The sequence below is a fragment of the Quercus robur genome, chromosome 8 (assembly GCF_932294415.1).
Source record: "Quercus robur chromosome 8, dhQueRobu3.1, whole genome shotgun sequence".
NCBI lineage: Eukaryota > Viridiplantae > Streptophyta > Magnoliopsida > Fagales > Fagaceae > Quercus > Quercus robur.
This window is the reverse complement of record NC_065541.1, coordinates 46939883-47010780: the sequence shown is the minus strand read 5'-3', so window position 1 is coordinate 47010780 and position 70898 is coordinate 46939883. Positions and strand designations below refer to the sequence as shown.

The 70898-nt window shown below is 33.5% G+C and overlaps 8 protein-coding genes across 11 annotated transcripts; 3 read left to right on the top strand and 5 right to left on the bottom strand.

Annotated features, from left to right (window-relative positions):
- The first annotated feature begins 9043 nt into the window (after positions 1-9043).
- On the top strand, positions 9044-17760 carry LOC126696707 (mitogen-activated protein kinase 20). Its single transcript, XM_050393394.1, has 10 exons — positions 9044-9561; positions 11571-11979; positions 12633-12760; positions 12916-12975; positions 14694-14843; positions 14960-15115; positions 15322-15533; positions 15645-15746; positions 16612-16781; positions 16902-17760. The coding sequence occupies exons 1-10, from the start codon at positions 9538-9540 to the stop codon at positions 17357-17359; spliced, it is 1869 nt and encodes a 622-aa protein (XP_050249351.1). The 5' UTR covers positions 9044-9537; the 3' UTR covers positions 17360-17760.
- A 10070-nt stretch (positions 17761-27830) lies between these two features.
- On the top strand, positions 27831-28723 carry LOC126696706 (transcription factor PAR2). The gene has a single exon (XM_050393393.1). It carries the CDS (start codon positions 27910-27912, stop codon positions 28363-28365), a length of 456 nt encoding a protein of 151 aa, XP_050249350.1. The 5' UTR covers positions 27831-27909; the 3' UTR covers positions 28366-28723.
- Positions 28724-38972: 10249 nt separating this feature from the next.
- On the top strand, positions 38973-40772 carry LOC126696704 (peroxisomal and mitochondrial division factor 2). 3 transcript variants are annotated; one of them, XM_050393389.1, is made up of 2 exons: positions 38973-39123; positions 39503-40772. In XM_050393389.1, exons 1-2 carry the CDS (start codon positions 39114-39116, stop codon positions 40516-40518), a joined length of 1026 nt encoding a protein of 341 aa, XP_050249346.1. In that variant the 5' UTR covers positions 38973-39113; the 3' UTR covers positions 40519-40772. The 3 variants fall into 3 exon arrangements, with proteins under 3 accessions (XP_050249346.1, XP_050249347.1, XP_050249348.1); XM_050393390.1 differs by lacking the exon at positions 38973-39123 and adding an exon at positions 39146-39302; XM_050393391.1 differs by lacking the exon at positions 38973-39123 and adding an exon at positions 39168-39265.
- A 3310-nt stretch (positions 40773-44082) lies between these two features.
- On the bottom strand, positions 44083-47112 carry LOC126696705 (uncharacterized). The gene is made up of 4 exons (XM_050393392.1): positions 46911-47112; positions 45828-46789; positions 45615-45713; positions 44083-44423 (listed from the first exon to the last, which is right to left on the bottom strand). Exons 1-3 carry the CDS (start codon positions 46966-46968, stop codon positions 45621-45623), a joined length of 1113 nt encoding a protein of 370 aa, XP_050249349.1. The 5' UTR covers positions 46969-47112; the 3' UTR covers positions 44083-44423; positions 45615-45620.
- Positions 47113-52433: 5321 nt separating this feature from the next.
- LOC126696703 (uncharacterized) lies at positions 52434-55086 on the bottom strand. Its single transcript, XM_050393388.1, has one exon. It carries the CDS (start codon positions 54956-54958, stop codon positions 53717-53719), a length of 1242 nt encoding a protein of 413 aa, XP_050249345.1. The 5' UTR covers positions 54959-55086; the 3' UTR covers positions 52434-53716.
- Positions 55087-57070: 1984 nt separating this feature from the next.
- Positions 57071-58629, bottom strand: LOC126696702 (xyloglucan endotransglucosylase protein 1-like). The gene is made up of 3 exons (XM_050393386.1): positions 58149-58629; positions 57719-57912; positions 57071-57617 (listed from the first exon to the last, which is right to left on the bottom strand). The coding sequence occupies exons 1-3, from the start codon at positions 58425-58427 to the stop codon at positions 57365-57367; spliced, it is 726 nt and encodes a 241-aa protein (XP_050249343.1). The 5' UTR covers positions 58428-58629; the 3' UTR covers positions 57071-57364.
- On the bottom strand, positions 57071-69549 carry LOC126696701 (xyloglucan endotransglucosylase protein 1-like). 2 transcript variants are annotated; one of them, XM_050393385.1, is made up of 4 exons: positions 69148-69549; positions 68697-68890; positions 68315-68604; positions 57071-57327 (listed from the first exon to the last, which is right to left on the bottom strand). In XM_050393385.1, exons 1-4 carry the CDS (start codon positions 69424-69426, stop codon positions 57212-57214), a joined length of 879 nt encoding a protein of 292 aa, XP_050249342.1. In that variant the 5' UTR covers positions 69427-69549; the 3' UTR covers positions 57071-57211. The 2 variants fall into 2 exon arrangements, with proteins under 2 accessions (XP_050249342.1, XP_050249341.1); XM_050393384.1 differs by lacking the exon at positions 57071-57327 and having other exon boundaries at positions 68065-68604; positions 69148-69540.
- On the bottom strand, positions 59762-61385 carry LOC126696699 (xyloglucan endotransglucosylase protein 1-like). Its single transcript, XM_050393383.1, has 3 exons — positions 60964-61385; positions 60572-60765; positions 59762-60476 (listed from the first exon to the last, which is right to left on the bottom strand). Exons 1-3 carry the CDS (start codon positions 61246-61248, stop codon positions 60071-60073), a joined length of 885 nt encoding a protein of 294 aa, XP_050249340.1. The 5' UTR covers positions 61249-61385; the 3' UTR covers positions 59762-60070.
- Positions 69550-70898: the final 1349 nt, after the last annotated feature.

Sequence of the window (70898 nt, the reverse complement as noted above, 5' to 3'; positions counted from 1 at the left end):
TTATTCCCTCAAAACCTCAAATTTTTATTCCCTCCAAATTGGGAAGAATCAGAGAAAATAAAATGAGATTTAATGAAATTTTTACTAAAACTCCCAAAATAATATTTTTTTTACTCCCAAAATACTATTATATATTCAACCATTTATTTTAAAATAAAAGTCTAATAATAATATTGTGATTAAATGATTTCATTCATTTTCTTCTATATTACTCTCAAGTAAGGTTACATACCTTTCATTCATTTCCATTTCTTCATTTTAAAACTTCCAAACAAAGTTACTCTATTTCATTCCATTCATTTCTTTTTCATTCCCCTCCATTACTTAAATGCATTCTATTTCATTTAATTCCTTTATGAACTTCCAAACAAAGTGTAATAGTAGGCAAATGCATAAAACTAGATTTTCTATGTTATGATGTTGGAAATTAGAATACATCAATAATATGTTATATTTCATCTGCTTTTACTAGGGAGTCTATCATAGAATCAATAGGATTCCAATTAAACCTCTCTACACTAATCATTATTAATGAAACTGCAAGAAGCACATTTTCTATGAAAATCAACTCGATAATTTATATCAATGATTTCATAATTCAATGATGTATTTATTGGTTAACAATATATATATAAATATATATATATCATCACCAAGAGTCTTGTAGTTCATTGTTATTGCATGTCCTTTTTTATAAGAATTAATACACAAATCCCTCTCTATATGTGTAACTATCAAATTATCCACACACAAAAAACCTACAAAAAAAAAGTCATCTTAGTCTATATATTTTCAATTTTATTTATTATGCAAAAACATAATTCAACTCCAAAATGAGGGATATATAAATTCTTCCTCAAAGTCAGTTCGAATGAAATTTCCTTTAATCCAGCATGTGACATTTTTGTTTTTTTTTTTTTTTTTCCTAAGACAACATGTGACAATTCATTTGAGAATGCATGTGTATTTTTATTTTTAGCCACATAACCTAATTAAAAAAAAAATGATGGTTACAAGTTGGGGAGAGGACTAAGATTTGAACCCTAGTTCTTCTCATGAGGATGACCATGGAATACCATTGAATTCTATGATTATAGATGTCACATAGCCTACTTAATGGTTATATAACTTGTTTAAATTATTTATTGAATCATGTGATTTGATATATGTGAATGGTATTATAAATCATATCTAATTTAGAGGAAAATTTTGTCCATTTTAGTAGCGAAACTTTAAGAATTAACATTGGTATTTTTTTTTTTTTTTATACAAGATAAAAATTATATTTTAGCTTAATCTAAGTGTATATGTATGTGAAACTCCCTCATAGAGACTTGAATCCCTACCTATGCTCCTCATACCCATAATTACTTATATTTGTAGAGTGACCATAGTGTTAAGGGTATACGGTGTAACACTGGTATTTTTATTACAGTCAAATAGTGGATTTCCATTCCTTTTTCCTATCAAAGTGGCTTCAAAGGTGGGGGATTCCGGATATGAGGAAAGTGAGATCTCATGCTAAAGTCTAAGCTCTTGATGCAACATACTTGTCATACATTCCTCTTGACTAAAGCGTTGCTGCAATAGGTTGTTAACATGAGAACCTCAATCTTTATCGCTGGAGAAATCAATAATAATGAGTTAATAACTTAACATGAGAATTTTCTTCGCTTTTTAATGTTGGTAGTTTCTTTTGAAAAGAACATCAAGGCCAAAAGTTTAAGATAATTTCGATCCAACTATTTGGATAAAACAAATTAAAATTGCAATTCTTTTTAGGTATCATATCTTGAATTCAAATATGTAGCCTTAAAAGTTGTAACTTTATATATACACAAGAAAGTGCATTAGCTAATAATCCAATAAGTTACATTGTTTAATTTAATTGACTAATCTAAAGTATACCTAACCCATTGTACATAAATTTTTGTCTATATTTTATTACTCATTCTTATCAGGATGTAAAACTTGTGTAATCCCACCGAGCCAACCCCCCCAAAAAAAAGTCCTTAGAAAATGGCAAAAATGGGTGACAAATATTGGTAATAAAAGATTGGACGGCATCTCCCATGCCCTTGATTTTAGGAGAGATTACTTCAAAACCCAGCCTCTCAAATTTCATTATAGTAATTTAATTGTAAATTAAAATTTTCCAGCGTTGAATGACTCATAAGAAATTTAAAAAAATCTTCCAAAACATCATTCAAAAGAATCACCTTAAGAATACTAATTTTGTGATTTTAATATTGCATAGTCATTATAATGAGTGCATATCTAGTGAAATTATTCAATATATAATTTCAGAACAATACTTTTCCCCTACCTTAATCCTACCTTAAAGAGTCTTCAACGTTTTAAAAAACTACTCATTAAAATTTTGTTAATAATAGTTTTAATTTTTTTTAAATGTTCGATTCTAATTAAAATTATTTTAATAATCTACTATTATTTTTGTTTTGATAATAAAAATGAGGTCTTACACAAGGTATATATGATTAAGAGACTAAAGGTAAGTATTACAAGTTATATATGTGTCTTCACCATGTCATACACTATAAATACGTTTAAATTATTAATGCAATATATTCTAAATGAAACTCTATTTACAACATTTTAATAAATTTAAAATATTATTATGATTAAAATCTAGATTTCTAAAAGTTTTAAAAAATTTAAAGGGAGTTTTATTTTTCATTTTGAATTATTTTTATAATCTATTATAAGTTTCCGTTTTGATAAAACAATATTTTTCAATGAGCTTTTACTACATATATAACATAAAGTAATTTTACCATCTATTTCATATTATTGAATATTTTCTTTATTTTACATTTGATTTTTTTAATTAACTCTTGTGTCGGCACAAAAATAAAACTTGCATTCACAAAAAAAATCAACTTGGTTTGTTTGCTATTGATCCTTTTATTTTTCTTCTTCTTCATCTTTCTCTCCCCCTGTCCCCCACCCCACCCCACCCTGTGCCGCCCCATCCCACTCCAATAAAGTTGTATTTGGTTGACTTAGAAGTTAAAATTCTTTATTCTCAAATAAAGGACTTGTGATTGATTATACCACGGCAAAAAATAAATTTATTGGTGTCTATTTTTTGATGGGAGTAAGAGCAATAATCATGAATCAAACTTCATAGATTCAAATCCTACCTATGTATAAAAAAAAAAAAAAAAAAATTAAGAAATCTCTATATTTCACCTTGTTATTAATTAAAAAACAAACAAGTAAAATAGTAAAAATAGGAAAACAATATTCCATATAATAATATGCCCCATGTAATATCGCTAGCAGCCTAGCATCATTCTATCTAGAGAAGGAATTTCTTCTCTCTTTTTTTTCTTTTTTTTTTCCCCTCTTTTGTTGGGTAATTAAAACTGTTATGAAGTTGAAAAAAATCAAGTAAATCTTTAATAAAGTAAAAAAAAAAATAATAATAAAAAAAAAAAACTCAACAACCAAATAATTCAGGAGGCCCAAAATTTTTTTTTTTCTATATTTGTTATTCTCATTTTTTTTTTTTTAAGATAAACAGAAGGCAAATCCATATAATATGCCCCATGATTATTACTCCTTCGGTCTTGTTTATCTTTTAGAAATGTATAAGTTTCCAAAACTACCCTTAAATAAATTTATCAAAAAATTGAATTATTAATAAAATATGGGTATAATAGGAATATTAGTAAATTAATTACTTTTATTTTTAGAAATAGGACAATATTTTGGGACATTCCAAAATGGAATAGAGGACAAACAAAATGGGACAGAGGGAGTATCTAACTACATTGCAAGAATGAAATATGATCTCTATCTAATTACGGAAAATTTCCTTTTCCTTTTCCATAAAAACTGCTAAAACTTTAATTTACTACTGTGATTATGTAAAGAAAATATTATTGATTCATGAGATCTATGATATTTTCCTTGCTACTCTCCTATTAACTATGCACGTGTATTTTCCCTTTCTCTTTTTTGTCTCCAAGACTTTTCGTTGTGTTTGTTTGTTTTCTCTTTTTACGGCATTACTTTTCAAAGTTTCAAAGAATTGCCTTTCACAGTTTCACTACACAATTGACAACGCAAGCTAGAGCTATCCTATGATTCCTATCCTCCAATCATGAAAGAAACTCGAACCCGGTGTTGCTGGCCTCTTACATGCAACTCATACCGACTTGTGGATCATGTGCAATGCCCTTTGCCTAAACGAGTAAGAATTTCTTTTATTTTATTTTTTTCTTTCTAAAATATGAATATTTCATTGTTTGTTTGGCATAAAAATTAATCATTCATTAAATTCGAACTGTTAGGATTTCAACATTGATCGATAAATCATTGATCTTTTCATCAATTAATGTTTAGTAGAAAGTGAGGTGATAATGTTTTATGAATTTCCTTGCATTTGATTAATCATACTAGTTTGTGTAGGCCCTGCAATAATTAAGTGATGTGATATTTATTTGTTTTTGTAGATAACTCATTCACATATAAATATCTTATCTTATTTACTTAGTAATTAGTAAGTTCTGGGATTATTCACTTGAGAATATATATATATATATATATATATATATTTTTATACAACATTGAATTCTACTTTAACCTAATTTAAGTATATATATGTGTAAAACTCTTTTCTAAAGACTTGAACCCTAATATTTGCCCTCCACATTCCACAAGCACTTATACCCAACCCTTTTACTTGAGAATATTTAAATATATATTTTAAAGGGTTTTAGAAAAACCATTGCTATTTGATTTTTTTTCCTCATTTTCTTCACCTGTGAAAGTGTTTAATCTACCAAATTATGTATATTCTTGGTGAAATGATGTATGATACGGATACTAGTATTGCATAGTTTAAAAATTTTCTGTAGACCTCTCGTGGAGATTCTTACGCCAGTGCTGAGGTTGTGTAAATCATTTTGTCCTAACATTTAAACCCAAAAAAAAAAAAAAAAAAAAAGGCAAAAAGAGAGCACGCAGTCCAAATTCTTACCCCAAATGGGCCAAATCCAATTATTTATGGATTGTAGGGCCTATAGGCACCACCTAAACACGTGCAAAATTGTTGCTCTCAAAGAGCATATCACTCCTCAAATTTCGAATAAAATATCTAAAGGTCAGTGGCAATACTTTTCTGTTTGATTTTCTCCTCTTCTTCTTCTTCTTATTATTAGTATTATTGTTATTGTTAACGGGTTTGTGTTCTTGAAGCAATTGTTAATAAATTATTTTTAAAAAGTTTTGACACAATTTTATGGAAAATATAAAAAATCATCAAAAATTTTTTTTTTTCCAAAAAACGTTTCTAAAAAGATTTTTTTTTAAACAAATACCCTTAAGGCATTCGTTATCTTTTTCCTATAATTATTATTATTATTTGAAAAATGTTTAGCTCCAACCACTAATAGAAAGATAAAATGTATCCTGTCATATATATTGTACATGACTCACTTGGTTAATTGGATTAAGTGAGTCATGTGCATTTTTATGAAATTTTGTATGTTTAAGTTCAATCTTTTTGACGATTACCCCTAATTCCCTATAAGGTGCATAAATTCATTGATATTGGACACTGTACCCAACCTTGCTATTAGGTAGAAAATACTCCAAACCTTAAGACGTGGAGTTTTAATTTAGCTTACCTACTTTTATTTATATATGTACATGTAACATCTTATACTAAAATGATATAAATAACCTAATCACAATATAATTAAGGGTGATCTTAATATTGAAGTCTTTTTTAATTATATTTATATATTTCATCATATACTAGCTTCAAAATGTAAATAATATTTTTTGACTTAAAAAAAAAATCCCCATTAAAAAAAAAAAAAAAAGAGTCTGCCTATTCTTGTTCATACGGATATAGTTTTAAATTTTTTAGGTTAAATAATCCGTGAAAGTCAATTCAAGTTTGATAAAACGTCCATGTTGTAGGGTGTGAGGCTGATTTTCATGTACCGACTGAATTAAACTATATAATAATAACTATTTTCCAAATAATTATTAAAAATCTTATTTGTATGTTTGTTGGATAGATATAAATTTTATGTTATTAATTTATTGTATAATATATTGTTGGTTTGCCACATTCATTGTTTATATTGTCACACCAAGATCCACAAGAAACCGTGTTGGCTCAACTCCAAGTGACACGTGCAGAACATGTTAGGTTACGTAAAAATTTTGAAAGGGAGAGGGTATCCTTTAGTAATAACTTTTATGTACAGGTCTCATTTTATAATAACCTTTGAATGGAACTTTAGATTTGTATTGAAACCCTAATTGGACTAGTTCTTATAGGAAACCTGTCTATTAATTGAGTACAATTGTCATTATCTTATGAAATAGAAAGAAAATTGATATATGGACACATATGTACTTTGGATTTATTTTCAAGTTGTATTACTACCTTACGTCACTGTAACATTAAATTATGTTGCAACCTCTGAAATTGACTTGATATATCTTCCATGAAGAGCTTCATGACACAAAGAAATTGTATATTTAATGCTTCTGATTTCCAATTTTTTTTTTTTTTTTTTTTTTTTTTTTTTTTATACAAGTTAGAATTTCTATTCTAGCCTAATTTAAGTGTATATGTGTGTGAAGCTCCCTCCTAGAGACTTGAACCTCGACCTTTACCCCCTACACCCCACAAGCACTTATACTTGTGCAGTGACTGCCGCATCAAGGGTGCACGACGGTTTGATTTCCAAAATTTCTAACACTAAAGACTTTTTGCTACATTAATTAATGTTGATTTCTATATTTTGGGTGAATTCATGTGTTGATCCTATTAAAATTTATTTTTTCTAACATGCAAATTAAAACCTTTTGTCAAACCTGAATTCTGAATTCATGTTTAAAATTTTGTGACGTAATTTTACACGTAGTCATACAAGTTGTGTATATATCATTTACAAGAAAAGAAATGGAGGTGTGTGTATTTCATATCTTATTAATATATTTAAAGAAGTATCATATTGTATTTTTAAAGTTTTTGGTTTTGATTAATAAAATGTATTTTTAACTAAACCAAACCGAGCAGCCCTATGCTATTTGGGGAAATGAAGACTATAAGCTACTTTATGTTGTCATTACAGCATCCTTCTAAAAAAAATGTTGTCATTTCAGCATTAGTAAATACACTTAAATGGTTGATAACAACATATATGACTCTCAACTTTTTTTTTTTTTTTTAAAAAGGTTAAAAAATGAAGGTATGTATAGGTTATATTATTATTATTAGTAGTATTTCACAATCATCATTCGAATTAATTGTATATTTTAACTCAACCAAAGGGTATTGCATTTGCTATACATGGGAGATGGACGTGATGTATATATATTGTCACTACCTCATTAGTGATTACAACATAAATGGTTGACTACAATATACATGGCTCTTTTTTCTTCTTAAATAAGTTTTAAAATACCATAAATATTGAAATTGATAAAATTTAGTACTTGATCATCAAGAAGGATTGAATTTTTTTTTTTAAATAGAAAAATTTAGGAAATTTTATTCAGATAGTCAAATTTATTATACATTAGTTATTAAAACAGAATCAAAACAAAAGGGTGTTTCCTCAAACCAATTGCACTGTTTAGGCATTAGTGAGAGAGAGAGAGAGACTCCTAACTCCTAAGATCGACAATTATCAATGAGTACATAAAGCTCATCTAAGAGGTGGCTATATATATATATATATATATATAGAAAGTTCAAACTCTGTCAAACTTTGGATAATCACAATCAAGAATCCAGTTATAGATTCCCACAATAAAAAAAAATTCTCTTAGCATTTCCTGGTCTGCTTCCACCAATGAAAATGGAACCAGTCCACCATGAAACATTGAATTTCTTTGTCACCATTTTGTTCCATACCAAAGCCGCAAATTCAACAATCTCAGAAACATCTATTCTAGTGCGTATAATTCATAAAAAAAGAAAAGAAAAGAAAAGAGAAGAGAACATCAAACGCAACATATATAGTCACGTCTACATGCACTTTCTTTGCTAGCTTTAGCTTTCCACATAGACCATACACTATTGGCATTTGGCAACACAACAAAGCACGCACATTAGATTCTAGGCAGTGCTTATATATGAGTTATGAATAAGTAAGCACAACTGATCAATAGGTATTCTCGTCTCTTTAAACAAGAAGAATAGAATTAATTAAATACAATAATAATAGTGTGTGTCACGTCAAATGAAATTAAAAAATAGACTATTCTATATATGGAAATGATGCTATAAAATATTATTTAATAAATAAATATGCCTCTTAAAGATGTTAACATATTGTCCAGATAAAAACACATCCAAATTCAGTATAGAACTAAGTTTAAAGGAAAAGGTTTTGGGGGTGCCATAACCATGATGAGAAAATTTTGGAGTTTACGTATAATACTTATCATCTTTCCTAATAAAGAAAACACCAACATAAAAAATTTTGTGACAATTAAAATTTCAAGATTGCAAATTGTTCTAAAAAAGTAAAACTAATATCATATATTCATATCAAGGCCCGTTGTTTTAGACTACTAATAGTAATACTGCTAAAAAAAAAAAAAAAAAAAAAAGAAGACTACTAATAGTAATAATAATCTAATGATGGTCATGACCCATGTTAATTTTATGATCAATAAAATTCGAAACCCTTTTCTGACTAGCCAATCAGAATCCTCCACGTGGAACTGTGCCAACTTTTTTTCTTTCCCGGGTACCACCCCAACCAAACATACCCTAACTCCAAGAAGGGGAAAAGAAACTGGGAAAGTAACGGTAACCCTACAAAAAAAAGAAAAGGAAAGCCTACCTAACCACCCTTACCTCTCAATAAAACTACGAAAATGCCACCCCCGTATTTCCACTCGCAATATCCGTATCCATACGTTTTATGATGGACAAAAACGAACACATGAAATACCGAAAATACCCCTTTCCCTTTTCTTTCTCTCTCTCTCTCCCCCCCTAGATTTATGCCTTATATATCTCTTTCTTTTCATCACCTCTATTCTCTCTCTCTCTCTCTCTGATTTTGTCGGTGTTATCTAGATCTCTCTCTCTCTCTCTCTCTGAGAGCCTCACAGCTATCAAAAGTCTCTCAAATTCTGAGCTTTGAGAGTACTTTGTAATAGCTGCTGTTGTTGTTACTTGTTATCATTGGTAGAACTTGCTTGTTGAAGGGTTTGTAAGGAACAACAATTTGGGATTGCTGAGCAGAGAGTGCATGAGGGATTTGTTGGCGTTGGGTTGGATAGTCGTTCTTCTTCTATGTTGGTGAAGGGGTTTGGAGGAACAAGGAGAATAAGGAGGGACTGTGGGCTTGTGATCCGGAGCAGGGGTAGGTGGGGCAAATGTGGCTAAGGCTCAGCTAAAGCTGACAGCTTCGTTCTACTTTTCAACCATTTTTCACACCTGGGTTTTCTCTCTTTCTTCCTGATCTCAACTGGGTCTCAGGTTTTTCAGCTCAATTTTTGGATTCTGGGTTCTGGGTTTGCTTTAAAATGCAGCAAGATCAGAGGAAAAAGGTGATTCCTTTCATATCAAGATTGGTTTTTATTTTAAAAAAGAATTGTCTTGGGATTTGAGTTTCCATTTCCATGTTTATGTGTGTGGGATTCTTTTCTTTTTTCTTTTATGGGATTTGGTAGCTTGGATTTGAAATCAAGATTGGATTTTTACTGTTTTATAAAGGAGAGATTAAGAACTTTACCCTTTTTTTTTTTAAGTTACTATATATGTAAATGATGATTGTGGAAATGTTTGTGTGTGAAAGTTAGGAACTGGGTTTTGGTATTTGTGCAGATTGAGCTTTATAAAGGTACTTGTTTGTTTGAAGGTGTGAGTGGGATTTGTTGGATTTTTGTTAGCTGGGGATGTGACATAGTAAATGGTTCTGTGGGGAGATGCTGCTGATAAAGTTGTGTATAATTGAGAGACGCTGTCCTTTGATTTGAATGCTTTTAGCTTCTAATTTGAAATCTTGAATGCTTTTAGCTTTTGGTTTTGTTTTGCGTTATGGTGGTCATGGATAACGGCAAAAGTTAATAACGAATTTTGCTTTTTTAAATGAAGTGGGTTTCATTCTTATTCTGGAATGCAATCCGCTGAATTTAATGCTTATGCTTCTCTTGGGGTCTAGTTAGATGCCACTTCTATTTATTCCTCCTTACTCTTCATCTCTCTTAGATATTTCTTTGAGGGAATAGTTCTTTTTCCCCCTAGAAATTTTTGGTTCTTTGGTATCATGTTTTGTTAAATAATTCTTTTGATTTTCTTTATTTTTTAATTTTTTTTATTTTTTTATTGGAATTGATTTTCCATTGCCTGAATCTATGGATGTTAATTGGATTCTGTCTTCTAAGAACGACGAAATAGTTCTATAGGGAATTTGAGGTAATTTCTGGTATTTAAGCATGGTTATTTTTCCTGACAATTAGAAGCTTGATCATTACGGATGATTCACGTTTGAGAATCTTAAGCAGTTCTGCTGATAATTTTTATTTATTTATTATTATTTAATTTTGAGTTTGAGTTTGAATACTCTAATTTGCTGAATTGTTTTTTGAATCAGATAAGGGGGAGATAGAGAATAATATTACTCTATAATCACTAAATATGTCATATAATTCTGGATATGAACTGGTTTTGGGGAGAGTAGAGTCAAAGTTTTAGAAACTTGATATTGAATTGAACAAATTGCATATTGTCTTTTTCCTTTTCTTCTTTTCTGTGGCATTAATTATAAGAGCAAAGAATAGCAGATCTACAAAGGCTTGCAAGAGTGAAGGATATATGTGTGTTAAAATTAATGTGAAAATGTTTCCTGGGAGTAAGTGTGTACAATCATAGGATATATACGTAAATAAAACAGACATAAGAATATCTCAGGAGAGATTTTAAATCCGAGGCTAATATATAGAAAATTTCTGATATGGATAAGGCTTAATAGGATCAACGTATTAATTAATTTATGCATTTTCTTACTCTTTCCTTCTAAAATAGGATTTACCATAATGAATCATAAAATGCTATATCTCCTGAAGTTTTTTAGAAGCACGAAAGAAATTTTCTATATTAGCAGATTTACCTTGCAATATGGATAAAATTTAATGAAATGTGCATTAATTAGTATGGGCACTTCTAGTGGAGTGCCATTTCTTATTAGGAATGATATGAATTCACCAAGTTACCGGCTTTATGCCATTGGCAATTTGGCAATGCTTTGGATGTGTACATAACTTCTAAATTCACTCTTGGTTGGGTTGCTTGCTTCATTTCTATGATCTTTTTTTTTAAGACTTTCTTCTGTTGACAAGTCTATTTTGTTTGGAGTCTGTGTCTTGTATTCTATTCATTAAAAATAATGATTTTCATAATTTATGTGCTTCAGTGTTGTTTTCTATTTATAAGCATATATATATATATATGTATCTTTTTTTTTTTTGTTGCCTTAACTTTTGGGGTTTGACTCTTTGAAGAATATGAACATCAGAAAGGTGTTTATTTGTCTTATCTGGGGTTTTCTATGTTGCAGAATTCAACTGAGATGGACTTTTTCTCCGAATATGGTGATGCCAATAGATACAAAATTCAGGAAGTTATTGGAAAAGGAAGTTATGGCGTTGTTTGCTCAGCAATTGACACTCATACTGGTGAAAAAGTGGCAATAAAGAAAATACATGATATATTTGAACACATATCTGATGCTGCGCGTATTCTTCGTGAGATAAAGCTGCTCAGACTTCTACGACATCCTGATATTGTTGAAATTAAACACATTATGCTTCCACCCTCTAGAAGGGACTTCAAAGATATTTATGTTGTTTTTGAGCTCATGGAATCAGATCTTCATCAAGTCATCAAAGCCAATGATGACCTGACACGAGAACACTATCAGTTTTTCCTATACCAACTACTTCGTGCCTTGAAGTATATTCACACTGGTACTTGTTTTAAGCTAATTGCCTGATACCTTTACCCTTGATCTTGACTTTTCTTAATCTCAATAAAAAGCAAAAGTTAGTTTATTAACAGAATGTGACAATCTTAAATGTCATAGTTGAGTAGTTTAGGCTGGCTGAAACCTATGGTTGTCGCTTCCTTCAATTCTACCCATACATTTAGGAAATGGTTCCCTTGTACAATCTTGCTTCATTGAATTTTGTGTACCACATTATTTTTCCTCCCCCTCCCCCTGAATGTTATGTGTTGCTGGGTGGCATTTTTTTGGTTATGGGGTGGGTGGCTCATAGAATTATGGTTAAATGATTAGATTCACCATATCCTAACACCTTAAACTTTTGGGACAATTGGTAATTTATAATGGTATCAGAGTAGAAGTTCCTAAGTTCGAACCCTATCTCTACTCCACTTCTCATTTAAAATCCAACATGTTGGACCCCACTTATTAAGGGAGAGTGTGGGTCCACAAGTGAGAGGAAGTGCTAACATTATAGTTAAATGATTAAAGTCACTCTTTCCTAACTATTTAAGCTTTAGGAACAATTAGTAATTTATTAGGGGGAGAGGTTGGTGAGATAGTGCTTAGGGTTTTGTTGAATGTGTTCATATCTGATATTTGGCTACATGGGTGCAGCAAACGTCTACCATCGAGATTTAAAACCGAAGAATATATTGGCAAATGCAAACTGTAAACTTAAAATCTGTGATTTTGGTTTAGCAAGAGTCGCATTCAGTGATACACCTACAACAATATTTTGGACGGTATGCTATTCAAAAATATTAGACATCTGTTGTTTATTTATTAAATTTCTTACTCTGCACTATTTTTGTGTAAAAATATTATTAGTTTTCATGTCTATTTGAAAGTCCAGTCTAATAAATTAACAATTCAAGTAATTTTTATTTCACACTTACAGGACTATGTTGCTACAAGATGGTATAGAGCTCCAGAGCTTTGTGGATCATTTTTCTCGAAGGTATGATGTTAAATATTTTATTGAGTGTTTAAAATCCAATGTCCTTATCTCCCACCACAATGAGAGAGAGAGAGAGAGAGAGAGAGAGATTGGTTGCTTCTTGCCAAACAGTGGCTCATGACTGGCAGCTAGGCAGTAGGAGCAACGGCAGGCCAGCAGTGGGGTGGTGGGTTGGGCTGTGGGTTGTGGTGGGTGGGGGTCGTTCTCAGTGAGGCACATATTGTTTTGACCTCTTAGAGCTATTTTACGGTCAAACTAGAAATTATTTTTAGCTAATTTGAACACCATTTCAGTGGGGCCAAACTCCTGAAATTGGGTAAGATATTTTCCAGAAAATATTTTCAGCCAAAACAAGTGCAGCCTTAATGAAAGTTGGTACATAAGGCTGTGTTTGTTTCATAGGAGAATGTGTTCTTGAATTTTGCAGAAAAGTATATGCCAATATAAGTATATAATGCTTTTATTATTATTATTATTATTAATTTTCAATGTGTTTGGGACTCGCATGAGATTGGGTCAGAAAAGGAAATAGCCTTAGCTAATGAATGCATTAAACCCTCCATTTATTATGAGCTTTTTTTCCAAAAATATCTCAATCACATTTTTTAGCTGGTATTATGGGATTTTTTTTTTTTTTTTTTTTTTTTTTTTAAGAATAGAATCTTCAAAGAATTTTTCCTTTATTTTCCTACTATTTAGGATTCTATTTTCTAAGATTTTGAGATGTTCCTTGTGATACCTTGATTGTGTGGATTGTTCTGGATAGAGGATTGTACGAGTGTGTGTTGTTGTTGAGTGCTATTTTGGTGATGTACTAGGTCAATTTGGGCTATCTAAGTGAGTATGAGGAGCTCCAATTGTGACCGGTTGTTAGCTTATATAACATTATAACTGCATGACTCAGGGTGTTTGTGAGCTAGATTTTGTGATTTGATGTGATCCTTGGGACATATGACCTGTCTAGCAGTTTATGCTCCATCTATCAGTTTTAAAACTTTTAATGAGCTTTTTCTTTGAATGAAAATCGGTGCATTAGTGAAGATATATGACCTCAAAAGTAGTGGTGTTATTCGTTGATGTAAAATCATTTTGGGGAAAGATCGTATTGATTATTTGTTGATGTCATCATCATGGTATGATAGTCATCCCTTCAAATTGTGCTTCAAGTGACATTTCTTATCCTAAATCAGACCCATTATGAACTTGGATCTGATAGTAATGGCCACTAAATGTGTAGCAATCCTTTCTTCTGTTTTAACCTTCAAGTTTTCTTCTTCTTTTATTCCTTAGTTGCAAGGTCAACACTATCCCTATGAGTTTGATAAGGTTATATGTTAGGACATATGGGTCGCAAATGGTTATTTTAGCATGGAAAAGTGCTTGTGGGATCAGTTTTGGTTTTGATAAAATTATGGATGAAGGTCGCAATAACATCTGCTGTTTGAGGGAAACTGGGAAATACATTTAAAATACGGAAGATTCTAACTCAAACAATACAAGGTGACATAATTACACTAATCTTTTAAATCATCACACATTGACTTAAGAAAGTAAAAGAAGTGAAGTTTCTATGGCAGCATTGTGCAATATATTAAAACGTATTGGAATGCTGGGGAGTATATCTTCTTGTTCTAGTAATTTTCTGAAGTCTAGGTCTAGTTCTTGCATAAGTCAAACTCATTATTTCTACACTCATATTATATTTCATCTGGATGCAGTATACACCTGCAATTGATATATGGAGTATAGGCTGCATATTTGCCGAGGTATTAACTGGGAAGCCACTTTTTCCTGGAAAAAATGTTGTACATCAGCTGGATTTGATGACTGATCTGCTTGGAACACCTTCATTAGATACCATTTCTCGGGTATGCCTTTTTATTTCCCCTCTGTGTGTGCACTTGTGTATCCTTGGTTCATGTTGCTCAATTTAAATTGTGTGTAAAACTATGCTTTACCATAAATTTTCTTGTGTTGGATGCAGGTTCGTAATGAGAAGGCAAGGAGATACTTAACTAGCATGAGGAAAAAGCAGCTTGTGCCATTTGAACAAAAATTCCCAAATGCCGATCCTTTAGCATTACGACTATTGGAAAGATTGCTTGCCTTTGATCCAAAGGACCGGCCTACAGCTGAAGAGGTTTGTCTTATAGGATTGTGCCATATCCGTGTGCACCATAGTTTTATGCTTTTATCTTGCTTCTGAAAACCTTGAATTAAGTATCATATGCAATTTGTCTAGCATATGCTGCTTTGATGGTTTTTTGATAATTACATATTCTGCCTTGGTGTTTTTGTTTTAAATATTGTAAATGAGTTGATATTTATTGCTTGGTTTTATATTAGGCATTGGCTGATCCTTACTTCAAGGGACTGGCGAAAGTTGAGAGGGAGCCTTCCTGCCAGCCTATTACAAAGATGGAATTTGAATTTGAGAGGCGAAGGGTCACAAAGGAGGATATACGGGAACTAATTTTCCGAGAGATACTAGAGTACCATCCTCAACTACTGAAAGACTACATGAATGGGACTGAAAGGACTAATTTTCTCTATCCAAGGTTCTAATTCTCTTGGTTGCTTTCCCATTGTCTGTTTTTATTATACAGAGAAGATGTGTTAAAGATCTTTCTGCCTACTTTCTACTGATTTCCGGTGCATATTCTTTACAGTGCTGTTGATCAATTTCGAAAACAGTTTGCATATCTTGAGGAAAATGGTGGTAAGAGTGGGCCAGTAATTCCACTTGAAAGAAAGCACGTGTCCCTTCCTAGGTAAAAAACATTCTTTTGCTGAATTTCCTCGAGTCTTTCGGTGGTCATACCGATAGTTCTGGACAAACTAAAGACAGTCTTCTCGCAATTTTTGATACTGGTGTGTGTGTGTGTGTGTGTGTGTTGTGGGGCTAGAGCTCATTAGTTATATATTTGAAGTGATAGTAATAGATTTGTAATTGTTAACACTGGGAAAAATGTTATTTTTCTAATTAACGGCTTATCCCTTTTATTCTATTGTTGCTAGTGAAACCTTCAATAGTGAAAAGTGAAAACAAAGGGCATGTGATTCTGGAAGGCCATGTGGAAAGAGGTTTTGACATTGAAGTGTGTGTTTGCTTTAGGGGGCCCCCGCGTGCGCATTGGGGGGGGGGGGGGGTGGGCAGGGAGTTTAGGCACATGCTTAGGATGCTGGGGAAAAGGGGCCATGTGGAAAGAGGCTTTTGTATTGACATTCGAGTGTGTATGCATCTGATGGGATATCTCATGGAGTGGGCCTCTCACAAAAATGTGGCTCCCACGTCTGTGGGGCCCACAGACTTGTGAGAGGAGCAGGTGCATAAGATAATTTTGGTGTGATGGAGGTAGGCCAAATATATAAATGCATGCATTGGTGTGTGCACATTTGGGCGTGCAGTATTGTTACAAATTTCACCCCTTGTTTTTCTTCTGGAAACACATAATAAGATAGGGTGTGATGTAGTTTCTCATTTCACCCTTATGGATGCCTTTAATACTATGATGATAGGACATATTTGGCCTACAGCTGCATTATTGGGCAAATATTATATGTCCAAGTCTGACACGCACAATAATTTACTTCGTGTGGTCATGAAATTTAATTCTTCAATAATGATTTTCACAGGTCTACAATTGTACACTCGAATGCAATCCCTCCCAAAGAACAACCATACATCCCTCCCTACAAAGATCGCCAAACTGGAGAGGAGGCTTACAACAAAAATTCCAGAGATACAGATGGAATATCTATGAATGTAATGAGGAGCATGCAGGCATCACAGAGGATTCCACTAGGTACTCCCTTCCCTTTGCATTTGTGATCACAATGGCTAGTTTCATTTTTTTTTTTTTTTTTTTTTTTATAATATATATGTTCATTTAGATTTTGACTGAATTTGTTTTGTTTCTGTTCAGCCAAACCTGGAAAAGTTGTTGGGCCAGTTGTACCATACGAGAATGGAAACGGCAAGGATGCCTACGACCCAAGAACAGTAATCAGAAATGCAGTCCTGCCTCCTCAGGCGGTCCCTCCTGCATATTATTATCGCAAATCTAGCAATGGAAATCAAGAAAGATCAGTGACAGAATCTCAAAGGGACTTGTCCTCGCAAGTCAAACAAGCCCCTCAATGTGGCATGGCTGCCAAATTAGCACCGGAGATTGCTATCAACATCGATAACAACCCCTTTTTTATGACAAGGGCAGGAGTGACCAAGGTAGAACACATGGATGATCGAATAGGTATAGAAACAAACTTGCTTCAGGCAAAGGCTCAATATGGTGGGATTAGTGCTGCTTCTGCAGCTGCTGCAACTGCAGCTACCCACAGAAAGGTTGGGACTGTTCAATATGGTATGACGAGGATGTATTAAAGAACAGCTGAAGAGAAAGTTGCGTCAAGAGATATTTTGGTGAAATGAAGAAATATGCGCAGAGGAAGGCTTTTTCCAGGGACTGGGATAAGACCCCTCCGGGTTGTGTAAAAAGAATGAGGTGAGGGAGTGATTTCCCTGAAAGAGCCGGCTTTCTCAGGTTATGTTAGATGTTATCTGCCATTGGAAACTATATTTAGTGAAATATTATATCTTCAATTTCATAGAAGAAGTTTCTTCCTTTCCCTCGTAATTACCTACGTAGTGATGGCTAGGTTTAGTAGGGCCATATAACTGGACAGATTGTTGGTTCTTCTAGTGCCTGATATTCTCGGCGAAGTTAATTACCATGTTTCCAAGTTCTTATTGTTTCTTACATGTATAAATTGAATTTGTTCTTATTTGTTTCCAATTCCTAGTTGTAGGGGTGGTAATATCTTGCAAATGTATCAAGGCAAAATAATATGAAGACCAACAGGACATTGAATGATAGATATTAGGTTATTATATGGTTTAAATTGTTTTAATTATATTGCCTTTTCCACTTGCAAAGTGGTCAAGTTCCTTTGTACTAATTCGGGTTTCTGATAAGGTATATGCTATATGGTTTATACTTAGGGTCAAAAATAACTTAATTAGTGTAAAATTGACTAATAGTAGTGGATGGTGGCTAATGATGTGTGATTCGTATAAAATTGACCAAAAAATAATGTCATATCCTGATATAAATTGTAGTATGATACACAAATGTATATCATATAAATCGAATCGAGAGAGAGGTGAATTGGCAAGTTATACGATACATACACTTCAGGATTTTTTATTTGGTTTTTGCTAATATTTGAGATTTTATTGGAGATTGCACTTATTTTGACACAAGTTTATCATAACTCGGTTTAACCCAATAAAGTATCTCTCTCTCTCTCTCTCTCTCTCTCTCTCTCTTCTTGTAAAATTTGAACCATCCATTTCTTGAAGTTTCCCTATATGTTCTCTTTACTTATTTATTTATTAAACCTTACTCTAGGTTTCGTGGAATGACAATACCTCCCATGCTTGAATCAAATGATACTCTCCTAAGTTTTATGAGAAAAGCGACACATAATTCATGTCGTTAATAACGTTTAACAGAATATCCTTTTCTTTTAACAATGATTCCTATGACGTTTCTCAAAAAATAAAAAATAAAAAGTAAAAAGAATCCTATGACCAGCTAATACTATTAGCCATGATTAAAGCTTTTTTTTAGTTAAACTTGTACCATTAGCATCGGTCCTTTATTTCCAACAAATTCTATATTTCGACCGTTTCTTACTTGGATTTTCTGAATACCCAAGTATAGTCTAAATTAAAAAAAAAAAAAAAAAAAAAATTATTATCATTATTATTGAAAACTGAGTTAGTTACAGAAGAAAAAAAAAAAAAAGTCAAAAATCAAAATTCAAAACGTCCGGAAAAATTCAAACAAATTAAAAATTTGAACATTATTTATTATTATTTTTAAATTTCTAAGGGTTTCCTTCTTGTTTCTCTGTTGAAAACTTGTTACGCGTTGTTTGAATAAGGTTCTTTGTGAGTGATTTTAAGCTCATATGAAATACTCCCATATTAATTACTCTCACCTCTATCACAACTCCTTCAACTTCAAAACTTTGTAGTGCTCAAAATCAAAGTCACCCACAAGGAAAATAACAGTATTTGTATAATAAAGTCCAAAGGAATTTGAAGCACTTCCTTTGATTGGTTTGCTTGTGCCGTGTTGTTCTTTGTTCTTGAGGGTGGCAGAGCACTTTTACCACGAAAATATGATATATGAAGTACATACACTGGAAAGCTGAGTGGAAAGTTTATGGGCTTATCTGTTTTAAGTGTTGTGATTATCTAGGGGTTTTGGATGGTTCTCAAGTGGGAGTTGCAGAAGGTGAAGATTACGCTAAGAATTATTGGTTGCCTTGATGTGAAGGCTGATGAGCATAGCGTATGATTGAACACCATTGATGAACATGAACAAAATCGAATTATTGTGGTGGACAAGAAAGATGGGGGAAGTTCTCTTATGGTGGAAGGAGCAGTTGATATGGTTCCAAAGCATAATACAGTAATACAGAGAAGGAAATTATTAGATACCCTTGAAGTATAATGATGTGGTATTTCCTCATTATGCATGAATGGTGAATCTAATGCAAATTTAGTTAGTGGGGTTATTATTATGTAAGAGGTGGGAGTACTATGTCGTTATACATTCAGAGTATTGAATATTTACTTGAAAGAGTAAAAATTATGAAGGGAAGAGACGTGATAGTTTGGTATTCCGGATTTTCATATAGAGGGCAACTTTAGCTCTTCAAGTCAATATAAGGGTGCTCTTGTAATTTGTGTAGATTTTTAAGATCCTTTTTGTTATTATGATCATAAGAGGGTAATGTGGGAAACTTACCTGTAACTAAGGGCAAGTTAGTATGAGAGATCTCGACATCGGCCCATTTCTTGGTTTAATTGGGCCAAACTCATGCGAATGGGTGAATTTGTGTTAGTGTTCCTCAAAATGGTGATTCAACTAAAGCTATATTTCCCCTTACATCAAGGGTTTTAAATAAAATCACCAATTATTTTATTTATATAGAAAAAAAAATATGAAAATTGTATGATAAAAAATGTCTCATTTTCATTGATTTGATAAAATGTATATCTATTTGAGTGTAACTTAAAACCTTACATGGCTTTGATCTTAGATACAATCTAAGAGCAAAGTTCCATAACTTTGATCCTAGTTACATTCTAAAAAGATGAAAATTACATGGATGAAATCCAAGTCTATCAACTCTTTATCTAAATTCGAAGGCTAAGTTTCAAGGTGGGAAGGTGTTAAGAACCCACCCACCTTGCCCAGTAAAACAGTCTTCTAGACTATGGTGACTGATGTCATGTTATGTTATGTCAGACATTAATACGTCACAAACAACTAAGTCGTATCACTCTACATAGAGTACGGATCAAAACTAAAATTTGAACTTGCAAGGAGTACATATAAGCATGAAAGAATGAATTAACAACTACATGAAAGAATCTAAAACATGTAATTGCATGCAATGGATTTGAACCTAGCTTGTGAACAAGACTAAAAAACTGAAAAATAAAACATGGAATTGATGAACATTGTATATGAACAAGATTGAGAATTCGCAAGAGAAACCTCTGATTGAATGTGATTAGTGAAGATTACGGATCCAACATTTGAACATGATAAAGGAATTGAAAGACAAACATATTATCATATGTGATTAATGGGAATTTAGGATCAAACAAAGGATTATTTTATGAATTACATATGAATAGATGAAGAACATGTGAGCATTATTCAAAGTATCAACATGCTTAGATCCTAACTATCACACAATATCATACCAAAACATGTTCATTCGAACAAACACAATAACATAATCACGCAAACACAAGGACTAAAATAATAACAGCATAAAATTAAACAAACAAAAGGGGGAAGAGTTCACCAGATTCCTAAAGAAGAGGAAATAAAAGACATCGTCTCAAATTGAATAAAGGATCACCAACTGCACAATGAACATACTCAATTGCTTCCTCTAAAGCTTTAGGAGAATGGGGTGCCTTGAATGGTGAATCTCCACCTCTATTATAGAGGGGGAGGAGCCTCTTAATGAGGGTGGAGCCATTATAGATGAGTTAGCTTGTAGTTGTGTGAATTTGAATTTGAAAGGATGCTAAAGCTAGGAGGGAAAAGTAAAAAATTTGAATCTTGAGGGTACAAATACCAATCGGCACTTAGATTTTCCCCTCCGTTTGCCGATTAGTAAATGGAGAGATTTAGGGGCCGTTTGGTTTTAAAAAAACCCATCACTCATCACTCTTCACTCAATTTCCATCACTTGTTACTCATTACTTATCACTTAAAATACCTAAACTTTCTAAACCTTGCACGTTTGGCACACTGTTTTCAACTTCTCATCACTAAAAAATTTGTACTTTTTATGGGACCCACTCTCTGAGCACCATGTCAAGCTCACGGTTACTATACCCGTGTGTATCCTTTCTCTCCCCATAAATCCCTTTTTTTTTTTTCTTTTTTTTTTTCCCCAATACCTAGACACACCGTACAAACCCCTCTCTGCCCCTCCATTCTCTTCCTCTCACTGAGTCCAAACTTCGTCGATCTCCACCTTATCGAGTCCAAACAACGCCGATCTCTAGTAAAGGAAATCCACCCAGCGCCGATCTCCACTTCACCGAGCGCTGATCTCCACCGGCACCTAGCTTGTAAGATCACCTCCGACGAGCAACAACGGCGCCAATCTCCTCCATCATGACCCAGCGGCGCTGATGAAGAATGTAGGAAAGGACATGCAAGACTGATTCCACCACTCTTCTCCTCCCCTTTCCTTTCTTTCATTTATTACTTCTGGGTTTTGTTTGTATTTGGAGAAGAATTTTTTAGATTTATTGTGTGGATGAACATGTTTGTGGGTTTGTGTTTGTGTGTTAGGGTGTATGATCGGTATCATGTGTTTATGAGTTTGATTTTCTGGGTTTGAGAAATTGGTACCCATGTGTTTTTTTGGATAAAGTTACCCATGTGTTTTTGTGAAGAAGAAAAGAAAGATAAAGAATGAAGAAGAAGGAAAAAAAATGGCCGTTGGAGCGAGTTTGTGAAGAAGAAAGAAAGAAGAAGAAAACATGAAATCCAAAAAAGCCGTTGAGTTGAGTGAGTCTGTGAAGAAGAAAGGAGAGAAGAAAAAAAAAAAGTAAGGATGTGACTTCTTTGACCATGGGTTCCAGCATTATGTGTTTATTTACCAAAATGCCATGAAAATTCTGTCTTCATAACTCAAAAACACTTGAAATGTATTTTCAGTTTTCATAACTCATCACTCAAAAATCAGAGAATTGAGTGATTGAAACAAAAACTGAAAACAAATCCAAACAAACCAAACAGTCGTGGAACTCACCAGTTTTGAGTTATGAGTGATGAAAACAGAGTGATTGGTGATGGAAAACACTAAATCCAAACTACCCCTTAACTCTTCCTCTTTTGCCTCGCCTTACTGATACCGTTCAAGTGCCAATTTAGTGACAACTTGCAACTTCGAATTTTGAATTTCCAACCATCCTTTTGAGTTGTTTACTAGTTGTTGCACGTGGAAAATTTTGAATTATTTCCAATTTCCCGTCAGATTTCAATTGGAAAAAAAAAATGAAAACTAAATTAAAAAAAAAAAAAAAATTTCAATGGATGTATTGGTCCAGTGCAAATGGATGTGTTGGCTGAAATGGGAATGGGAATACACTAAAGATGGGGAGTAAATGAATTGGCAGCCAATGCCATCTACCAACCGAGCGCCGTGCAACAATTTCTGACTCCCTCACACACTCACTATCATTTCTCTTCGTGATTATATTAATTGGGTGCACATAATTCCATGCTATGCATGCCTCTGTCATAACTCTCATAACACCCCATCATTATTCAATACATCACCCTACTTTTTCGTCTACATCACTCCTATTAATACTCCTATATATGTCCATGTTTGCTTTGTCCGGGTGAAGACCCATCAAAGGAGCAGAAATTATGACATGAAGTGGTGTATGTAAGTTAAGGTCTCACCATCTCCGTGAGTTCATGAATTTGAAACTCCAATCAAAGGAGCAGAAATAATGACATTTGAATTATTATTGGACAGTCAATTAGGTATTTTTGTAAAAATTTATAGAGATTGTTAATTAAGTTTGGAACTAGTTCAATCACTTCAATGTGATTATGATAATTGGGGGGGGGGGGGGGGGGGGGGGGTCCAAGGGGCATGGTGCAAGGGTGCCAAATGATGAGCAGCTCCTTGACATCTTCGAGCATAAAAAATAAAAATCAAAAATCAAAATTTTTTTAGGGACAAAAAAATTATTGAGAGTTGGCTTGTAGCACTATGGTATTTCTTCTCTTATAATAAGAGAGAGGACTTAAGTTCAATACATGAGAAAAGGGTAAGGAATGGGAAGGCCATCTTATATAATATTTCTACAAAGAGAGGTGATGAAGACTTCTTTATAGGGAGAGTACATGTTCATGCATGGGAAGATATTCATATCAAAAAATGAAAGGGGTTACTTTATCCTACATAACATTATTAATACTAACAATAGAATAATTTGATACAATCTTAATAAATAGCCATATCGAGAAAATAGCAATAGAATAATTTGATACAGTATTAATAAATAGCCATATCAAGAACAAATAGTCTCTGGTTATGTAGTGGTACTCTGGTTATTATAAGCCTGTTTAAAAAACTCTATATACTATTTTCGTGTTCGTGTGTTCTAATAAATATTACTGTTTCCTCAAAAAAAAAAAAAAAAAAGAACAAATTGTCTCATAAATTTGTTAGTTAGCTTAAAAAATAAAATAGTTAGAACTATTTATTTATTTTCAAATTATAATTTTGGTGACTTTTAACATTTTTGGGACAATAAACATACATAGGGAAGAGCATGTGTCCAGTGCATTAGTTGCATTGGACATGTTAAAATGTGGACATGATGACTTTTAGTGGGTGGAGATTGGTCGGGTTTGTTGGAATTGGGTTTTCATGGAACAACCCAACAACCGACCTGTAAAGGTCGGATTTTGAAAGGAGGTGATTGTCACAGGCATCGAGTTAGCAGGTTTTCGGGTTAACTCTGTCAGTTTAGGTGGGTGGGTCGGTTCCATGGTTGGGTCGGATAGCCCTAAATATATTGGTTAAAGTAAATGCATCCTAAAGCTTCACTCATTTTTTCCGTGACACAACAAAATCACTTCCCAATATTTTTGTGACACAACAAAATTATCTCCAAATACTTTTGTGACACTACCAAGTTATCTTGGGTAAGTAAAACAACGGTTTGCTCTTTAATTTCTTTTTAAAGGATGCTTTGGGGGGGGGGGGGGTGCTCTTGGAAGTATTTTAAGCCTCCATGATTTTAAATAGTGGTGGCAAGTCTTTTATTTAGATTAAGATTCTCTTGAGTTGTTAGTGTACATTCATTGTGGAGGTCTAAAAATAGTATCTATACGTTTTGAAATCAGTACATTGAATTCTTTCGCATTATCACATGTATAAAAAAATTAACTAGCGCTTTTTTTTTTTAATCTATTTAAATTATTATTGGCCTTATTTAGGACCTTAGAAAAATATTAAGTAGGACATTAGACAAACAAAATCAGATAAGAGGGCTCAAATCAAAATGCAAAAACAAAAATGTAGCTACCAAATCTTGATTTATCATACAAAGAATTTTGGGGGGAATAATAGAAATGGGGCAAGGTTTTAAAAGGGCAAATAGGTTTTAATTACTGATCCTTTCCTTGTTATACAAAATGATGTACTAGAAAGAAGTACGGAGGGCCTGAGGTGGGAAAAGGAAAGATGATGAAAATCCATCCAAAACCGAAGATCATGGGTGGGATTTGATCCAAGAAAATGTGGTAGAGTAAAGTAAGACAGGGTGTAGTGTGTGAATGTGACAGCAACAAAGCTGATCCGGTGGCTCTGATCACATGGAGCCCCATATGCCCAACACACAAAATCTCTTCCCACAATCCCAATGACCAAAATCCCCTACTGGTTTCCTTCTTGGAAACACCCCCACTTCCTTACCCATTACATTACATTACACCCACCCTTTATCACTCCTTCTTCTTCTTCTTCTTCTTCTTCTTCTTCTTCTTTCTTTCTTTCTTTCTTTCTTTTTAAATAATTCTAGAGATACACCTAATCATATACTCAATTTTGGCAATTTTATACGACTTTCAATGATTAACGCTTTCTACTTATATAGACTCCTCACTTTCGTTAAATACTTATAATTTCACAAGTCAACGAATTATGAAATTTGATGTGAAAATAGTTGTATTTGTTATCTAAAAAAATAGAAGAAAGAAAAAGAAAAATAGTATTTAAAAAGGAGGGGGGGTTTGTAAATTGCTAATTGTAATGTAAAATGTTTTTGTGGGGCTCAAGGTGGGTCCATGTTGGAGATACACGTGGCAACCATGCGAAGGGTAGTGATGGAGATCATAGGAAAGAGAGGTCAGGAGTGGGGAGGCACATGGGTGGTGTTAGGTTCAAGAAAATCATGTGATCACATGTGCATGTGCTCTCCTCTCTCTCTCTCTCTCCCCCCCCCCCCCCCCCCCCCCCCCCCCCCCCCCCCCCAAATTGTTTTGTGGTTGTGGGCCCATCCATCTCTCTTTCTCTTTTAGCCTTCACAACCTATCTATCTATCCACAGCTGCTGAGGTTGAGCCGTTGAGGTGATCCAACGGAGCTTTTAATTACACTTGCTCTTTACTGCGCGTCCTACTATTGCCTACCCTCCCCTCCCTTCATGTTTTTCAAAACCTAGGATCTATTTTTAATTTGAAAAGAAAAGAAAAGAAAAAAAAATCATCTTGCTAAGAAGTAGAACCTTTTTCTTTTTCCTTTTTCTTCTTTGAACGGCCTTTTTCTTTTTTCAATTGTAAGAGAATAGTATAATTTTATTACTATAAAAAATAATTATAAGAAAAAGAAGAAGAAAAATAATATAATTTGTGATGACTCATCAACTCACTGGAAGATACAAACTCAATTTATAATTTAAAAAACATAAATACAAGAGTAGTGTGTTTATACCCAACAACAGTACAAAGATGAACAAACATCGCATCCTTACTTTTCAAGAATTCATTTCAAGGCATCGGTAGCTTAGGGAAACACTAGATCTAGTATAAAAACTCAAGAACCCCATTATGGGTGACAAACAACCCACAAGAGGGGGGAGGGGATAAAAGCTACCACAAGGGGCGGAGAAATACCCACAAGAGGGTAACTTTGTAAATAATTTGATTTGTACTAAATTATGGATGTTCTAAATTTAATCTCAATTAAAATTCTCAACTCATATATTTGTTTTGTTTTCCAAATATTTATTCATTTTTGAATTTGTTTCATGCTTTTAATCCCAATTTTAGTCTTTAACCAAAGACCATAAGATTTTATTTTTTGAAAAAAGAAAATAAAAAGGTGATTGAGCTATCTTATGAAAGTAACCTATTAACAGACTTCATTTACTACAATTATGGTACATCATAAATGTTAGTTTATTCATTCAAATATTATATATGTCATTGGAGAATTGATAATTTAATGAATGCAATGTTAATTATGAGAAGAGAGATGTTAGGGATGCTATAATTTTAATTTTTTTTTTTATTGTGGTGAATGTTATAAATTTTAGTATATTATCTTTGCGAATTGATGTGTCATCAATTATAGGAAAGAAAAAAAATTACACATTAATTTATTATGTTGCTGAAATCACCAGATCAATTTGTAAAATTTATGTAGTAAAATTTGTAATATTTTTAACATTTTCCTTGTGATATTTATGTAAATATATTTATGATTCAATGAAGCAAAAGGTAAGAAAATTTTATGTACATTTCTTATTACATAATTCATTCAAAATAAAATATTTTAATCACTATCATTACATTTGTTACGACATATCTACAAATTAAAAATATGATATATATTGCAATATGAGTTAAATTCATATCTTTTAAAGAGAAAAAATTGAACGATCTTAAATGAATTTATATGTAGAATCACGAGATAATTAAAAGAAAAAAAAAAGTTGTATGGTTTGAGTTTAATTTACTATCTTGGAATGCATAACTTATTTTCATCAAATAATTTTATCTATTCTATAAATGTACTACAACAATAACAACAATAAAGTCTCAGTTTCAAAATTTCGAGGTTGGTTATAGATCCTCAATAGATTAATTAAAGCCAATCACATGTTTTTTTTTCCTATTCTATTTAATCTAAAGTCACATTTTTTTTTTTTTTGAAATGGGATAGATATTCATTCATTGAAATAATGAGTCAAAATACAAAACTTCCATAGATGGAGGAGGAGAGTCTTCCATCCACACAATATCATCAATTACATTTCTACAAAACATGCTACACAACCCACACCTTTAAACTTTATTTTTTTTAGGAGTGAGACAAATTGACTATAATAGGAAAATATTATATATTCTGAAAGTATATTTCCTCTCTATCATATAGGGGTGGGTCTTATGGTGAATGAGACCCACCCCTTCATGAAAATTAACAAATCACTATAATGTTGAAACTATTTATTTCTCTTTACCCCCGAATGCATAGATGAATTCAATTAAAAAAAAACACTAGACTAGGGTTTCAATTTTTTTGGGGCTAATTGACTAGAGCTACAAGTTACAACTGGATTGACCATGTCCATGAGGACGCGATGCATTCAGAGCGTGAAATCACGAGCGCAGTCCAATACAAAACTAGGGCTTGGGGAAGCCAAAAAAAGTGGGCCCTGCTTCGTTGGCATTTGACATTTCATTTCTTGAGCTCAACAATAATTTAACTTCCCTCTTCTCTCTTCACTTTTCTTCATACGCCTTCACACACACTCTCAATACTCATAACTCTCATAACCCTCTCTCTCTCTCTGTATATGAGCTCAGCCCTGAGCATCATATCCATGGAAAATACTCATGAAACCCAAAGACCCACACCCACATTTCTAGAGATGGGTCATGCAGGAGTAGTGCACGAGGCTCTACCCAGTTTTCAAACAAGTAAGAAGAAGCTTGAGACGACAAAGCACATAAGAAGTACCAGAAGAAAGCGAGGACAAGACATGATGAAGTCTCAGGACAAGGAAGACTTGGATGCAGTTGGTGATGGTGATGAGGTTATTGTGTGTGAAGATGATGAGAAGGCAGAGGTGGCGAGAAAGATCGAGGCATTGCAGAGGATAGTGCCTGGAGGTGAGTCACTTGGTGTGGACAATCTCTTCGAAGAGACTGCTGGTTATATAATGACTTTGCAGTACCAAGTCAAAGCCTTGAGAGCTCTTGCTACTTTCTTTGAGAGGTTGGACAAGGAAAAGACCAAGCTTGGGGGTTGATAATGGATATTATTGGTACCCTCTAGCTTGCTCCCAGACCAGACCACTTGGACTTGCTTCATATTTTTTTTTTTTTACTTTTTTACATCATTCCTTTTTTATTTTTTGAGGGGGGGTTTGGGGGAAAAAAGAAGAAGAAGATTTCCCATCTTTTTATTTTTTATTTTGGGAGTTTCTTATGATGTTTATTTTGATAAATTTTAAATTTCAATGAATAGGAAGAAAAGTTGGTTAGTAGTTGGAATATGACTGTGAATATTTGTAGGAAACTTATTTCTTCATGTAGAGGAATGTTTATGATGCTAAAAGCCTAAAAGGTGCATTGAATTAATTACGGTAAGCCTTGCCTTTGGTGTTAGTTGTGTTTCAGTGTTTTCATCTCTCAGCCGAGTGGGCTCTGCTACTCTGATTCAGAGATCTGGATGTCTATAAATTCTGATTAGTAATGGATCATTTCGCATATGCCAAATTGCCAGGCTGAATCTTATCCTTTTTAGTGAATTAGGGAGCTAAAGTTCTGAACTAGAACCTGTTACTATAATGGCAGTATAGCATCTTCAAATGGGTGTTATTATTCATCTAAATAGCACTCTACTTTTTTTTTTTATCCACTTCAACTTCTGATTTACTTATTATTTTCTCACTGATTGGTAAATGGTAAGTCTACTGTTTCATTTCACAAGTTCATTCCAAAACACTCACAGGCTTGATGGATTGAATCATCTTTTTTTCTTTCTTTTTCAAAAAAGAAAGAGGCCCCACCAGTGGTGAATGCAGAATGTTTTTTGGGGGCCACGTTGAGGGTAATGATACACCATTACACCCAGCAAAAATACAATGTTATTGTACGAAGCCTGGAGAGAAATTTTGGTTCATCGTTCATTTTCTTCCGATTGAATTTACTGTATTTAGAAAAGATAACACTGTTTTTATTGTATTAGACAATAAGGCTTCATCATTAATTTTCTTTTGATTGAATTTACTGTCTTTAGAAAAGATAACACTGTTTTTATTGTACTAGACAATATAATTATGTGATTGATTTCAACCCAAAAAGGGAAACTAGTTAATTTGATAGTAATGCAATGTTACGTTGTCTAGAACAATAGTAAAATGATGGTACAATGGGTTAGATTTGATACTTAGCAATGGCACTACATAATATAGATAGTACAGTACAGTGGAACTGGAAATATGGTACAGTTTGGTGGACCTATTATATGAGTGGCTAACAATGCCGCCAACATTTTGTGTTTTGGTTAGATTTCTGGTTAAGTTTTTATCCAACCATGACTAGAGGACAAGGCCAAGAAAGTTATATTTCAACTAGTAATTTAGTGTTTTTAAGGGAAATGTTTAAGGGTCAAATTTCACCTTTCACAATTATCAAATAAGGGGGAAAAAGAAAAGAAAAGAAAAGAGAGAAATGAATTGAAACTTGAAAAAAAATATGTATTTTCTCATGTTGTTAAAAATGAGGGACTTTTTTTTTTCATATGTTTTTTAGAATGAGAAGAAAAATATGAAAAATGATAATAAAAATGTAAAGATGGAAAATTACTAGTATCATATTATTAAAATTTCTCACATTTTCCTTAACAATATCCTTCTTTTGTTTTGTTCCACTAATCCACTTTCTTTTCGGTGAATAGAATTCAATTTACTGGCTATGGAGAGTTTCGCCTATCTTACAAAACAGATGGATTAATTCAATCTCGCTTCCCATCTCTCTTCACTGAAATATAGTGTAAAACTTCTTCATATTAACTACCCTTTAATAATTTAATAGTTACAACTTACAATAATGGGAGAAGGGGACTTAGAATCATGAATCTCTTTTTAAAGGAGAGTAGACAATGTTAATAAGTTACAAAACTCTTGGCATCCAACCTCATTTTTTTATGGACAAAATTTAGTTATAAAATTGGTTACAATCTTACTCAATATCTTTTTATTGGAGGTAAATTTCGTTGGATTACATTTTCTTTTTATATCCTCCATGCTTGCAAAAATTTTTAGAAAATTAAATATCAATAATTATATTATCAATAAATTATTTAAATTGCAAGTTTTTGTAGTTTAAAATTTTGCATAAAATATAAGCTTATAGATTATATAGTAAATAATATCCAATTGACACAAAATTTGACATGTGTATTAAGAGCGTAAAGAACATGCAATCCAACAGTTAAATTTTCAAAACATGTAATAATTTTAATGATATTGAGTAAAGTTATAGTTTTAGGCTACGGCCAGAGGTGGAGGCATACATTGCTCCCCTTAACAATATCATTGATTCTTTTTAATGTAACGTTACAGTTACAAATTTATCTACAACATTTTTACAAATGGTTGAGGTACAAATTCTTATTGGTTTGCATTTAGGCCTATTATTTACATCACTTTTTTTTTTTTTTTTTTTAACAATAATCACTCACTATATCAACAATATACCTCTAATAGTTTCCTCATTTTAAAGGCCATTAAAAAATTTATAGATCTAAAATTTAAAACAACATATACTAGCCCAAAAACATTTGTGCAACAACAAAAATCACTAATAGCAAAGCTAAAAAATATTAAGTCCAATTAATCAATTTTACTCAAACAAACAATTGGCCATTTAAAAAGTTTTAAATAGAATAATTTTGTTTTTACCCAGTAGACACACACATCAAAAACTTAAAAAAAAAAAAAAAAAAAAAAAATCAGCGGCTAAGAAGTTGCTGAGCTAGAGGTCAAAGTTACCCCTTTTAACTCAAAGTTCTGACTTCGTCCCTCACTATAACCAATTTTGTAATTAAATTTTATTATTATTTTAACTCACATTTTAAGAGGGGTTCATCAATAAAAATCACGGAGAGACATCATTTTTGAGTTGGAGGGTGTAATTTATAATTTAGCTTTTTTTTAGCATGTAACCATTCTTTTTTTTTTGAGAAGGAACACAAACAGACAACACACACACAGGGAATGGGGACAAAGGCGCATGTAACCATTCCTCAAAACAATGAATTGCGTTTTTAATTTCTTATAACTAATTCTTCTAATCTTTTTAACATTTCTCCTTAAACGTCGCATGGTATAATTTCCAACTTTATAGATAACATAAATAACATATGAAATGCTAATAATTTCCAACTTCTTAATATATTTATGGTATAAAAAAGAAAAGAAAAAAGGCTTGTTGTGTCCGTTTTGAAGAAATTAGTGAACTTGAATGAACGGTCAAATTTTGAAGCCAGAATTTGTTTTTTTTTTTTTTTGCTAAAGAAGTCAGAATTTGTTGAAACTATATTCAGAAAATCAAACACATTATGACTCTTTAGTACCTGCAATTATAATTATGGTTGGTCACGTGTTACTGGTTGATCCATAATTAATGCCCTGGCCATCACAACTCGAACATTTCAATGCATGCAATGTGAACCCATGAATGAAGCATCAAAAGATTTTGGCTTTTGGTGGTAATTCTGTTATGTGTTGCGGTTAGTTGAAGTACATAGACACAAATAAGAAAACAAAATATTCATATAAAACAATAATATCTAGTGTGGTTTGGTCAACTTCAAGCCTTGATTTATGAAACGTTAACCAATATCAACTATCAACGATATATATTTCAAAACTTCACAAACCATATTCACACAAATAACACTCAAAAACCTTATAAATATAAACTCACAACCCCAAAGTCCAATCCACCTAATAACTCTATAACCAAAAAAAAAAAAAAAAAAATACAAACTTTCAATACACAAACACAACCCAAAACTTCTATTCTCTGATGGATAAGAACTACACAATTACTTCTTCAATAAGAAACTTTTCTATCATACCAATAACCTTTTTTTTTTCTTCCACATCAAGAAAAAATAATTTTCTTTCATACGAAGAAAACCTACACCAAGTTAAATTAGGAATTTAGCCCATTTCTAACAAAATCCACACGTTCATTTTTGGATCTAAGACAAATATAGCCTATATAGGGCACTAATTTTATTTTATTTTAAAAATTGACATCATCCATTATTCCATTCAAGATGCATGCACTTACAAATCAAATGGTTGGTGGGATCATGGTTCGAAAGCCATGGTTAACTATGATCCTCAATTTTCATAAAAACGGAGTTTATTAGATTTATTACACCTATTAATTCATTGACAAATTTTTCGCCATCTAAAATCATGTTTATCAAGAGAAGACTCTTGTCTCTTTATTCTCCTAAGTTTCAATTTTTGAGTTGCAACATTGGTATATTTTCATCATTATATTCTTCATCTTTTATAAATTGGTCTTTTTTATCCTGATTATTTTATGTGGAATGTTCATGGTCATTAGGCAGATGTTTTTATGGAAGATAAATCTTGGTGAATTTTCCTAAAGACGATGATAAGTTTCTTAAAATTCTTTTCATAGCATCTTATTTTGTCATATAATCTTTGAATTTTTTTTTTTTTTTTTTTTTGAGAAAGTATAATCTTTGAATGTTGAAGTTTCTCATTTGCATATCATAAAATTTCATCCAATAAAAAGTGAGTCCACATGGTTGCATCTTCAAGTTGCTCCAAATTGACTGCATTTTCTTTAATGTGCATTAATGTGCACGAATTGAAACTTTTAAGAATCTTTCTATGTTTCAGAGAAAAAAAAAATCTTTCTACGTTTTTTATTTTTATTTATTTTTTATGCTACCATGTGGTCGCCAAAATATGTTTTGCCCACAAATTTTCCTCAAGCAAAATTGGTGTTCTCGATTGGGATCTCAATTAAGAGGACTTTGGAAGCACAATAACATAAACAAAGATAACACAAATAGAATAATACTAAAAATTAATAAATATAAATAAATGTCAATCATTAATCAAAGATGATGACCCAATAGATTTTGAGAGTAATCTCATGTTGCAATACAATTAGTTATTTTATATATAAAATAAATTACAGTAAACACACATGTGATTTGGTCTGTTTGCACTTTGAATACTCGTGATTTAAATCTTAACATTTTATCCACCTGAGATTACCTCCATTAGTCTCCTGTTATCCATCTCTGTTAAAAACACTTTTTTAAGACAAACAATTTTAATGAATCAAAGAGTTAGGGTTTGATTTTTTTACAAAAAGTGATGAACATTACAATTGAAATTCCAAACAATTACAAATCAAAATTCTGAAATTAAGACTAGTAGAAATGGGTCGACATGAGAGAGAGAGAGAGAGAGAGAGAGAGAGAGAGAGAGAGAGAGATATTAGGGAAAGGGGAAGCCACTGTTGCAGGCAGTGGTGGTGATGAGAATGCAGAGAAGACAAACCAATGAAGCTTCGGCCATGGTTCATTGGATGAGCTTGAAGAGAGAGAAAGATGGCTTCAAACTAAGATCAGCAGTGGATCGGCCATTTGCTTGAGTCGTTGCTCGCCGCCTCACGCCACCACCATCACACAATCTTGGATCTCCTTCTCTTTGTGTGCTGTTGTTATGATGTGTTTCTGTAAGTGTGGGATTTTGAATTTTAAAGTGTAGCTATGTAGGATTTTTGTGAATTTCTGAAAGCTAAAATGATTTTTGTGAAATTAGACTAGACACTTTCAAAGGTGTCAAATTTAAGATTTTTGAAAATGTTTTTTTTTTGGATCTGTGTGAATATGGAAAAATTGTGCGTCCTCAAAATTCTCCCCCACTTTGCCCTCTTGAGGAAATTTTTGAGCGGTGAATTTAAAAATTCTTAGTTGGAGCACTAAGCCTAATTTTTTCAGGTGATGTGGCAGTTTGGAAAAATTATATATAGAGGTATTTATTTCTTTTAAAAAAATGATTTCTGATATTGAATTTAAGAGCTGGTGGACTAGTGGTTTTCTTGTCATGGATGAATATGTACTCTACTAGTGTACTTTACTGTTCATACCAAGAGGAAGTATGTTTATGAACTTGGGTTTACAATTTTTACAAATCTACTTCTTGATCTTATTTCTCTTATTATATATATGTAGGGACTAGATTCGAGATCCAAGCCCAAAGTATGAATGGACTTAGGCCCAAAAAGACTAAAACAATGAATTTGTAGAGAATGAGTTAGAAAAACTGGGCTTTAGTTAGCCGAACAACAAGTTAGGTAGGTTTGATGTCAAAAGAATGAAAATACACGAGTGTATGCTGAAGAAAAAATGTCCTTGGCGAAGTCCAAGGACACTAGTTTTTATATAATTCTCTTAGGTAACGTTACAAGTTTGATTCTCAATTGCTACAGTGTTTCTTTCATCCTCTCTTCGATCCCCCTTCTGACTCACTCCTTCTCATTTTATATTGTCTTTTCCTTTCATCTCCACCTTTCACGTGCATTCTAGACGATTGGTTTGGATACTTGTCCCATCAGCACTCCCCATAAGTCCTTATGTAGTAGCTGTAAAGCTGAAAATACACGAGTGTATGCTGAAGAAAAAACGTCCTTGGCGAAGTCCAAGGACAATAGTTTTTATATAATGCTTTTAGGTAACGTTACAAGTTTGATTCTCAATTGCTACAGTATTTCTTTCATCCTCTCTTCGATCCCCCTTTTGACTCACTCCTTCTCATTTTATATTGTCTTTTCCTTTCATCTCCACCTTTCATGTGCATTCTAGACGGTTGGTTTGGATACTTGTCTCATCAGCACTTCCCATAAGTCCTTATGTAGTAGTTATAAGGCTGAAACCCAATGTTCAGGCATCACCTCCACATTAATACGGCCAGAGAGTTAGTTGCAGTGCATTTAATGCGGAGATAGTAGCTTTCACCTAAGATATTCTGGGACTCCTCCTTATCTGATGTCTCTGCAATGCTTGTCTGCTCCAACTGAATTTCTAGGATCGTCACTTTTGCTGATAAACCATCTCTTAGGATCTCAGCTTTGTCTAGCCGAGGACTCCTTCATCCTCGGCACACTTTCTTGAGCTATTATGACCAAATCCCACCTTTTTATTCATCAACATAATCTCTTCTGACGAAGACTTCTCATTCTCAGGCAGATTCTTGTTCTCGGCTTGGGCCACAGGCTCAATATACGAGTAGATAATGAACTCTTGGGCCTAAGGGCCCTACAATATATATATATATATATATATATTTTTTTTTTTTTTTTTTATTTTTTGAAGGAGAGAGACAAAAAAGTTGAGTAAAAAGACATATTTACCCTTATTTTTAACAAAGGTGGGTAACAAGAGGCTAACAAAGGTAATCTCATGTAGGCAAAGTGTTAAATTTTGAACCACGGGTAGGCAAAATACAAATGGGCTAAACCACGGGTGGGTTTACTGTAATTTGCCCTTATATATATATATGACCTTGACCTTATTGAGAATAGTCTAGATAAAAATATAATATAAATGAGTAAAATGTCTAATTAAGTTAAACCAATTTTTTCTAAAAAAAAAATTAAACTAATTCCCTAAAGGAATTAAAAAAAAAAAACACTATTCCTAAAGGACTAAGTTAGGCTTACTCCTAAAATAAAGGAATATAACTTGTTTATTTGTGGTTGAGAATCCTTCTTTATATATGGGTAGTCTTCTTCCTTTTATAGGACAAAATGACCTTATGCCATTTTCACCCAAATTATATAGTTTTATGCCATTCTTTCCAAACTAATTAGGGAAATGCCCCTATTTTGTAACTTGATTTTCTCAAAATTGAGTTAAAAAAAAAAAAAAAAAATTCTAGAGTCCTATAGTGACGTTTTTAAGGACCTATAGTGGTAAAATTGCCTATAACTCGATTTCATGGAGCTCGAGTTACGAAACGCCACTATAGGTCCTTAAAAACATCATTATAGGTCTTTAAAAATGTCACTATAGGGCTTAACTCGATTTTGAGGAAGTCGAGTTTCAAAAGAGGGGCATTTCCCTAATTAGTTTGGGAAGGGAGGTATAAGGCTATATAATTTGGGTGAAAAGGGCATAAGGCAATTTTGTCCTCCTTTTATACACAAAAAAATATAGTTCCCCGCCCCCCCCCCCCCTCCTATATAACTACTCCACGATCTTAGGATGCAATTTTTTTCTTATTATTTAAATGAAATCACTCTTCAAGAAAAGGAGTTAAGTTTTTAACTTTTTATAACTAATTCTCACAACCCTTAGTTTCTTAATCGTTTCCCTTAGAAACAAATTACTAGATGGAGTTCAAAACTAAGATTAATCGTTATTAATTATAACTTTGATGGGAGATATTAAGTACTTTTTTTGCGAGATATTTTTGTATATGTCGATAATAACTTTTGTATATTCATTGGAGTTTAAAAAAAACATACTCATTAGGGTGAGGGTTGACTTGGTAAACCTTAGTAGGGGCAGATGGCTGTAAATGTACTTCCATATAGAGAAAAGGCTAACTTGGTCAAATGTTATGTTCCTTAGTATGCGATCATCTTGTGCCATGGTCGAGTTGTCACGTCACTAGGTCGACATTTTGTGTTATTAAATATGATATTATCTTAAACTTTTTTTTTTTGAGAATTGATATTATCTTAAACTGAGGTAACACATCATCAGTCTCCTTATCAAATTATTATTCATTTGTTATATATTTTATCAAAACTTTAAAAATGAAATAATAAATTTCAAATGCTATCATGTATGCATTACCAAAGGTTAGTCCTAATAAAGGTTAGTCCTAATAAGATGTCTCAGAGATCAATAAGAAGGGATTATTTAATTCAATTCTCTAACACAAGTAAGACCTTGGAGTGGAAAGACCAACAATGGCTGGATGACATAAAGATCTTAACACCTACTTGCAATATCAACCAAATCTGGAATTTAGATTTTATAGTCCGAACTCAAGAGTAAGAAGAAATTTAAAACATATATTAGTTTATTCATTTTGCCCCTTTATTTTCTCACAATCCAAACATTCCAAAGTAACAATTAAATTTAATTTTATAGTTTTCATATTTATAACACAAAGGAGGATAACATTGGTCAAGATGTTGATCAATCCACTTGTGTGTTGTGTGATGTGGCCGTGGATTGATTGTGACTTTTGAAGGAGGTTGCCATGATAAAGATTTGGGTCTCGATGGTAGCTATGTTGCAACGGTGGCATAGTAGAGAGAAGATTAAAAATTAATTTATTTTTACATTTAAAATAAAAAAATAGCAAGACATTATTGGACTTATAAAGTTAATAATGTGATTTCAACGAATAGTTATGGAAAGATTACATTGAATAACAATGAAATTTATAATACGAAAATGAACAAATCAAAAGTTACTACACTACATTGAATTTTGAACAAAGTCAAAAAGATATAATTTATATTTAAGCCAAAAAAATATTTAGTGTGAAATGGAACTTGAATTCCAATTAGATTAAGAAGAAGATGGTATCAATTTGGACTCAAAATGGATGTACCAGAGAGAGACCATCCAGGCAAGATGATGGAGAGATCCAATGAAGCCCAAGCACAATGCGAAGGCATAGTTGGTTCATTTCATTACAACAAAAATGGTAATAAATCAAAAAGGTTCAGATATTATTATCATCAATCTTCAGAGCAGAATCCAGAAATACGTTGAGGATAGTGATAGACTGATAGTCATTAGTGATAGTCAGACCCCCCCACATGTTCAAGCCACGTGCACCGCATTATCCTTTGAAATATTCTCAGCCGTCCGTTCCGCGCTTTTGATTCCGATATATATTCTCTCTGTTTCTCTCTCTCTCTCTCTCTCTCTCTCTAATTAAACAAAACCAAAAAAGAAAAAGAAAAGGAAATATAAAAAAGCTAACAAATTCTTATTCCTTCTAAAAAAAAACAAATTCTTATCAAACCATACTATTAACGTTATTTTTTTAAAGGTAAATTACAGCTTACTTATGTCTGGTTTAGTTAAAATTTAAGTTATTTACATATAATTTAAAATTTGACATTTTACTCGTACGAGGTTTGACTAAAATATAAAGGATTTTGCTAATGTAAGGGCACACAATAGTTTTTATTTTTGGAAAAAATTTTCTCGGTAATTGAAAAAGTATTGATAGTTTTTTCAATTTCCAAGAAAATGTTTCTAAAAATAGATAGCTTAATGTATGCCCAACTAGACCCAAATATAAATTGTATACTTGTGGTTTGAAACTCCATGATACAAGTGTTCCGCTGGATTCTTTTTGATTTTGTATTTTTATATTTTTTGAAAGAGAGAGACATAAAAGTGGAGTAACATTACATATTTAGCTATATTTTTAATAGATGTGGATTATGGAAATCTAAACTGAGTTAATTTCAGGTGCGTAAAGTATCAAATTTCAAATCACAGGTAAGCAACTTAAATTTCGGTCAAATCACACGTCGGTAAGTTGTAATTTACTTTTTTTTTTTTTTTTACTTGTCACTAACAACCTATCACATCAGTAATTTGTAAAAAAAAAAACTTGTAATTATTGTAATTTGTTTGTTTGTTTATGTAACGAGTTGTAAATAATGAATTTATGGACTACATCAACCCAACACTTTTATTCTATCATGTACAACTAGCCACGTAAACAAATTACAGCGGGGTAAAAGCTGGGGTAAAAGCTGTGGTGAGTATTACCTAATACTTATCTGAAAAAAAGAAGAAACAAAAATGAAAAATCCTCTAGCTAACATACACTTTCATGACAGACACACCCAGAAAGAAAAGAAAAAGAAAAACAACAAAAGTAAAAGTAAAGGCGGAGCTTCCTTTATCACTTTCTCTACACAGCAAAAATCTGTATTTTCTGGTAAAATGAAAAAAGGTAACCTTTTTTTTTTTTTGTTTTTGTTTTTTGGGGGGGTAAAATGGTCAAAATGGCTTGTTAAACTTAAACATTCTCTGTGACACGCTGTTATTTTTCTCTTTCGTTCACTCTCCAACACTTCCGGATATCATCGACAATTGTATCATCTCATTTCTCAATATCAATCGATTACTAGGGTTCTCTCCTTTTTTTTTTTTGTTTTCTCTTTTTGAATTTTATTTTCTGTTTGGCTGCCGGGAAAATTTAATCAAAAGTTTGTCTATTTTTATGTTGTTTGGTTTGGAATCTTTAGTTGATTGAATTTTCTTGGCAACCAGACAGGGTTTAGGATTTTTGTTTCTGTGTGATAATTTTGTGTGTGTATTTGTTGGATTAGCAATGGCGGACAAGGAGATAATCATCAATGGCGCTGAGTCGGATCAGACGGGGGAGAGCTTCTACGATCTCGATCAACGCGGCGGCGGCGCTGGCGGCAGCGATTACGACGCTAGGGTTTCGGAGCTGAACAGGAAGATCGAGTCTTTGGAGCGCGAGAAGGTTCAGTTGGTGAACGAGAATTCGGAAAGCAAGGAGCGAATCAAGAAACTGAGTTTGGAGATCGGAGAGCTTCGAAACGACAACGCATCGAAGAAGGAAAAGCTCGGAGAGCTGGAGAAGGAGATCGAACGGTCCGGAGAGGAGCTGAAGTCCTTGGAGTCGGTGGCCAGGAGAGCGGTGGAGCTCGAGACTGAGGTTTCGAGGATGCAGCATGATTTGATTTCGACGATGAGCGAAAGCGAGGAGGCGAATAAGGAAGCGAGTGAATTGAAGAGGGCTTTGGGAGAGAAGGGAGAGAGAGTTGAGAGGTTGGAGAGAGAGGTGGAGAGTTTGAAGAAGGAGAAGTTGGAGAGTGAGAAGAGAGTGAGGGAATTGGAGAGGAAAGTTGGGGTTTTGGAAATGAAGGAAATTGAGGATAAGAGTAAGAAAGTTAGGATTGAGGAGGAGATGAGGGAGAAGATTGATGAGAAAGAGAGGGAGATTGATGGGTTTAGGAAGAAAGTTCAGGAACTGGAGTCTGTGGTTGTGGAAAAGGGGGCTGAATTGGAGAAATGGATGAGGGAGAAATTGGGTTTGGAGGAGTCGTTGAAGGAGTCTGATGAGAAGGCGAAAGTGACAGAATCCATGATGTTGGGATTGAAGAAGGAAGTGGAGGAGGCCGAGAGGGTGATCAGCGGGCTGAAGGAGAAGGCAGCTGAGGCCATTAATGGGAGTGTGAATGGGGTAAGGGAGTTTGTTGTTGAAGGAGAGAAGAAAAGCGGGTTGAAGTTGGATTGGCCGGTGCTGGCAGGGTCTACTGGTGCAATTGGTTTTGCTGCTGCAGCTGCATATTTGATTTACGCAAGGCGGAGGTGATTGCATTGTGGAGATAGATGGAGAGAGAGCAGATGGGAAGGCGAACGGAATGGAACTTAGAGGTTAGGGTTTATGGTTTAAGAGTATGTTCCAATTTTGTTAGGTGCACTTTGTTTTTGAGCCTATGAATCTGTTGTTAGCTCTGATTTTTATTTGGAGTGTTTTGTTGTTGTTACTGTTCTGTTGGGAAAACAAAATGATTTGATATATTTTCAAAGGGTACTACAATGATATGGACTAAAGCAGTTACTATACATGGTTGTCATTGCTGTATTTTACCATAGTTGTCTCATATATACTCCAATGGGGATAGTAAGCCTTACAATTTGTTGACTAACACATGCTGCAACTGTGCAACATACCCCCCTCCCCCCCTGTTTGTAGTGTTTATATTTTTAAGATTATTAATTGAGTGGTGATGGTGCCATTTTACAATGCCAAAATGCATGATTATCCAATGTTATTTATGCATCTGTTTGCCTTGTACAAACTACGCAATTTGCTATTCTCCATTTGACGCAAAAATGCATGATTATCCAATGTTATTTATGTATTTGATTGGCTTTTACAAACTATATAATTTGCTACTCTCCATTTGATTGGGTTTTACAAACATTTTACAAACTATGTAATTTGCTAATCAAGAAGTTAGTCTTGTAATGCTGTTATAAATCTGAAACCCATTAATATAATGATTCTGCCCCTGTTTTCAGGACCTGCTGTATTTCACCATTCCTCTATTCTACCAGTGTTCAAATTTCATTATTACAACTAGTTATCATTGTCATCCTGCTATTCCCCACTCAACCAATTCTCCTTAATTTTGGTGAATTTCAAATTCTGCAAAACCTTCAGGACACACATTTCAATAGCTAGATGGAAAACTCTTCTTCTAAGGTGGGAAATATCAATGGCACATCATTTTGCATATTGTCAATTTTCTGGTTTAATATCATCTCTCAGAAAGCAAAGCTTTAAACGTACCAGAGGTGGCTGTCCCATAAGTGAAATGTCTTACCTTGATTCAAATTGTTTGTCTTATTGCCCCAGGAAGTATCCATTTTGATAAACTCTTGGATGGTTTGTACTGGGGTTTTTTTAGGATATTGAGAAGTCCCTGGGATGTTTTAAATTCTAGATAAAGGCTGTAACATTCACTCTTCTTTTATTATTAATGACTCATCTTTCCTATAATGCAAACAAGGGTCCTGCTTTAAACAACTAACAGAAGTGCGCATTTCATTACACACCAATGTATTCATCGTGCACAACAGCTGGGCGCTGAAAAGTACCCTTTTCCATGTGGAAGCAAAAAAAAAAATGTATTGATGGGGACCTCACAAGAAGTGCCTCATTTAGCTGAGCTCTTTGCATGATTTGCATTAATTTTCTGGTTGTCAGTTTGCGTGGTTGTACTGTGGCAGTCTGGCATGATCCATTTGCTCGTCCTATATATCTCTGTTAGCTACTGGTTTCTTTTTCTTTTTCACTTTCTGATTTGTGTAACTGACATCAGCCATTTCAACATCTAGTCTCAACCCTCACCTTGAATGCCAATTCTTCACAAACCAGGGCCTTATGGAGGAGATGGACTTCTGAGTTCTGATTGGGCAAAAAGGGGCTTCGGCCGTTTTTTGTTTCTCCTTTACGTAGACAAAGGTCCCCAAGTAACATGTGACAGGAGATTTTGGCGTTTAGGACAGGAAAGCTTGGTTGACCTTTTTCTAGAGGTTTCTAGAAACAGTGTTATAAGTAGCCCACCATACTACAATATCTGTCTATTACCTAACGACCATGTTCCTTAGTTTCCGAAGTTGTATTCTACAGGGAGACCTCTAGTACAATTGATGAATGGTGGTTAGATACAGAGGTCAATTGTAATGGTGAATAGCTTGGAGTTACCTCCTTTGACTCATTTGTAAAGGTCATAGCATTTGCTGCAGCTTTAATATATACCTTTTCTATTTCTTGGATGCTTGGCCTTTTCCTTTCGAGTGAGATTATTTTATTGCATAGGGTTGTAGCAGCAGCCTACACGGGGCTACACTAGCATAGAACTTATTAGAAGGTATCGTTTTATTATCGGCTAACAATCTTCACTATTGTAACTTGGTGTGCACAAGGTACCATACGCTCTGGTATTTTGAATCCTGGAAGCTTTTATTGAAAATATTAGAAACTGTCAATTGAGTTATAAAATTATTGTGATCTTCCTGATACATTTTTACTTATTTCCCTCACAATGAGTCGCTTAGAAAATGCATTTACCTCGGTGGTGCATCAGAGGTGTGATTGAATAGGAAACTAATAAAGTGTTTGCCATAGAGCAAGATATTTTTGCAAAATAACACAATTTTGCTAACAATTTCGTTAGTTAGCAGGTTTTCAAAACATATTAGCAAACTAGTATCTTGAGCTTAATAGACTCGAGTTTATTATAGCAACGTGAGCCTAAGAAACTCAAGTTCTATGTATTGGCAGAGCTGATGTGGACTTAAAATCCACGTGGAACTCGAGTTTTAGACACTCGAGTTCCTTTCTTGTTCTTTGGTTGAACTGTTCTTCCTTTCTTCCTTCGTTCTTCATTCTCCAGACCAACCGGACCCAAATAAAAAACAAATCCCAAGAACAAACCCACAAAGACCCATGGCAAAAGAAGAAGAAGAATAAGAACACGAAACAAGCTCACAAACACCCACCAGACCCAAATCAAAAAGAACTCCAGGAACAAACCTACAAACACCTACAGTAGAAGAAGAAGAAGAAGAAGAGAAGAAGAATAAGAACTCCCACCTTAGAAACAAACCCACAAATCGATCCGATCCTTTCCTACTGCCGTTGTTTCTCTGGGTTTGCTTTGTTATTTTTGTCTCTTCGTTGTTTTTGTATTTGTCTTCTCTGGGTTGTTTTGCTTCTTTGTTGTTTTTGTTTTCGTTTTTCTGGATTGATTCGTTCTTTAGGTTAAGACTTGAATTCCACATGAAAAATTTTCCATCTCAACCCTGCCAGCACAGAAACTCGAGTCTTAAGTCTCGAGTTAATATAGTAAATTTGAGTCTAAGAGACTCGAGATGCTAGTTTGTTAAATGGTTTGGAAACGTTGCTAACTAATGAAATTGTTAGCAAAATGGTGTTATTTTGGAAAAAAATCCCATAGAACATTAAAATTGAATTGTAATAATATCCTAGTTTTCCTTCAAAGTAGATTTTTGATCAAATGCTAACAGAAATTTGAAACTTTTGGAGGCATACCCAAAAAAACAGCCTGCAACAAACATCCTCATTCACTAACCGCAATTGATAGGAAAGTTATTCAATTTGGAAGGTATTACAATCAAGTAGATAGATACATATACCCAAAGGATCCAGGACAATTCTCGTTTAAGCAAGGACATAACAAGGTTTACGCAATGTTCAACATTGATAAGGTTAATGTGCTTGCAAATAAAATTGAGTGGTCAATGCCAAATGATTTTGTCATTTATCAGTAACAGAAAGGCAATGTAAGTCTTGAAACATCTGTGTCATCAATCAAGCAGAATTGCATAAAAATGGACTGAGAAATAAACTGAAAATACAAATGAATAAATCATGTACTGTAATGTATGGGTACTATCACAACAAATTCTTGACAACAATCAATCAATCATCATAAAACACCACCATTTCATAAGGGAAAAAAAAACAACATATAAAAGCAGGACTGACTGATAAAGAATGCACTCCACTCGCACTACAAATCTGAGCTGCATAACAAATTTGAATATAAAACTCTCTATTTAACTAGTCTCAATACATTTCATGCACGAATATCTTGTACCACAACTTATTAACGCTTCCACGATACTTTACACTCGTCTGCAAACTTCACAATATAACTGCTCGATCCCACGACATTCTCTTTTCTGCACCATAAATTTTACATAGATCAGTAATGTTTTTTTCTCTGATAAGTACAGCCTAGATATTGAGAAACACTTTCTTCACTCTTCCCAATTCTTTATAATTTGTTTTAGTATTAGAAAACCCCAGGTTATTCTAATTATCTATTACATTTCCTTCTTCCATAGTTTCTTCTTAAGCCCATTCATTATTCTTCCCTATAAACTGGTTTGCATCCACAGAATAAACATTTGGTCGATTAACTTAATAGCATTTCCAACTGGATAACTAACAAATATAGCAATGAAATATTATGCAGGGATTCTACCTGGTAAAGCACACTTTGTTTGTAACCCTCTAATTGGGTGAATAAGTTGATTAAACATGACGGTATGCTCGATAAAAGCGATGATCTCCTTAGGAATGTCAAATGAATGATGGTCTCCTTAGGAATGTCAAATGAATGGCTCTCAGACAAAGAAAAATTAGTAAGGATGTGTAAAAGTCATACTGGTAATTAGGGAGTGTCAAAATGTAAGATGCAGTTGAAGAAATATTTTAAAGAATTCATTCCTTCTTTAGTCAAAGCTTCAATTGGACCATTCTGCATTGACAGAAATTTGCCTAGGATCCGATTAATGATTTTGTAAAATTCGTGAGAAATAATGAGTAATGTTACTTACTATTCCATGCTACTTTGCATAATTCTTCGAGAAAGAATTGGTAACCCGAGAATTTGAAATTAATCCTCACTTTCTTCCCAAATAGTTTATTTCTTGAGTTAACTAAAAATAAGGTGTAATGCTACGCAACAATTTTCAAAATAGTTGAGATGACAAGTATTTACTGGTTTTTATGGCTCACACCAACATCACTTTTCTATCCATTAATAACAATTTGCCACATAGACCATTGTGAAATTTTCAGTGCTTCTAGATTTATTGGTAAATAAAACCGCTGGTTCCTGTCTTTAGATTCTTCTTATTTACTTTATAAAGAGCAGGGGGAACGGGTTCGGTTCGAATATGTTAGCATGGTTATCAAGCAGGAACATGATAACTAGAAAATGATACTCATTTCACAATTCAATGCAGTAGTAGATAGAAACAATCTGAAAATGAATAAACAAGCACATGACTCAACTAAAACTCAACATGATTATCAGGATATTATTGATGCCCAGAGAATAAATTTCGTAAAAGAATTTGATTCACCTTGAGTTATCTATCAGAGCGGCGTAGAACTTCAAAAATTCCACAGCAACTCTTCCAAGAAGTTGGTTGCAGGGGGCGTTGAGACACTGATATAATATGCTGTAATGAAATTTGAAGCAAGCAAGCAGCCATTTGATCAGAAAAATAGAAAGGTTTAACAAAAACCAAAAGAGAAATTCAGAAGCCATTAGATATAGCCTTGAAGTTACTAACCGGATTTCCTGTGCTTTCAGGAATCTCAGTCTTGTTGCTCTCTTCACCGACATTACTTGTGTCAACAGCTGGAGCATTAGCCAATGGCTGCAATGAATCGTTAGCTTCTTCCTTTGATGACTGATAAACACCAGTTGATGCCTCTGCAACACTCACATCTGATGCCAGCAATTCTGTTTCCTCAATTTCCTTTTGCACCACCTCGGGAACTTTACCATCCTCTCCCAAGGCCGGCAATGTTGTTTCTTTTGCAACCTCATAAGAACCATCATTCTCATCTGGAGATGGCAGTTTTGTTTCCTCAATCCCCTTCACCTCCTCGTTTGCCTTGACCGGAGAAATCCCATTACTCTTCTCTAAAGATAGTGGAACTTTCTCCTCGTTTTCCTTCGATTCCAATCCAGTCAAATTCTCAGCCGGTTCTTCTACACCTTGACTGAAATCCATAGATAAAGACACAATAGGCTTAACATAGTCAGCAACCGAGTGAGAAACCTCTTTCTCCTCTTCCTCATACTTACCTGAATCAACCACCTCAGAACTCTTCTCCTCTTTGTCAAAATTGCTGGTTCTCAAACCTGAATCACCACCATCATATGATTGATCCACAGACTCGGAATTCTCATCAATAAGAATTTCTTTCACGGATTCATCCACGGCTTTGACCTCCCCAACATCCTCAATCGCCACCTCGATATACTCGGCCTGTGGTTCCACTTTCTGAGTCTCCTCAAATTTCCCATTTGCAATTTCAACCAAACTTTCCACCTCCACATTCTCTTCCTGAGATTCCACTTTCTGGGTGTCTTCTATTTTGCCATTTGAAGCTTCCTCCATTTGACTATCCCCTGCAGAAATCAATGATGCAGCAGATATAGAATAAAACCCTTCTTTTGTTTCCTCTTCTCCAACTAAAACATACTGATCACCAACATCAACTTCTTTCTCATTCCCTTGGATACCTATATATCAGTTTGTTAAAAACAAAAGAAACAATAAAAAACGGATTTAGAAGAAGTAAGTCAAACTATGAGAGTGTGAAAGGCACCAATCAAGGAAAAGAAAACTTAATGAAAACAGTACCTTGGAGTTGAGAATTAGGTGGAGAATGGTAGGTGGGTTTGTTTGTGGTGTCTTCCATTTTCTTACTAGATTTTGTTCGTTTTGTTTTCTTTGTTCTTCACCTTGAAGGCATAGCTGACTGGTTGTTTTGCAAAGAATGGTAGATAGATGGGAGTTATACTATGTACGTTTCTCTTTCTATCTGTCTCTCTGTCTTTCCTGTATTTGACAGTGATATACGTTTTTAACGGTTTTTGAAATTGAAACCGACAAGGAGGGAGATGCTACATCACTCTACTCGTTTGGGCTTTTCGACACTTGGAAAGGTTGGAATTGAGGAAAACAGCTTTAATAGAAAAAGTGTCAATAATACAATAAGCCAGTCGAATTTGAATTCTTAGCTCTTAAGTAAGAACTAAGCAGAATCTTTATCTTACTGGCAAAGTTTTCAATCTTGGTTATCAAGCCAAATTAAATTTGTTAATTTGAATTCAAATACAGTTTTGTTGACAATTGCTACTGCCATAAATTATTTTACAATATTTTTACAAATTGTTGATGTGGCCAGCTTCTTAATTCTTACAGTATTAGTTTTCACCTTGGCTCACAATTAACATTACATTTTCATTTACTAATAACCACTCAACACATCAACAGTTTGTAAAACTTTTTGTAAAAAAAATTGTATCTTTAGCATTATTCATTCAATAAGAGTAATGTTATAACCACAAACTATTTTATAACATTTTGACAAACTTTTGATGTGATTAACTTCTTATTGGTTTTTACAATAATAGAAGGATAGATTTAAATGCTTGGAAGTCTCCTTAAAAACAGTAGGGGATTCATAAATATGATTACAGTGAAAATAAAATTGTACAAAAGGTCTTAAAGAACCAAATTGTATTAGTTAAGTACGCATGATTAGCCCTTTTTTTAATAAAAAAATTTAAAAAGATTAGCCTTTTTGATAGAAGACAATTGGATTAGAGAAACATTTCTTTCTATTTTTTTTTTCTCTTCTTTTAATATGATTATAAAGAAAATAAAATTATAATTCAACAAGTTAGCACTTCGTAGCATTTCATTAAACTGCTAGGGTTTAAATCCCTATCTTTAAGTGTCAAATTATCAGAAACAAAATTATAATTCAATTTACTTATATGTCACCTACCTTGGAATTTTAATTTTCTACTCTACTGCTTTTTTCTCACATTGTGCAACGGCTCTCTCTCTCCCAAAATACTTCACGTTCCACGACCACAAACATCAAGGCCACATTCAAGGACAGGGTCATTATTAATTTAGTAATGGAAATATTGTACAGTGGCTCTCTTTCTCTTCTAAAATACTTCACGGACCACAACATCAAGCCCATATTCAGGGATACGGCCATTATTCATTCAGTGCTGGAAATCTTGAGGATTTGAATTGGCTTCAATTGCTTGTTTTAGTAGTTATAGGTCTTTGTCCAACATTAAACAGAGTAATACCCTATATCTACAATTGCTATTGCCTACCAAGAGTCTTTTAACTCATGACATTTTCAACTTCTTTTTACAGACAAGAAATTGGATTTAAATCTCCCACCTCTATTTTGTTTAAGTCAAAAAGAAAAGAAAAAACAAAAAAACAAAATGCTCTATGAGCTCCAGCTAGCGAATACAATATATCAATAAGTTGCGCTGTGCTGCTTAGGAGACTATTGTGAACAGGAGAGAAGTGGGTTCCTCCAAGAGATGAATTTGATGGTTGAATATAAGTTGCACTAACATTATAAAGGATATTCTCAGCAAAAAGCATTATAAAGGATTTTTTTTTTTTTTTTTTTTTTGAGAATGCATTATAAAGGATATTAATTCTTGTTTATCTTCTTTTGTTGTTATAAGCACAAGATCAAAAGCATACAACTACCGACCTACGGTATATACCCTATCTAATCAATAATGACAACAACTCTATCTTCAAGTAAATAATAATAATGATAACCACATAACTTGGCCAATTTAAGCTCCATAGATCTAAATTGGTAACTATTTTTTTTTATTATTATACTAGTCTAATTTAAGTATTTATGTGTGTGAAGCTTTTTTTTGAAAATTTGATCCTGGCCCTAACTTTCCACATCTCACATTCCACAAACACTTATACGTGTGGAGTGGCTACTACATCAAAAATGTGCAGTGATAACTATTACCTTAATAGTGTTGAGTTGACAAGTTTTTACTAATTTTTATTTAGACTTAATAACTAAGTAACTCTACAATTATGAAATATTTTGTGACTTTAGAATAGTCCCATATAATCCTCCTTGATTTCGTATTTTCCTTCCTAACAGACTATTCAGCTTATAAAAAAAGCTACTGCCCCATCAGAAAACATGATGAGTTCTAGAAATTATATATATATCACTACAAACAATAAGCTTATTTGTGACGGCCATAGTTTGTCACAGAAGCACAAAGGGCCGTCACAAATTCATATAAACAGCAGCAAAAAGCTGTTGACGGCCGTCAGCAAAAGCTTCATTGCTAAAAGTATATTACCGACAAGGCTGTTGCTAGCATTCATTTTCGACCGTAAAAATCCGTTGTAAGTACTTGATAATTTCCATAAAAAATTCAACTTCATATGAAGAAGTTGGACGACTAAATACCTATTGTGACAAACTAAGACTATTGTTAATGTCGATGGCTGTTTTTAGTCGTCGAAAAAGTTCGGTTGCAAATAGAAATATTTTTGTAGTGTATATATATATTTAACATGTTAAAAGTGATATCAAACAAAACCTTTTACTTATATAAAGAGAGATATTTTTTAACTAATTCGAAGTTCTGTTTTTTTCGAAAACATCTATTTATTCTCTGACGGTGTCTGTTTTATCTAATTTTTTAATGGTTAAAGTTTTAACTTTATCTTTAGTATCTAGACATAAGTTTATTTCGACTCATTGATAACCAACATCCACAAAAAATTAGATCATGCATGACACGACTAGAATAAACAAATAACCCATATAAAGACATGCACTCATGTAATATATAGGGGTGGCACGATTGGGAGTTACTATTGTTGTTGTTCTTTATAACTTATGGCTTCCATTATTCTTTTCTTCAATTATTTTTGAAAATGCATACCTTTTTTACATGAGTAGAGCTCGGTCGGCTCAATGAATTGAAGGCATATATTTACTGTGTCAAATCTAGATTTTTTATTGTGGAACTTTATCAATTAAGCTAATTGAAACTCAAAACATCTAAAATTAAGTGTAAGTTCAAATTAAAAAGGCAAGTAAATGAAATAGTTTATATATATGATGGCTAGAAATCAAAGTTCATTATCAATAAGTTATCATATTTGAAGTTGCCAATAGCTCTAGACAAGTTTTTAGAGGTTTCTTTCTATAAAATATATAAAGCCTACATCATGTGACCTCGATGATTAACTTCAACCTATGATATTTCAATTAGGTGTGTGCATTCAACCTATGACATTTCAATTTTTAGGTTGATTTTTCATGGCTCGGATTCTATATATAATAAAAAAAAAAATATAGAATCCAAGCCATGAAACTCCAACTTGAAAATTAAAATGCCAGGTTGGTAGGTTGAATGCACACACCTAATTGTTGAGTATTTTTCTTAGCAAGTTGACGTTAATCACATGGTGTAGGCCTTATATATATATATATATATATATATATATATATATATATATAAATTACCCAAATTTTCTTGAGAATTAGGGAATGACACTCTACCCTAAATCTTAAGAGAAATAACACTTTCCTCATTTTAAGTTGGAGGAAATCAACATATTAGTCCATCCATTAATAAATAATAGTAACAAAATATTCCAAATTTTGAAAAGATTCCCTTGACCAAACCCTAAACATGTTTAGTGCAAGGTGTTTTTAGTTAAATATTATTCCTTGTCACTGAGCCGTGGTTAGGGTTTGGTCAATGGAATTTTTTCAAAATTTAGAATATTGTATTACTGTTATTAATGTAAGGATTAATGTGTTGATTTCTTCAAACCTTAAAAAAGGGGAGTGTCAATTCTCTTAAGGTTTCTTTTGGAGTATCATTTCCTTGAATCTCAAGGAAAGTTCATATAATTTACCCCATTTTTAAAAAAAGTTTGGGTAGATCGAAATTTGGGTTGACAAAATTTCTAACTTGTATAACCCAACCCAACCCATGCTATTATTGGTTTAAAAAATATATATTTATTTTAAATTTGTTAGGTTGATTTGTTTTGGATTTTAAGACTTACTTTTAATTTTTAAGTTTGATTATTTTAAAAATTTAAGACTTAATCTTAATGAAATTAGAATATTAGACTTTGTTTTTGAAGAGAGTTTTAACTTATGACGTCCGTTCTTGATAATAACTTTTTATCATCAGACTAAGATACTAATCAGTTTTTGATGTAGGCGGGAATTGAACCCCAGATCTCTTAACTATTTAAAATGTAATCATTTATTGAATAATGGACTTAAATAATTGAATGAAAACCTAATTTTTTTTTTTTATTAGGCTTGATAAAAGAGTTACTTTGAATTGAAGATTTATCATCTTAAGAAGGTTGAGTTGGGTTAAAAAAAAAAAAAAAAAAAAAAAAAAACCTTAAATCCAACCTATCCCAACCCATGCACACCCCTCACTAAATAGTTCGTTCTACAACTTCAATGATTTTCTTGCCTATCAATCTTGTGATTCATATTTGTAAATAATATTAAAAAGTGACGCCTATCCCCCATGGCTCATCACTTGCAAGAATGGCTTTTTAAAATTTTATTTTTTTGGTAAGTTATACATATATCTAATGGATCTTAAACCTACGACCTCACCCTCCACCTAGCATTTGCAATGAGAAGAAGATTTGAGCCAGAGTCCATTGAAATCTCTTGCAAGAATGCTATGATACCTCTGTTGACGAAGGGAAAATTCCATTAACCCAAAAAACTTTAAACCAAAAATATAAAGAAAGAATGTGCAAGATCATTGCTAAACATACCCAAAGCACAAGCTTGAGAATCTAGAGTCTAAACCCTCAGTAACCATTAGCCAGGTATATAGATTGGCTTCACATTACATAATTCTTTAATAAAATCCATAACCTCACTGTCTGCCCTTTTTTTTCAAATTTTTTTTTGATGGGACTATTTTTGGTCCCAAGGGGTGGGGGAAGGGTGAAGGCGAGATTCAAGCTAGAGTTCATTGGCGGAATGGCTTCACTTTTCCATTCTCTATTCATGTGCAAGAACTGAACCACACACTTCAACACCAACCTTAGTAGCTTTCTTCAGCTGCACAATGTCCTCAAATTTACCAGCACTAACAAGCTTTGGTGATCAATTCTTAGAGACCGAAACAAACTATAATATGATCACACTCAGCAAACCAAATATTTCTTAAATTGCGTAGGCTAGACAAGTCTTTACTCTGTCATCCTAATTAACATGCTCTAGCTAGTAATCTCTGCAAAACTAGAGGCAAGCTGACAACCATAGTCAAGAGAACCAAACTAATGGAGTATCCAACAAATCAAAAAGCAGGAAGTTTCAGAAAATTCTACGCCAGAACATAACCTGAATGTCACAAAAAGCCACCAAAGCAAATTCTTCACCAAAATATGGCCTAAACAAGGCCAAAAAGCCACCAAAAGTCATCCCACAACCAACTGCACTCAGATATATGATACAAATGATTCCATTACATGATATCCTCAACATGCACCAAAATGTGAAAATAGGACCTGCTATCATTCAAGCCAATGAGTGTTCTAGCAGATTTTTTAAACATCTCATTCGAATTGCTGAAGAGACCTAATAGGACCTGCTATCATTCAAAGGCTTGCATCATTTGTCATAACTAATCCTCTTTCAATCAATTTAATTCTGATAAAACGTATACTGAATAAGTCAAAAAGTTCATATAAGAAAGAGGGGAAAAAAGCTGATTTGTTGATTAGTAACTACTGTACATATCATTCAACAAGTTGAATACTAGGATCACTTTATACTCTTGATTGATGAATCGTACATCTATCAGAAAATGACTTTTGACTTTGCCAGATGTCTGGACTGCCATACAAGGATAACTGAATTATAATTGAATGCATAAGATAAGTTTTGAAAGAAATGGATTTTCTAACTAATAAATAGAGTGCCAAAACAAAAATAAGATTCACAAAATAAATTTAAATTCAAGCACTCATCTAGAAATGAAAATTGAGGGATAAGCATTTGAAGTGGCATGGAGGAATGAGTAGTCAATCCAAAGTTGGTGCCGAATAAACCTCATCACTAATGAGTTGTTAATCCATTAATTAGTCCTCATCATTCCTCCATCATTTTCCAAGACTGATTCTAAATTGTTGCTAGTAGCAAATTGAGCTACAAGGAGTTTTAAGTTTTAACTACTAACAAAAACAACCAACAAGGATTTAGGCTGCACTCACTCTCAAAGTTACATCCTCACCCTTTTCTTCAGTGATATGTATTAAACATTGATAAGTTATAACCATGAAATGAGTAGAATATCAAAACAATAATGCCTGCCTAAACATTAAACCTTGCGTACAAGAACAAGACCAAATTTCAGATATATAAGTCAGGCAAATATATAGCACTAAAACATTAAATCAATCACTATATTTTTCTTCATAATCAAGATACCAAAGAAAATAGTTAGTGATGTCAACTAGCAGAATTTCTGTACTCCAACCAAATTAACACAAATCACTATTGATTATATAATTAAAACAAAATTTTTTCAGAGTATGAATTACCATCTCTAACTTCTTTAGTCTTCTAAATCAAATTACTCCGCTGCTTTCTTGCCTTTCTTAGCCTTCACCTCCATTTCTCCACTTTTCTTCCTCTTATCCTTCTTTTCCCCAGAATTCCCATCTTCCAAAGCCAACCCAACCTTCCTTTTCTTTATACCACCATCTTGCTTCTTCCCCTGTGCGGTGAACAACCCATCTATATTCTCCGTAAGATCATCTTTATTCACCATAGCCAACTTCTTCAAGCCTTTCGATTCACTAGAAACCACTCCTTCACCCTTATCTCCCTTTTTCCTCTTCTTACTACCCAATATTTCACCATTCTCATTATCCTCACCTTCATTAATTCCCAATTCATCTTCAACTAACACCTCACCTATATTCCCATCCTTCTGCATCCCGACTCTCTCACCCTTCATCCCCTTTCCCTTCACCTCCTCCTCCTTAACTCCCTCAATCATCAACCTCTCCTCCGGTTCTGACTGATACAATGGCAATGCCAACGACTCAAGCAGCTTCAAATGCAATGACCTTATACCACCCCACTTCCTTGGGACAACCTCCGAAATCCCATTAATCGCCGCCACCACATTCTCCACAATCTCTTTTTGCTCCATACTCACCCTTGCCATCTTCACCACACAACAAGTTCCAGTCCCCAAAAACAACAACGCCGAAGAACACGCCTTCTCAACCTGCTCCTTCCAATTGTTGTGCTTCAAATCCAACGGCACCGGAGCCTTCTTCTTCTTAGAAAAAGGCTTCCCCAACAAACCAGACAAAAGGGACACAACCCTTTTGTCAGCAAAGAACATGTCATAGGAATCACAGAGCTTCCTCTTGGCCTCAAAGGAACGAAAATCTGATTTCAACTCGGACAATTTGAGGACTTTCGAGATGGGTATTTGTTCAGAATCGATTTTGGATTTGGCAGAGGCTTTGTTGAGATTGGAGTGTGGACGATCATCAATTATGAGACAGAGCTCAGGTGGGAGGTGTGGGGAGAGAAGGGTATGTGGGAGTTGGATTTTGTGTGGGTTTGTGTTATTAGGTTGAGATGGGATTTTCTTGAGGGTGAGAGTGAGGTAGAAAAACTTATCGCTGTGATGAAGGAGTTGGGGTTTTTGGGTGAGGGACTGGGAGTTGGTGTTTTGCCATTTGAGAAGAGCATTTACGGCTTTATGGATAACCTTGGGGCTCACCCTGGTGGGAGCCAGAGGTGGGATTGGGACTGGATTTGGGTTTTCGGTTCGGTTGGGTTTGGTGGTGGCCATGGAAGCAAAGGGGTTGAGAGTAGAGACGGAACAGAGTCAGTCTACTAGGGTTAGGGGTTTTAGAACAAACAGAAAGAGAGAAAGAACGGTCAGGGTTTTAGGGATCTATTGCCATCATTTTCCTAAGAGTTTCTTTGTATGTGTATGGGTCCGGTGAATAATTCACTTTTAAGGAAATTTTAATACACTATTTTAATGAAAAATGTAAAAACTGTTAAAAATATTTGTATTTTTAATAAAAAATTTATAATTCCCCCCCCCCCCCCCCCCTAAAATATTGGACTAGAGTCTGTGGGTGAAATTGGGTCTACAGAAATGCCTAAAATTTTCCCTATCTTTATATGATGGGCTTCTGTTTAGGACACATTTCACATGTTTGATGTAATTTCAAAACACAAAGATTTATTTGAATATTAATTAAATTGCTAATAGCATACAATCTAAAATCTAAATTACCTTTTATTTCATTTCATTGTAATGAATTTCCATCCAAATTTAGAAGTATATACAATCTTTAAAAAATAAATTCAAATGAGAGTTTATTTATTTATTTTTAATAATTACAAATTTACAATGTGAGATGGGGGAATTTAAACCATGAAATTCTTAATTGCAAATATCAGGAGGTCTTAGTTGAATTACAACTTACAAGACACTTGGCTTTTCCCCCTTTGTTTTGGGTAAAAAGGGTTAGAGATTTTGAGGTTTGTTAATAGAGTTTAACAATATAATCAATAAAAATTTGCTTAATTAATTTGTTAGGTCCATAGGTTGTAGTTTCAAACTATGAACAAATAATTGGGTCTTATGTGTTTTTAGAGTATATTTGAAGTCCAAGATTCATGCCCAGAACAACTCGATAGATCAAAACTTATTGGAGTCTCAACACCTAGTTGATTGATCGAGATTGGCTCAATAGCTTCTTGATAGCTATTCAATAGTTTGAAAATTGCAGATCCTAAATCTAAATTCGGCCTTACAAGTCATCCAATCTCTAGTATTATGTGCCTTACTTGCTAGAATATATAAGGACTACTACAAGACGACTTTTGTTTGCGTAGGATTCTTGACCAGAATCTCTATTACCATCAAGTTTTGAAGATTTGAAAACTAGTGATCAAGTTGAAGATGTTGATAACATCACAAAGTTGCAGCTGTGAGATTATCTTTAAGATGGTTCTTGAAGTTACGAATAGAGTGTTCGTGTGAATAAAATCTGCTATAGAGTTTTCTAGGGATTTGAAGTTGTGTGGTCATTTAAGAAAGTAGTGCTAGAGGTAGTTATATAATTAGGGTTGATCATGTTGTATAAAATTCAATTCTATCTAGTTGATCAGTTTCCATGAGGGTTGGTGGTAAACCGTTGAATAGTTTTTCTAGATTAATGTTTTCACTTCATCAACTTGTGTTATTTGCTTTTTCTTTTTGTTTATCTTTTTTGAGGAAATATCTTTTTGTTTATTCAATTAGCGATATTGGTTTGTAATGTGATTAACCATAAACTAAACATGCAAGCATAATTGGTTACTTAATTGAATTCGGATTAAAAATGATTAATTTTTTTACAACATGGGTCTAAACTCCCATCATACTTAATTCTATATTTAAAATTCAAATTTATGTCAGATACAAATGACACGATAAAATCAATTATTGTCAAGATGAGTTGACCCACCTTGACACAAATAATGAACCATTTTATTTCAAATTAATTGCTAGTTGGCATTTGCATGACTTGTTTCAATCTATTTTGATGAAAACTCATCTAAATCACTAATTCATTAAAATTGTGTTGTATCTACTGGTTGTGTCAAATATTATCACCCCTTATCTAAAGATTGTTAGTGCCAAATTCCTTTGTTTAGACATTCTTAAGACAAAAACTATATTGAAACTTGAAGATATTTCTTACGCTAGCCTCTTGCTATGATTCTCCACACAGAGAGAGAGAGAGAGAGAGAGAGAGAGAGAGAGAGAGAGAGTTTTCTCTTTTTTTGGTGGGGATGGGGGGTGTTGTCATTTTTCTATAATGAGGAGGTTTGGGAAGTGCGAAATATGTAAGGATAAGATATTTATTTAATTATTGATTGTTAGGAAAAGAAAAGATGCACCTCAAAAGAAAAGAAAATTTGATTTTATTTGGTTCTTAGACAATTTTTGCACAAAGAATAAAGAATTTTCATAAGCTATAAATCTAATGCTGAGCGACAAAAGGAAAAAGAAAAAGATTCGTATGAGGGTGCTTTAGTCCCTTCAGTGGAGCTTTGAACTCTTACATTCGGGTGGGAGACCTTGAGGAAAGCGTTTCAAGTCAGTGCAGTAGTTGTAAATCATATATTTCTTTTGCACCCAACGAATCCTTCTTCGACCTGTTGCATCAAGTGCTTGATCCTGCCATGTATTAGTCTACAAAGAATTTGAATTGTAGACACAAGATGATGACCCAGATGACCAAACGCAAGCATTGGCCTCAAAATTTCTGTAAGAGGCTATGAATGGTGCATTGGTCCAGTCAGTCTTCACAAGCCCCCCTCTCGTTGCCCAATCATCGGCATTCCAGAGGCTTGAGTAAATCCTCATGGGTTGGCTGTTGGGGAATGGAACACCAAGTGATTTCAAGTTGTTGAACACTCTTATAGGAATGTTATCTACCAAAGACCTGATGAGCAATAAGAATTTACAATTGTATTAGAATTAACATTCTTAACTGAAGTATAATAAACTTTTGAGAAATTTCAATGTACTTTATAGTGTCCATACATGATAACTTGAGAATTCCAGATGAAAGAGTATGTGTGGAAGGCCTTTGTGGGATCAAACCAGAGATAGAATTGCTGTTCTCTGTTCCCTTCCCCGTGTGTGAAGACATTGGTATGAACTATATATGGATCTCCAGACAGGTTGCCTAAGAACTCAAAGTCAATTTCATCATGGTTTGGTCCTTGAGATGATAACTGCACAAGTTTGTAAATTAGCCATTAGAGTAGTGTTTAACAAATTTTAAGATATAAATCTTACAAATTTATATGTCACCAATCATAAAAAGGGAGGCACTTATTTATTATGTTTTTAAGTGGTTACATCAATTTGTAATCATTTTGTAATAACTATAGTATTTTTTTAAAGTTGAATTAATCGTGGAGGATAACAAAATTTTAGAAGTAGATGTCAAGAAGGTATTGAAACTTACATAATAGGTAGTAACAGTGCCAGCTGAGTTGCCACTTACAAGCTTGATTTGCATGTCAATTCTGCCAAATAGATATTCATTCTTGGATTGGAAAGCAGAACCGGAAGTATTGTCAAGAGAAAGAGTGAGAAACCGGCCTCCATCGAGCATCTTAACGTGATCATTGCCCCATGTAATATCAAAATCTTGGCCAAAATTTCCTGCTGAGGCTGCCACCAGAGCACTGAGACTGAATAAAGCAAGCAAAAGCATTACCACTTGAAGAGAAGAGGAAGACATTTTTGTTACTTCTGTTTAGAGCTCAAGAGAGGATGAGATTATGATTTATGAGAAGGATATAGAAATATAAGATTGTTTGAATGTGAAGTGTAAGGTGACAGGCTTTATATAGGTGCACTTGGAGTATAGCAACCGTGGAATAGAGCTGGCAAAACCCAAGTTGTGAAATTGAATAGTAGAGCTGGCATAAACATAATGCATGGTTCAAAACCTGGGACAGATTACAAATTAAGCTGAGAGGAAGCATCATAGGAAACTGGATAAAGGGTTTATGTGAAGGTAGAGAGTAGAGATTGAGTTGTGAAGCATTTGTATTGGTATTTTTTTAGAGTTATGATCAGCGTATCAGTAATTGACTAATAGAAATGTCAGAGTTGTAAGCCGTTGACAAAAAGGAAAATGAGAATACAAACTACACTGCATAGAGCTGGCCAACTTGAGGCTTTCTAACTCTGCATAGTAAATTCATATAGTATGTTGCCTTCCCCATCTGGACCTGCACGGGTCACCACATGGATTTGACCCAGCCACCCTGGGTGATTATATTTAAGGTTTGGCATTAAATTCTGAACTCTTTGGTGTTTCCCTTAAGCATTCCTCTGTAGAATATTAAATTTAATTATGACACAATGGCATAACGTAGCTGCATGATCTTGTTTTTTGTTTTTGTTTTAAGCCAGCTGCAAGATATTTTTTATCATTATCTAGTAACCCCCAAAAAATAGAAAAGGAAAAGAAAAGAAAATAAGTATAGTATGGATTAAGAATCATAATGGAGTAGCAAAGTACAATTGATACTTATAGATAGGGATGGCCATACCCATTAGGTAATGGATATCCAACCCTACCCGATCCAATTATTCTGGGTAATACCCAGTTCTTAATGGGTAGAAGGTAATTGGGTAGGGTTTGGATATTATCCAAATATTTTGGGTAGGGTTTGGATATTATCCATTTACCCATTATTACCCATTTAACTAATTAGATCTAACTCAAACCAAACTCAACCAAATTATTATGGGTAAACCTCAACCCACCCAATTAACCAATAATCAAAATTACCAAATTGCCCCTAAAACTTGAAAATGACCAAATTATTCATAAAATCCTCTAAAATTGCCGAAATGCACTCCAAACCTAAAAAATGACCAAAATATTCCCGAAACATAAAAAAAATGACCGAAACACCTCCAAAACCTAAAATATGACCAAAATACCCCCGAAAACTAAAAATTACCAAAATACCCCATAAACCTAAAAAATGACCAAAAGACCACTGAAACCTAAAAATTACCAAAATACCCTCTAAACCTAAAAATGTCTACCACGTCTAATTACTTCAAGATTTGAGCTTAAGTTCAATAATCAAATGTCACTTTTGATGATGCAATAAGAACTTCTCAGGGCACTACATGTTGTGCCATGTGCTTTTCTATCTCCTTCTTCATCTCCCTTTTGACATCTTTAGAATCAAATCGAAGCTTTGCTATAGAATTAGTCACAACTGATTTATTTTCCTTTCATAAAAAAAAAAAAAAAAAAACTGATTTATTTTGCTTACAACATATTTTTGCACAAAGAATAAAGAATTCATATTGATACAGAGGAATCAACAATTGAATATATAGGCCAATTTAGCATCTCTAGAGGAACCTTGATCGCTTGCATTCAGCTGGGAGACCTTGAGGGAAACGTTTAAAGTCATTGCAATAGTTGTAAACCATGTACTTCTGTTGCACCCATCTGATTCTGTTCCTTCCATTTGCATCAAGAGCTTGATTCTGCCATTCACTGGTCTGCAAGGAATTGGTAGACAAGGAGACACAGGATGATTCCGAGGACCAAACACAAGCATTGGCTTTGAAGTTTCTGTAAGAAGCTGTAAATGGAGCTTTTGTCCAGTCAGTCTTTACAAGCCCACCTCTTGTTGCCCAGTCATCAGCATTCCAGAGGCTTGAGTAAGTCCTCATGGGTTGGCTTTTGGGAAATGGAATACCAATTGATTCCAGGTTGTTAAACACTCTTATAGGAATGTTATCCACCAAGAACCTGTAAAGCAAGAAGTTGCAAATGTATTATTAATTTACTTATTCTAAATGAAGTTATATGAAAGTTCAATGGATATAGTGTCTATTATATATTACATGATGCGTTGAGTGTTCCAGACGATGGAGTATGTGTGGAATGCCATTGTGGGATCAAACCAGAGATAGAATTGTTGCTCCCTATTGCCTTTTCCCTGTGAGAACACATTGGTATGGAGTATGTATGGATCCCCAGACACGTTTCCCAAGAACTCGTAGTCAATCTCATCGTGTGTAGGTCCTTGAGAAGATAACTGCAAAGCAGTTCAATAAAATGAGCTATGAAAACCTTAAATAATTGGGTTAGTGTACAACTTATTTTTCAACTTTTTGATTAGGATTGTTTGAAAAAGTTGTCGCAGAAAAAAGTGAAACGTACTTTGAAATAGTGAGATTTGAAACCACTTTACAAATTTGGAACTAAGTGATGTTGAAGAGGAAGCGAGACTTACGTAATAAGCAGTGACAGTGCCTGCAGAATTTCCAGCTACAAGCTTGATTTGCATGTCAATCCTCCCAAATAGGTACTCATTCTTGGACTGGAAACCGGAGCCGGAAGTTTTATCAAGGGAAAGAGTAAGAAGATTGCCTCCATCAAGTATCTTTGCACGGTTATCTCCCCAAGTGATGTCAAAGTCTTGATGGAAGTTGCCAACTGAGACAGCCGCTAGAGAAGTAAGAATGAACAATGAAAGCAGCAATGAAACTTGGAGTGAAGAAGAGGTAGTAGTAGACATTGTTGTCACTTTAAGAGCTCTAGAAAGGAGGAGATCAGTTGCTTGTGAGAGAGATGAGGTTGTGATGAAACTAGTTCAAGTTTGAAGCCTATATATAGGTGCAACTGGAGCTATAAGCCGTTGAGTAGTGCTGGCAAAGCCAGGTTGTTATCAATTAAACTAAAGGCGCTTTGGCAAAATTCAGCTCAAAACTGGAGACAGGTTTGCATAATGATGAGACAAAGAAGAAGAAGAAGATGGGAAACCAGTAAGTTGGTGTGATGGTTGAGATGGGATATTTTAGGTTAGAATTATGATTAAATTCATAATTTCTTATTAGTTTAAGTTTTTGGAACAATTTGTAATTTATCACAGTAAAGAATATGATATCTTGAATTCATTCACTGTCTTCACTCTATCTCTCACTTTCGCCACAAATTAATACTCTACTTTTCATTTAAAATGTTAAATAACTTTACTTATTAAAAAAGAGTTTAGGCGCATACGTGAGATAGAGTATTAGAATTATTGTTAAACGATTAAATTTACAATTTTTAAGAGCAGTGTTATTATATACAAATTGTTTTACAAGTTACAAATTTAACCAATTTTTTAGTAATTTAAACTTTTAGAACAATCGGTAATTTATTGTATATAATTGATCATGTATTCAAAGCTATAATCAGTCCGCTAAAGGAAATTTAAAGCTATAATCCATTGACAAAAACGAACACCAGACCAGGGTGTGTGAAAGAGGGCATGGTGGTTGGAGTACCAAACAGGCTGCATAGAGCTGGCAAAGTAGTCCCCCCGCAATTTTTGAACAGAAAAGCTAGTTGATTTACGCGTTTGGTGGTGATATACATAAACTTGGTCCTACCCCTGCTGGAACCATAGATGCTAGTTGCACTTAGCCCATGTTATTTTATTTAAAATTAAGAATATAATTCTAACTTCTTATTAAAAACAAAATTAAGAATATAAATACTGACGTTCTATGCACTTTCCCATTAGCATAATGATAGGGAGTATTGTTTTGTTTTGTTTTTTGGATTTTATTTAGCATATTAGAGCCTTTTAACTAAAGCTAGACATCTTTTTTTTTTAGGTACAAGCGTGTATTTTTATTCCAAACACCTAGCAATTCTTTGTGTGTTTGGATCAGTATTTTGTGGGAAATTGGAAAAATTACAAGTCCCTAAAAAAAGGTGTTAAGTTTTAAAATTATACACAAGCTTAGAAAAATTTTCATATAATAAGAAAATGGAAATAACAAAACATAAGTAATCAACTTATCACTATAAAATATTTTTTAGGTGCCGTGTGTACTTGATTCTTGGCAATAGGCCTGTCCACGGATCGGGCTGGTTCGGGTTCGGGCCTGAACCATACTCGACCCGATTAGGTCGGGTGGTTGGATCTTAGACCCATATTTGATTGAATAGTCGGGAAGAACGCAGTATTTCGGGCCATCAATTAGGTAGGCCAGAGTTGTCGGTTAGGTGGGTTTGGGCCATAGATTGGGCCACTTTTTTGGACTTCTATGAAATTTATTTTAGTTCAATTTTTTCAGTCTTTTTAACCCAAATTAAGGAGTTTGGTAGTTTTATAAATTACTTGGATGTCATATTTTTTGAATTTTCCATATAAAATAGATTGGGCCACCCTTTTACTCTTTTATTTATATATTTATTTATTTTTTAAATGGGCCTTCAAGATGAACTTAAATTAAGCAACTACTCTACTTATAGATTCATTGGGCCTTCAGGACATAAACATCCTAGACAAAATACCTCACCACAACACACAAAATAAGCCTATTTTTACCACATCTGTTAAGCATCCACACATTGACCACAAAAAATAAACACAGCAAAATATAATGTAAAACTTGGACAAAATAGCATGACACAACTAACAACACAGAAAATCCTATTTTCACCACCCGTGACTTGTTAAACAGCCACACATTGACTATCAAAAAATAAACACATCAAAATAGAATGTATAACATGGACAAGATAGCAAAACACAACACATAAACATGCCTATTTTGACCGCATGTGATCTGTTAAACATCCTCACAATACAAGCACCTAGCAATAAGCCAGTAGCTCAATACAAGTCATATATATTCAAGAAAAACCCAGAGGCATAAAAGCCATTAATTCTTAACACTTATGTTAAACCTGCCAACCACACAACAAATAATATTTCCAATAACAAATAAGTCAAGTACAGCAAGCATAAGCAACAGATTTATACTGCAATATTTCCAAGAATATATATATATATATATATATATATATATATATAAATGGATATATACTAAGTAAGCCACAGAGGCAAAGAAAACAATTAGATTACTGCAAATTTTTAAGGCAGTAAACCATAAGGCAATAAGCTTGCTAGCTATACAGTGTTCCCAACAATATAATTAATTACAATTATGAAATACCACAGGTATTTCCAAAAAATAACTTTTCCAAAGTGTTGAATGACAAATACTCTAGCTAATAAGTTTATAATTTATAGAAAAGAAAACCCATTGACTAAGATTTCTTTTCTATAAGCATTAAGAGTGGTATTGTTAGAAAGGCAGTATACAAAAGAGCTTCCAAAATGTTCCCAAAATGTTGTCTTCTTTACAAAACAAATGATTCTTCCTATAATAGACAAAAAAATATTTATCAAATAATACATTAGTACCAAATACAAGACCAACTAGAAAGGACAACAAGTTTATAACAGTAAGGGGTCAAAGGCAGTAACATACCTAGTCAATTATCAATCTTCAATACTAATTAAGGGTCGTTTGCCTGAGCTAGAACCCAATTTTGAGCTTGTACTTGTTGATGCACTTGATGATTGTTGATTTAAAACTAGAAAAGAAAAGGAAATAAATACAATAGATTAAATTTTGTTTGAATACATGAGACATTCAATAAGAATTAATAGAAGATAAGTTTCAGAATTTAAACATATTACCTAAATCATGAAATTCCTCCTCCAACACCTCAACCTCATCCCTAGATTGGTGATGAGAAATCGGAACTATGGCTTGAAGCCAATTTTGTGCACATACAAGGTTTTGAACTATAAGAGGAGAGAGAGAACTTTGAAATGGATTAACAATGTGGCCTCCGGTGTTAAATGCTGACTCAGATACAATAGTAGAAACTGGTACAGCCAACACATCCTTAGCCACTTTCGACAATAGTTGGCATCTACTACAACTGTCCTTCGACCACCCCAATACCTCAAAATTCACATCATTTCTACCATCACAATTTTCAGCCAAATACTTTTCAACTTCATTACTACAACCTACAGATTGCTTAGCTTCCAAGAAACGCTCATATTGAGAGTGAATCATCACATATGGATCACTAGCATCACATTCCATTTGTGTTCTCTCACTCCCACTTGGTTCTTGCACATTTGGGAAATGAACAGAACAGTAAAAATTATACAACTTCATTAAAAGATATTTCACCTTATCAACCATCACTTTCCCCACTGAATTCTCATAAATTTCACAAAAAGAAAACTTCGAAAACCTCAATTTTTTCATGGATTGAGAACCATAGTCACATACAAAAAAGGTTAATTTTATCACTTTCCCCCCAATACTTCTCAAATTTAGTTTGCATGTTTGTAGCTGTGTTTTTCAAGAAGGTGTTTTGTTATTTAACTAAATGAGAAATACTCTCCTCAATAACAAAGATTTCGTCGAAGAAGGCATTTGAAGTAACATACAAAGAGTTAGAGAACTTCTTTGTTGCATTGTAAAAAAGCCTCAAGAAAGTTACAAATGCCCTACAATTTTGGAAATCACTCATACAAGAAGAACCTAAACCACCACTATCTTCCTTGGTCCTAAAGTACGATGAATAACTATTATCTTCAAAGTTCATTCTAAGGAACACTTTCTCAAAATTTTCAGCAATTTCTAACATGAGATAAGTTGAGTTCCACCAAGTAGGTATATCTAGACAAAGAAGACTCTTGGACTCCATACCTAACCTTTCCATAAAACCCCTAAAAGTTTGATTTATATTAGGTGAGGACTTCACGTACCTCACAGCTTCACGCACCTTAGCAACAGATGCATCAATTTCTTTCAAACTCTCCTTCACAATGAGATTTAGGATATGGGCACAACACCTCATGTGCATGAACTCATTTTCTAAAATTGTTCAATTCCAATCTTTTGTTACTCTTTGCAAAAATGTAATTGTGGTTAAATTGGAGCTAGCATTATCCACTGTCAAAGTGAATTTGCCATCAATACCCCACTCATGCAAAGACATCTTAATCTTTCTACCTATAGTCTCCCCCTTGTGGTCTTCAACTTGACAAAAATTTAAAATTCTCTTATGCAACTTCCAAGCATCATCAAGAAAGTGACATGTGAGACATATATAATTCAAATTTTGAATAGAAGTTCATGTGTCCATAGTAAGACATACCTTACAACCCTTCAAGGATTTCCTTAGTTTCTTTCTCTTACTATTATAAATTCCAATCACATCTCTAGCCACAGTTTGACGAGATGGAATATCCTTTAGATGAAGCTTAGGTTGTAAGGTAGTTACATATTTCTTAAACCCATATCCCTCAACACATCTAAAAGGCAACTTATCAATTATAATCATTTCAGTAATTGCCTTTTTAGAAGCCTCAATAGTAAAGGTTGTTGACACAAGCTAGAACCCTTCGTCTCCATCATTTTTGGGTTCAAAAGCTAAGGTTTTCTGTCCTTTAACTATATCTTCTCTATTAGGGTTCTTAGGTCAAATTGTCACATGAGCTAACAAATTACTAGTACCACAACTCTTACTATCAGCATGATATGATTTTTGACAATAATTACATATAGCCTTAGTGACACCCTCATCTATCTTTACTTTTTCAAAATGATTCCAAACTAAAGACTTTTTCCTACCATTACTAGTACCAGTCTTACTCACTTTGCTAGGTGGAACTGGGGGCAACTTAGCATCAGTAGTTTCAGCTTGGGTAGCAGCATCAATAATGCCCTTAGATATTGGACTAGGGTGAAATTGGGTCTACAAAAATGCCTAAAATTTTCCCTATCTTTATATGATGGGCTTCTGTTTAGGACACATTTCACATGTTAGATGTGATACACAAAGATTTATTTGAATATTATTTAAATTGTTAATAGCATACAATTTAAATTATTTTTTATTTCAATTCATTGTAATGAAGTTCCATCCAAATTTAGATGTATGCACAATCTTAAAAAAATAAATTCAAATGAGAGTTTTTTACCCCCTTTTTTTAATAATTACAAATTTACAATGTGAGATGGGGGAATGTAAACCATGGAATTCCTAATTGCAAATATCAGGAGGTTTCGGTTGAATTACAAGACACTTGACTTTTCCTCTTTTGTTTTGGGTAAAAAAGGTTAGGGATTTTAAGGTTTCTTAATAGAGTTTAACAATATAATCAATAAAAATTAATCTGCTTAATTAATTTGTTAGGTCCATAGGTTGTAGTTTCAAACTCTGAACAAATAGTTGGGTCTTATGTGTTTTTAGAGTATATTTTGAAGTCCAAGATTCATGCCCAGAACAACTCGATAGATCAAAACTTATTGGAGTCTCAACACCTAGTCGATTGATCGACATTGGCTCAATAGCTTCTTGATAGCTATTCGATAGTTCGAAAATTGCATATCCTGAATCCAAATTAGGCCTAACAAGTCGTCCAATCTTTAGTATTCTGTGCCCTACTTGCTAGAATATATAAGGACTACTACAAGATGACTTTTGTATGCATAGGGTTCTTGACCAGAATCTCTATTACCATCAAGTTTTGAAGATTTGAAAACTAGTGATTAAGCTGAAGATGTTGACTACATCATAGAGTTGCAGTTGTGAGAATATCTTTAAGATGGTTCTTGAAGTTACAATTAGAGTGTTCGCGGGAACAAAATCCGCTATAGAGTATTCTAGGGATATGAAGTTGTGTGGTCACGTTAGTAAGTAGTATTAGAGGTAGCTATATAATTAGGGTTGATTATGTTGTATAAACTTTAATTCTATTTAGTGGATTAGTTTCCATGAGGTTTGGTGGTAAACGGTCAAACAGTTTTTCCAGATTAATGTTTTCACTTCATCAACTTGTGTTATTTGCTTTTTCATTTTGTTTATTTATTTTTTGATGTAATTTCTTTTTGTTTATTTAATTAGCAATCTTGGTTTGTAATGTGATTAACCATAAACTGAACGTCCAATTAAAAAAAAAAAAAACCATAAACTAAACGTGCAAGCATAATTCGTTACTTAATTGAATCCAAATTAAAAATGATTAATTGTTTTACAACCTAGGTCTAAACTCCTGTCATATTTAAAATTCAAATTTATGTCTGATACAAATGACACGATAAAATCAATTATTGTCAAGATGAGTTGACCTTGACACAAATAATGAATCATTTTATTTCAAATTAATTGCTAGTTGGCATTTGCATGACTTGTTTCAATCTATTTTGATGAAAACTCATCTAAATCACTAATTCATTAAAATTGTGTTGTATCTACTGGTTGTGTCAAATATTATCACCCCTTATCTAAAGATTGCTAGTGCCAAGTTCCTTTGTTTAGACGTTCTTAAGACGAAAACTATATTGAAACTTGAAGATATTTCTTACGCTAGCCTCTTGATATGATTCTCCTGAGAGAGAGAGAAGAGAGAGGAGAGAAACTTTTCTATAATGAGGAGGTTTGGGGAGTGCGAAATATGTAAGGATAAGATATTTATTTATTTATTTATTGGCTGTTAGGAAAAGAAAAGATGCCCATCAAAAGAAAAGAAAATTTGATTTTATTTGATTCTTAGACAATTTTTGCACAAAGAATAAAGAATTTTCATAAGCTATAAGACTAATGCTGAGTCACCAAAAAAAAAAAAAATCGTATGAGGGTGCTTTAGTCCCTTTAGCGGAGCTTTGATCTCTTACATTCGGGTGGAAGACCTTGAGGAAAGCGTTTCAAGTCAGTGCAGTAGTTGTAAATCATATATTTCTTTTGCACCCAACGAATCCTTCTTCGACCTGTTGCATCAAGTGCTTGATCCTGCCATGTATTAGTCTGCAAAGAATTTGAATTGTAGACACAAGATGATGACCCAGATGACCAAACACAAACATTGGCCTCAAAATTTCGGTAAGAGGCTATGAATGGTGCTTTGGTCCAGTCAGTCTTCACAAGCCCCCCTCTCGTTGCCCAATCATCGGCATTCCAGAGGCTTGAGTAAATCCTCATGGGTTGGCTGTTGGGGAATGGAACACCAAGTGATTTCAAGTTGTTGAACACTCTTATAGGAATGTTATCTACCAAAAACCTGATAAGCAAGAAGAATTTGCAATTGTATTATTCTTAACTGAAGTATAATAAACTTTTGAGAAATTTCAATGTACTTTATAGTGTCCATACATGATAACTTGAGAATTCCAGATGAAAGAGTAGGTGTGGAAGGCCTTTGTGGGATCAAACCAGAGATAGAATTGCTGTTCTCTGTTCCCTTCCCCCTGTGTGAAGACATTAGTATGTACTATATATGGATCTCCAGACAGGTTGCCTAAGAACTCAAAGTCAATTTCATCATGGTTTGGTCCTTGAGATGATAACTGCACAAGTTTGTAAATTAGCTATAAGGGTAATGTTTAACAAATCTTACTATATAAATCTTACAAATTTATGTGTAACCAATTATAAAAAGGGAACTCATATACTTATTTATTATGTTGTTTAAGTGGAGCTAATCACATACTTGTTACATCAATTTGTAATCATTTATAGTAGCTTTAGTATTTTTCAAAGTTTAATTAATCATGGAGGATAACAAAATTTTAGAAGTAGATGTCAAGAAGGGATTGAGACTTACATAATAGGTGGTAACAGTGCCAGCTGAGTTGCCACTTACAAGCTTGATTTGCATGTCAATCCTTCCAAATAGGTATTCATTCTTGGATCGGAAAGCAGAACCGGAAGTATTGTCAAGAGAAAGAGTGAGAAACTGGCCTGCATTGACTATCTTTGCGTGATCATTGCCCCATGTAATATCAAAATCTTGGTAAAAATTTCCTGCTGAGGCAGCCACCAGAGCACTGAGACTGAATAAAGCAAGCGAAAGCATTACTACTTTAAGAGAAGAGGAAGACATTTTTGTTACTTCTGTTTAGAGCTCTAGAGAGGATTAGATTTTGAGAAGGATATAGAGATATGAGATTGTTTGAATATAAAGTGTAAGGTGACAGGCTTTATATAGGTGCACTTGGACTATAGCAACCATGGAATAGAGCTGGCAAACCCCGGGTTGTGAAATTGAAAAGTAGAGCTGGCATAAACATAATGCATGGTTCAAAACCTGGTACAGATTACAAATTAAGCTGAGAGGAAGCAGCATAGGAAACTGGATAAAGGGTTTATATGAAGGTAGAGAGAAGAGATTGAGTTGTGAAGCATTTGTATTGGTATTTTTTAGAGTTATGATCAGCGTATGAGTAATTGACTAATAGAAATGTCAGTTGTAAGCTGTTGACAAAAGGAAAATGAGAATACAAATTACACTGCATAGAGCTGGCAAACTGGAGGCTTTCTAATTCTGCATAGTAAATTCATATAGTATGTTGCCTTCCCCATCTGGACCTGCACGGGTCACCGCACTGATTTGAGTCATTTGACCCAGCCACCCTGGGTGATTATATTCAATGTTTGGAATTAAATTCTGAACTCTTTGGTGTTTCCCTTAAGGATGCCTCCGTAGAATATTAAATTCAATTACGACACAATGGCATAACGTAGCTGCGTGATATTGTTTTTTGTTTTTGTTTTAAGCCAGCTGCAAGATATTGTTTATCATTATCTAATTAATAACCCCCAAACAAATAGAAAAGGAAAAGAAAAGAAAATAAGTATAGTATGGATTAAGAATCATAATGGAGTAGCAAAGTACAATTGATAGTGATACAGAAGGTTTTGTTATTTGTCATATAGAAAAAATTTGGTGCTAGCTTAGCTTTGTTTACTACATGGCAATTAAACAGATCATTCATATCTAATTTTAGTCATGCAATTTTTTTTAATGAGTTAAGTAACTCATTTTAATAATATGCATAAATAGTCTTATAAAATATATTACTTACCCTAAAAAAGAAATATATATACTACTTACCCTGTAGTTCGAATTATTTTCCTCTAGATCCCAAGGCTCTTGGCTTAAAGTCCCCAAACAATGTTAAAGTTATCTCATGTATTATTAATTAGTCCCCAAACAAGGTTAGTCTTCTCATGTATGTGATTATTCTTCTCATGTATATGTTCTAGCATGTGATTAGTCTTCTCATCTATATCTATATATTACTAAAAGTTGAAAATTAAAGTATCTTTTAACCATTATTTTTATTATTAATTTTCCAAAACTCCCTCCCTTTTATGTTTTCATCTTCCCATTACTTTCTACCTTAATATCATTTTTTCTCTACCTTTTTATCTTTCTTTATTTTGACTCTTCTTATTCTCAACATCTTACTATAAATTTGACATTTTCTTTTTCATTATATGCATAGTTTTCTCACACAAAAAAAGTTACTCCTCTCTCTCTCTCTCTCTCTCAATTTGTTTTTCAATTTTTGT

Excerpts from the sequence above, each read along its gene's own strand:
- LOC126696707 (XM_050393394.1), top strand. The coding sequence starts at position 9,538 with ATGCAGCAAGATCAGAGGAAAAAG. Across the intron at positions 12,976-14,693 it reads GTGGATCATTTTTCTCGAAG|TATACACCTGCAATTGATAT; the intron begins GTATGATGTTAA and ends ATCTGGATGCAG. Across the intron at positions 16,782-16,901 it reads ATCACAGAGGATTCCACTAG|CCAAACCTGGAAAAGTTGTT; the intron begins GTACTCCCTTCC and ends GTTTCTGTTCAG.
- LOC126696706 (XM_050393393.1), top strand. The coding sequence starts at position 27,910 with ATGAGCTCAGCCCTGAGCATCATATCCATGGAAAATACTCATGAAACC.
- LOC126696705 (XM_050393392.1), bottom strand. The coding sequence starts at position 46,968 with ATGGAAGACACCACAAACAAACCCACCTACCATTCTCCACCTAATTCT. Across the intron at positions 46,790-46,910 it reads ACCTAATTCTCAACTCCAAG|GTATCCAAGGGAATGAGAAA; the intron begins GTACTGTTTTCA and ends ACTGATATATAG. Across the intron at positions 45,714-45,827 it reads CTGAAAGCACAGGAAATCCG|CATATTATATCAGTGTCTCA; the intron begins GTTAGTAACTTC and ends ATTTCATTACAG.
- LOC126696703 (XM_050393388.1), bottom strand. The coding sequence starts at position 54,958 with ATGGCCACCACCAAACCCAACCGAACCGAAAACCCAAATCCAGTCCCA.
- LOC126696702 (XM_050393386.1), bottom strand. The coding sequence starts at position 58,427 with ATGTCTTCCTCTTCTCTTCAAGTGGTAATGCTTTTGCTTGCTTTATTC. Across the intron at positions 57,913-58,148 it reads GCACTGTTACTACCTATTAT|TTATCATCTCAAGGACCAAA; the intron begins GTAAGTTTCAAT and ends AAACTTGTGCAG. Across the intron at positions 57,618-57,718 it reads TGGAATTCTCAAGTTATCAT|GTCTTTGGTAGATAACATTC; the intron begins GTATGGACACTA and ends ATTGCTCATCAG.
- LOC126696699 (XM_050393383.1), bottom strand. The coding sequence starts at position 61,248 with ATGTCTACTACTACCTCTTCTTCACTCCAAGTTTCATTGCTGCTTTCA. Across the intron at positions 60,766-60,963 it reads GCACTGTCACTGCTTATTAC|TTATCTTCTCAAGGACCTAC; the intron begins GTAAGTCTCGCT and ends ACTGCTTTGCAG. Across the intron at positions 60,477-60,571 it reads TGGAACACTCAACGCATCAT|GTTCTTGGTGGATAACATTC; the intron begins GTAATATATAAT and ends CTTGCTTTACAG.
- LOC126696701 (XM_050393385.1), bottom strand. The coding sequence starts at position 69,426 with ATGTCTTCCTCTTCTCTTAAAGTAGTAATGCTTTCGCTTGCTTTATTC. Across the intron at positions 68,605-68,696 it reads TGGAATTCTCAAGTTATCAT|GTTTTTGGTAGATAACATTC; the intron begins GTATGGACACTA and ends CTTGCTTATCAG. Across the intron at positions 57,328-68,314 it reads TCAAGCACTTGATGCAACAG|GTCGAAGAAGGATTCGTTGG; the intron begins GTCGAAGAAGGA and ends TTGATGCAACAG.